Below are 70,395 nucleotides of genomic sequence, written 5' to 3' on the forward strand. Positions count from 1 at the left end.
GGGGGTATGGGCAGTGCCATATTGGAAAATCTTGAGAAATGCAAAATACTGTTCAGAAAGGATACAGAGGTGGTATGATTTGTTGTGTCAGATCATGGCTGAGACGTCAAATTCCACTCAGCGCAGCCCGTTATCAGCTGTCAATCAAAGTTTGACATAGGCTACCCTTATTTGTAATACATTGTATATCTAAATATGATCTAAACTAACGAGTTAGAAAAAAAAATCACCCCCCTCACAGTTGTCAGGCACTCGGGAAAAAATACAGTAAAAGTCCATGGGACAAAATTGTAAAAGCATATAATAGGGCTAAAATTATCACAAATAAACACTCGATTTTGACCAATATTCAAGAGTGTGTGTGGAGTTTGGAGCACGCACTGGATGGCAGACAGGCACGGGTGCGCCGTGAACACTTTCATTTTCTGGTTATACAGAAAAATAATAATACATTATTCGCAACTACTTGTATTTGCGTAATGTCACAATAATAAGAAAACGTGCTTTTTTAAAAAAAATAACATAAAACAATCAGGCGTGCTTTATGATCTTCGTGAACTGGAGCGCGATAACTGAAACAATATCCTTTATAGACTAAAGCTTGAAATGTCCATTTTAAAAAGAACAAATTCGAATAGTAAACTAATACCTTCTGATTATGCAATCCGTATGAAAGGTGCCGTTCTTTCTAAAGGTGCATACGGAGATTATGTTTTTAGCTCGTTATTTTTTCAGAGGCATTTATAATAACTCACCTATCACTGCGGGAAAAATATCATAAATATCCATGTTCTAATTTGGCCTTGTAAAATTTACATTTTTTCCCATATTAATTTGTGAATATTTTAAATGTTTTAAAGGGGGCAAAAGTAATAAACAAATATCTGAAATTTCGTTGAGATGTATATAGCGCAGCATTGGTGTGGCCAAACTAAAATGTTGGTGTTCAACTTTGCGTTTTAACAATACAATAACCATTTTCGTTTTGCAACGACCGTTTGGACATAATACGAGATAGAGTTCTTTATTACATTCATTCAAAAAAGGAAACAATAATTACAAGAATAGCCTCTCTAAACCTCAAAGAAATGCCATCAAGGCATCGAAGCAGAAATAAGGGAGAAACACTAGGAACTCCGTGTCTTTCCCTGCCATTAATGCTTGACACACCACGTCTCCTTCCATTAATAATAATAAAGTCTAGTGCCGTGTATGGCTGCGAAATAGGTTATAAACCTACCAAAGTCTGTTGCCATGATTTTTGGAATGACTTATCGTGAGAGGAAAAAAAAAAGACGTTTTAGTCGCATAACATCGATTAATGGAAACCATCATTTCGCAATAGTTTTTTATCGACATTTGGAAAATAGTGCAAACGTTTTGCGCAAATCTGTAATGGAAACGCGCCTAGTGACTCCAGATGCCCGAGAAGTTTGTTTATTCCACAGCAAATGCCACATGCTAAACTAATATGCTAATTGTAAGTGGCAGTTGCACACCTAGTGGGAAGGATTAGCTGTAAGATCTAGTTATGTCTGATTATTCTTTGATATTATGCTCTGAAAACTTTAAGGAGGATGTTGGGGATTTGCATATTGTGTAAAAAAAACATTTTCAGAAGTTATAAGGAGCAGTTACAGTCCATGCGCTGCAGGATGACTGATATGGAAGCTTATATTCTTAACAAATGGGGCAAATGACTAATTTAAGTAAATTATTAATGTGAAATGCAGTTTGTTGTTTTTAGAAGGACATGTTTTGATTATTCTTTCAGGTGTCAAAGCCTTCGATAAAATTCTCAATTCCTCTCTACTGCCTAGCAGCACTGCAATTCAATAACGAATAAGAAGGCTGTTTTGTGGATTTCTGAGTCCCATAAGTGTTTTCATCCCATACACACAAAAAAAAAAAAAAAAAAAAACCAATAGAGGGCCCTGAGGTAAACTAGAATGACCCCCACTTTGTTCATCAATAAAAGGAAAGTTTGTTTTCATTGTTGTGCTGCCCCACCATATGAACTGGCTTCTACAGCCTCAAGGGATATTAACTGGTATGTTCAGCTGTTGAGAGACTCCTTGTTTTTACTCACCAGACAAGCAAGGGAAGTAAAAAAAAATAAAACTGTGTCATTAGGAATACAGTGAGATGTCAGAGTTTAATATGTCCTGAAGCCATGTCAAGGTTGTCAGGGGTAATGATTGTAAACTGTGAACTGAGACAGACTTCCTAGTCCGTGGGGAAAAGGAATACTGTGCTTCACAATTCAGTTTTCATAAAACGTGCATGCTAGGCTTTTTCTTTCAGCTTGCTGAAATGAAAGAAAAATGCTTTATTTATTTATTTATTTATTTGTTTATTTATGTTTATGTCACGCCAAGAATCAGGCAGAAAAATTGAAGACAAGATGGACATGGAGTCAGAAAATGTTTTAAATATGTTTGCAAGGATCTGTAACAGAACAAAACAAGAAAAATACATACCAGAATATATAACAATAAATAGAATATATAATTATTATTTAATATTACTTACTATTGGGTGAATATATATATATATATATAGCTGAGAGTCTGGTTGCATGGGGAATCCTTCGGTCTGTCAAGACTGAAAACCTCTGATTTTAAGTAACTGTCCTGTAAGCTCAGTACACAGTGGGACAACAATTAAGCACAATTAATTAATTTCAAGATACCATCCTTATCACAGCTTATGAAAATATGTTTTTGTGCCTAATAATCACCACAAGTAAGACAACTTTTTAAAACAAGAAACACAAATTTGTGGTCTCGCAATGCATTGACTCCTCAGGCACACTGAATCCAGTTTAACAAAGGAAATTAGATACTCCCATTTATTTTAATTTGGGCATTCTGCCTATCCATCTCACACCTTATCTAGACCTCTTTGTTTTTTACATTATTCTGCCCATGCAGTCCAGGTTTGTGTGATATTAGATGGGGAATCTCTGTTGGTTCCTGTGTCCATTTTCCTATAAATGGCACATGGCACCGGGTGCAGTCTCAAAAAAGAAAAGGAAAACACTAAATTGTTTTCCTTTAATCTCCTCATATTTGATGGAACTACTTCAAAAGGATTTTTTTTTTTTTGTGGCTAATTTTATCCTCCCCTCACTTCCAGCATAAAGATGAAAGACAAATGAGAGTGAGGCAGTGTCAGTGACATGTCAACTTTGGACTACTGAGGCCAATAAAGTTAATTATAAGTGTACGCTCTCCGGTAAAAGAATCATACTTTCTAAACATCAAGTCTCTATAAAATCATATATATATATATATATATATATATATATATATATATATATATATAAATCAGAGGTTTTCAGTCTTGACAGACCGAAGGATTATATATATATATATATATATATATATATATATATATATAATCAATCATTCTTTCAAGAAGAGAAAACAGCATCCTGACTGCTGATGCTCCTGCTGGTGTAGTGTCTGAACCGGATGATATGGAGAATTTGTATACAATAATTAATAATTGATGATTAATAATTATTCCTACAGGTTTGCATCTGCATTCATGTGTACCTCGACAATCAACCACAAATTGATTATATAGACCACGTTTTAGAGACAAGCAAAAATGAGCTCAATTGTATATCAATATTATAGACCACGTTTTAGAGACAAGCAAAAATGAGCTCAATTGTATATCAATATTTAATCAAAACGGATTATAATTAAATATTAATATGTCAATATCATTTATTTACGATGATATCCGTGTAAATTAATTTGTGATCTGATGATTTGCTTGTCCAGCAAGCTAATCATGCAATCATTATAAATTATCATACAGAAATACTTTCAGTGACAGGAAAGGGAATTTCTGGCCACAAATCCTGTTTTACAAAGATAGCCTGTTAACGTTAAATAAAGTACTTTTAAACTTTTAAAGCTTGTAGCTTGTGATCGCATCATTAAAGTGACTTGTATGAGCAAGAGACATGGATCAATTAATGAATATAATGAGATTTAATAAAGGCAGACTGAATATACAGTTACTAACGTTACATGGGATCTACAAACAGATATTCAACAAAACACGGAAAGGAGTTTTAAAGTGAAAGTAAAAGGGTAAGTGAGAGAGAGCGAGAGAGAGACTTGGAACTTGGGGGAGTTGTTAGCAAGTGAAGAAACTACTGGCATATGAAGTATACAGTCATTTCAATCTTCACAGATGGTAAAATATAATAAATTACATTTTACAGTATATTTCTGTGCGTATTCATGTTGATCAGACCAAGAGCATTCTGAAGGTACTGTAATAAGAACAATATGTAAAAATGATAAAAATAGACAGTTACATTTAAAATGATTAATAACATATTTATAATTCACTTGATGCTATGATAAAATCATAGTCATTCCAATGTGACATGGGCAAACAGACACATAAAAACACATTGAATATGGTAAATGTCTTTTAACTGGGAAGTTCTCGTGTGTGTGTGTGTGTGTGGTGTGAAAAGGTCCTGCATGCGGCCACCTGGGTTTGTGCCTGGAGTGGGGGGATGATCACAGGGTCGTAAATGTTGTCAGACACAATCTCATCCAGACATGCTGGTGCCGATGTGAGTAAATTACATTCATTCTGAAAGGAAGAACGCATTTAGTTATTCAGATGATCCACCCTTCCTCCTACCTTTCTTTCGCTGGTGCTGATGCTCCTGCTGCTGGCTCGTCCTCTTCTTGGTCGCACACTGCTGAACTCGGCCCTGTTTTAATGCTGTGGTGGAAAAATGCTCTTGTTTGGCTATTCATTTTTTTTTTTTTTCAGACAATGATGAAAATTACTGGTCTAACTATGCCACGTTTATCATAAATGAGCACCAGATGCGTCAATGATTTCAATAAAATCAAATCAGCAGGGTCTATTGAACTGTAGCCTTGAGCTGTAATTTTAAACTCCCAAATGCTGAATTCCAGATAAAGCCGCTGAAATCCAGGGGTATAATGTGTCTTTCCCACCAACCTATTCAAGTAATAAAACAGCAAATTGCATGGAAATAAGCCAATTATGACAATAAGAACCCCCTCACACACACTTAATCCTGCCTGTCTTGGGAATAACATGTTTTTCTTTTCTTTTTTCTTTTTTTTCTCTGAAAGTCTTAATATGGTCTAAACCCAGTCATCTGCACACGGCCATAATTTCAATGGTTCTTTTAAAAACGACTGTGTCTTAAAACGCCTTACTGCCTAGTCCTGAAGCAATTTGTAGGCTGTCAATATATATTTGGGTCCAAGACATACAACGACAGAGAAGGAGAAAGAGCAAGATCGAGTGAGTTAGAGAGACGGTTGGATTGAGAAAAAGAGAAAGAGGAGGAAATTGAGATGTCCTTAAACCGTCACTCTCTGACCTCCAAGGTCTACTTTTCAGTACATGTTACAATCTAGACAAGGCATAAACAATCTTCTTTGAGATTTAAACGAGTTTTAAATGAGTTGCCGCAAGTGTACTGTGGGTTGCCAACTCCTGTTGTCAAATCAGCTTGTGCTGTTACATTTCAAATCAAGGGCATCAAGAAGAAACTACCATTTTTAAAAGTTAAATTGCTGTCTGCACCCCATTTCATTTCTGTAATTTCCCAGTGAAACAAATACGAATGTAGAACGTTACTTGCTTTCATTTATCAAGATTGAATACTCTGTAATGGTTGGAGTAATTACATATAAAAATGTTAAATTGTAATGACATTTCACAATAATGCTGTTTTTTTTTTTTTTTTTTTTTTTTTTTGTATTTTTGATCAAATAGTAAATGCAGCCTTAGTATAAGAGAATTACTTTCAAGGCATTTAAAAAGCATACCTAACTGAAATTTTCGAACACCAAAATGCACGACATTTTTTAAATGTGCCAAACTCATTATTTAAACTACCTGTGGAGGCTGTAAAAGGATGTTTGGGGATCTATAGAAAATGAGAGGGAGAGAGAGTATATGTATACGTCTCATCAGTTTTCAGATTCATGTTTTTCGAACTCATGAGAATCGAACCCATGGCCTTGGCATTGTGATAGTGCTACAAAAGCGCTAGTTAAGCAATTGGATCATTTTTGATTGAATGCCAACTTAAGACAACTCTTACATATCCACTTGTATTCGTTTGAAGGAAGTGCTTTTTGTGGCTTTTAAATTGAAAGCCCACACCCCGACAGATCGCTTTTATCTCCGATGTTAAACTAACGGAGCTAAATCAATTGGTTCAATCTGTAGTCTTCAGTCAGCACTTGATTAATTGAGTGATGCATGGAAGTCCAGGATAGGAACAAAAACATTCTGTTAGGGGCGCCCTGAGAAACAGGATTGAAAACCAGCGATCCAGATCAACTAATGAGATGCATTTACTTCTCTTCCTATCCTGGGACTATAGAGGTCAAGTTGTTAAGACAACAATACCCAGATAGAAATTGCCTGGAGTAGACCCAAGGCAGCTGCTGATTGTTTGTGCTTGGCCTTAACCCCCGACTTCAGTGTCAGCAGCCTCAGGTGTGTTTGTGCCAGTCGCGCATAGGGCAACAGTTTCGTATTGAGGTGCCTGTCTTTGTGACCTCTTTGATTGTAATGATTTGAGAAGTTGTCAGAGTCACAGACATCACTCTAAAGTCAGATAGATGTTCAAACTGTTTTATTGATATAGTATGTGCTATGATAAAAAGTCATGTTTTTTCATGCTTAACAGCTGTTTCCAAAAATCTTTTGTCCTGTTTTTATTCTGCTTTCAACAGATAACACAAACAACATTGGTGTGTGCCAGTTTTTTGTTCATTAGCTGTTTATATCAGTATTTTTCGTCATATGGATTAAATGTGAATATGTGTTTTTGTAAGTCTTCACTTGCTGTTCAGTCAGATGGTCTTAAAGAAAGAAATGGCTTAATGCTAGCCTACTTAATCCACAGGATGCCATTATGTACGGTGGCTGAATGCCAGATGAAGGGAAAGGAGTGGTGAATGCTATCTAATGTGCGGGATTTTCTTTAGATTAACTGTTTGTACATAAGAGAGTTTAATCCCGCTTTTGCTGGGACAACAGGCGGAGCGAGCTAGGGATATAACATGCTGTATGTGTATTCCATCACGACTGCTTGTAAATGCTCTGCTTTGGATTTCAAAAACAGGGATTTTTTTCACAATATACAGTTGATTATGTCAGGAATCAAGTTTTGTTCTGCTTTTTCTCTCTCTTTCTCGGTGCTCTCGCACACCTGTGTCCTTTCCCAATCAGCGATCTCTCTCCTGCTCTTCTCTCACCTGTTCCTCTTTTGCCCTGATTTTCTGGCTATTTAGACGTCATGCATTTTTCCCTTCTTGTCGGGTTATTGTTTGTTCATTCATGTCCGTTACTCATGCCTGTGAATCTCTGCTACTGTTTCTTGTCCTGTGTGTACGTATATCTCAGATGAGTTACTGCTCCGACTATCCTGAGTCTATTCTGCTACTCCGTGCTGCGGTTACTGCCTGGTGGAGTCTGCGTTTGCCTTTTCCTGTGAGCAATACCTGATCGCCTTCCAGCGTCTATCATCTTGCCTGAAGCCTGTTTTTCCTGCTCTGCGTTCATCAAGTCTACATGTGTTCGGCAGACAGCCTGTGTAGCAGTTATCTACTTTCTGTTCAATAAATTATTCACCAGCTTTCGCTTTTGGGTCTATTTCGAACTGTTACAGAATAACCCGACCATGACGGACCCAGCGAACGATACAGCCGTCCGCTCGGCTGTCGAACTGCAGGGAGCTTTACTGGGCAGACATTCCGAGGAATTAGCCGCCGCCAGGCACGCCGTGGATGCTCTCGTTGCCCAGGTGTCGGATCTGACTGGTCAGCTTCATCTGCTGCGTCGAGACCAGTCCCCTTCTGGATCGCGACATGCCCCCGAGCCTCGAATCAACAACCCTCCGTGCTACTCTGGTGAGCCTACCGAGTGCCGTGCATTTCTTACCCAGTGTGAAGTGATCTTTTCTCTTCAGCCTGTCACGTATGCCTCCGACCGTGCCAAGGTCGCATATGTGATTTCCCTTCTCACTAGTCGAGCCCGGGAATGGGGAACGGCTGTCTGGGAGGCTGGAGCTGATTACTGCGATCAGTTTGATCTATTCAAGGAAGAGATGTTAAAGGTTTTCGACCGTTCTGTCTTCGGGCGTGAGGCTTCTCGTCAGTTGGCCGCGCTTCGTCAAGGGAGACGCTCCGCAGCTGATTACGCCATTGAATTTAAGACTTTATCCGCTACCTGCGAATGGAATGATGCTGCGCTCACGGCACGCTTTTTGGAGGGCTTGAATGATGAACTTAAGGATGATATTTTTGCTCGTGAATTTCCCTCTAGTCTGGATGAGTTGGTTGAATTAGCCATTCGTTTGGATAACCGTTTTGACTTACGCCGACGTGCTCGTTCTGACGTCACGGGATTCCGGGCAACCCCACCCTCTCAGATTACGTCACCTGAGTCTCACTCTGAGTCTGAGCCCATGCAGCTAGGGAGAATTCACCTCTCTTCTGCTGAACGCCAGCGCCGTATTCGAGAGAGGTTGTGCCTTTACTGTGGTGGCACGGGTCACTTTGCTGCCACATGTTCAGTAAAAGAGAGAGCTCGCCAGTAGTTAGGGGAGTATTGGCGAGCGCTACCCCACTATCCCCATCTTTCAGTTCCCGCACCATGATTTCAGCAGTCCTTCGCTGGGGGACCACTTCTGTTGTCTGCTCTGCCCTAATTGACTCTGGGGCTGAGGGAAATTTTGTTGACAAGAGGTGGGCTATTGAACATGGTTTGCCCCTACATGAATTAAGAGATACACCCACAGCCCTTGCCCTGGATGGTCGTGTCCTTTCCAATATTCACCTGGCCACTGCCTTGGTGAGTCTCACCACGTCTGGCAACCACCAAGAGAGTATTTCTTTTTTTGTTTTTCAGTCTCCTATGGTCCCCATTGTCCTAGGTCATCCATGGTTAACTAAGCACAACCCACATGTTAACTGGTCTGATAGTTCTATTGTTTCTTGGAGTTTGTCTTGTCATACTAATTGTCTTGTCTCTGCTGTTCCCTCTGGTTCTTCTTTGTCTGTTTCTCAGGAGGAGTCTATTGATCTATCGGGGGTCCCGGAGGAATATCACGATCTGCGAGCGGTGTTCAGTCGATCCCGGGCCGCTTCTCTCCCTCCCCATCGGCCGTACGATTGTAGTATCGACCTTCTCCCTGGCACCACTCCTCCCCGTGGGCGTTTGTATTCGTTATCCGCTCCTGAACGTGAGGCGCTCGAGAAGTACCTTGATACTTCACTTATGGCCGGTACCATCGTTCCTTCCTCCTCCCCCGCCGGTGCGGGATTTTTCTTCGTGAAGAAGAGAGACGGCTCTTTGCGTCCCTGCATCGATTATCGTGGGCTGAATGACATTACCATTAAGAACCGGTATCCTTTACCATTGATGTCGTCAGCCTTCGAGATCTTGCAGGGGGCAAAGATCTTCACGAAGTTAGATCTCCGCAACGCGTACCACTTAGTGCGCATCAAGGAGGGTGATGAGTGGAAGACGGCGTTTAATACTCCGTTGGGGCACTTTGAGTATCGGGTTTTACCTTTCGGTTTGGTAAACGCCCCAGCTGTTTTTCAAGCGCTCGTCAACGATGTATTGAGAGACATGCTTAACATCTTCGTCTTCGTGTACCTGGATGATATCCTCATTTTCTCCCCATCTCTCCAGGTACACACCCAACATGTGCGCCGCGTGTTACAGCGGTTATTAGAGAATCGTCTCTATGTTAAGGCCGAGAAATGCGCGTTTCATGTCCAGTCGGTTACTTTCCTTGGTTCGGTTGTGTCGGCGGAGGGCATAAGCATGGACCCCTCCAAGGTCCAGGCGGTCACTAACTGGCCTGTTCCTGAGTCTCGCTCGGCACTTCAGCGTTTTTTGGGATTCGCGAACTTTTATCGCCGTTTTATTAGAAATTTCAGTCAGGTTGCCGCCCCCTTGACTGCGCTCACATCCGCGAAGTGTCGTTTTGTCTGGTCCGAGGATGCTCAATGTGCGTTTGAGCGTCTTAAGGATTTGTTCACATCCGCTCCCATTCTGATTTCGCCTGATCCTAAGAACCAGTTTATCGTTGAGGTGGACGCGTCTGACATCGGGGTCGGAGCGGTTCTCTCGCAGCGCTCCGCTCTCGATCAGAGGGTTCATCCATGCGCTTTTTACTCGCATCGACTCTCGTCTGCCGAACGTAATTATGATGTGGGTAACCGGGAGCTTTTAGCCATTCGACTGGCCCTGGAGGAGTGGCGCCATTGGTTGGAGGGATCCTCCCTTCCATTTATTGTCTGGACAGACCACCGTAATCTAGAGTATATCCGTTCTGCCAAGAGGCTTAACTCTAGACAGGCTCGGTGGGCTCTTTTTTTTGGCCGTTTCAATTTTTCTATCTCTTACCGTCCAGGGTCAAAGAACATTAAGCCTGACGCTCTTTCTCGCCAGTTCTCCTCCTTCGGGGGTTGTCCCACCACTGAGACCATCCTTCCGGAGGGATGCGTGGTTGGGTCCGTCACCTGGGGGGTGGAGAGGCTGGTGCGAAAGGCTCTTTCTCACACGGTTGTTCCTCGTGGGTGTCCTGAGGGGAAACTATTTGTCACTAAGTCTGCTCGTCTGGCTGTTCTTCGTTGGGGTCATTCTTCTAGACTGGTCGCTCATCCGGGGGTGGGTCGTACTTTGGCAGCTGTCCGCCAGCGATTCTGGTGGCCTGCCATGGAGCGTGAGATACGCCGATTTGTTGCATCATGTTCTGTCTGTGCCCAGCAGAAGTCCAGTAATTCGCCTCCTGATGGTCTGCTTCGCCCTCTCCCTATTCCCTCCCGGCCTTGGTCCCATATTGCCCTGGACTTCGTCACGGGGCTTCCCCCCTCCAGCGGCAATACGGTGATTCTCACTGTCGTTGATCGGTTTTCTAAAGCGGTTCACTTTGTTCCACTACCCAAGCTTCCGTCGGCTAAGGAGACTGCTCAGGCGGTTGTGGACCACGTCTTTAGAATTCATGGGCTTCCCTCTGATGTTGTTTCTGACAGGGGACCCCAGTTTGTCTCTAACTTTTGGAGGGAATTCTGTAGACAGATTGGCGCCACCGCCAGTCTGTCTTCAGGGTTTCACCCACAGAGTAATGGGCAAGCTGAGCGCGCTAATCAGGACCTCGGTCGGATGCTCCGCTGTTTGGCGGCTCATAACCCCACCTCCTGGTGTGAACAATTGACTTGGGCGGAGTACGCCCATAATTCTCTGCCATCTTCGTCCACCGGCCTTTCACCGTTTTCTTGTTGTCTGGGCTACCAGCCACCTCTGTTTCCCTCTCAGGAACCAGAGGTCGCCGTCCCCTCGGTCCAGGCCTTTATTCAGCGCTGTCGCCGCACTTGGCGGAGGGTGAGGTCAGCTCTGTGCCGGACCAGGGAACGTACTCGTCGTATCGCCAATCGTCGCCGTTCTAAAGCTCCCAGGTACGTTTGTGGGCAGAGGGTATGGCTTTCTACACGTAATTTACCCCTTCAGGCACCCGCTCGGAAACTGGCTCCTCGTTTCATTGGGCCTTATGCTATTACTAGGGTCATCAGTCCGGCTGCTGTACGGCTCAGGTTACCACACTCTCTCAAACGCGTTCATCCCGTTTTTCATGTCTCGTGTATAAAACCGGCGCTCCGCCTCCGTCCTACTCCCCTTCCCTCCCGCCCTCCCCCTCTTGCCCTTGCTGCTAACCCTCCTGTCTTTAAGGTTAAGAGGCTACTGGACGTCCGACCCCGGGGACGGGGTTTTCAATATCTTGTCGATTGGGAGGGATACGGCCCGGAGGAGAGAAGCTGGGTACCGGGAAGGGATGTGCTGGACCGCTCGCTTATCGACGATTTCCTCCGCTCCCGTCAGTCCTCCTCGGGGGCGCCAGGGGGCGCCCGTTAGAGGGGGGGTACTGTCAGGAATCAAGTTTTGTTCTGCTTTTTCTCTCTCTTTCTCGGTGCTCTCGCACACCTGTGTCCTTTCCCAATCAGCGATCTCTCTCCTGCTCTTCTCTCACCTGTTCCTCTTTTGCCCTGATTTTCTGGCTATTTAGACGTCATGCATTTTTCCCTTCTTGTCGGGTTATTGTTTGTTCATTCATGTCCGTTACTCATGCCTGTGAATCTCTGCTACTGTTTCTTGTCCTGTGTGTACGTATATCTCAGATGAGTTACTGCTCCGACTATCCTGAGTCTATTCTGCTACTCCGTGCTGCGGTTACTGCCTGGTGGAGTCTGCGTTTGCCTTTTCCTGTGAGCAATACCTGATCGCCTTCCAGCGTCTATCATCTTGCCTGAAGCCTGTTTTTCCTGCTCTGCGTTCATCAAGTCTACATGTGTTCGGCAGACAGCCTGTGTAGCAGTTATCTACTTTCTGTTCAATAAATTATTCACCAGCTTTCGCTTTTGGGTCTATTTCGAACTGTTACAGATTATTGTTTATTGGGGTAAATTATATTATAACTAGACTAGGTTAAATGCCTTAATAGCAAAAACTTATTGTAAAATTTCCAATGGTTTTCACTTTTTATTTTTTTTTAACTTTTAAATCGTGTTAGATGATTTTTATTTTTCCATTTTTTATTTATAATCTTTCATACACAATACAGATTTGAGCATCCATGACTTTAAAGCAAATCCTACATTTTTCTTCTTCTATTGGATTCGAAGCTGCTTGCGTGGTCTGATTTAAATGCAGGCAGCTTTTAAAGGCCTGCTTTGATTCAAACACTGCATTTAGAACTCAATTTTGTGCATTGATTATGAAACCAGGCTGAAGAGTTCCATAGGCTTTTAGATAGTTGGAGTTATTATAGGAGCCATTTACACAGAACATGTTTTTTCAGCCCATTCTCACTCCCAAGGCGTCACCTAACTGACGCCTTGGGAAGCATTTGACCATGCTTCAATATCTGACGCTTTAGGCGCCCTTTAGCGTCAGTTAGATGACGCCCTAGGATCGCGTGTACCCTACCCCCACCCCATACCTAAACCTAACCGCGTCCTCTAACTGACGCTTTCCTTTAGCGTCAGTAAGATGACGCCGTAGGATAGCGTCATGTAAGTGACGCTAAAGGGCGCCTAAAACGTCAAATATTGAAGCATGGTCAAAGGTGACGCCTTGGGGTGAGAATGCGTTGTTTTTTTGCGTAAAAAAGGAGGGATGAGGGTTAGTGGAATAAAAAAGGTAAGGAAAGTTTTGGAAAACTACTTTTAACTTGAGCACCATGTTTTTAGAACACAGCATGTTGTGTGCAAGATGCTACAAAAGATGTGAGATGATGCCCGTCGAGCAGATGTTCGGATTGAAAAACAATGAAAAAGTAGCATGTTTGAGAGACATTATTGTCTTGGTGGTTTTGACTTGATTAGTTTTGATTTGATCCAAGGTGGCATGAAATGTGTGGAAAGTGCTCAATTCATGAACTAAAAAAATATAAGGAGGGTTTCCATTCATTTGAACAAATATTGAGATCAAAACTATGGACCCTTTGCATACCCTCACATCATGTTCACCATGTTAGGCATGAACTTCATACTTCAGAATGACCTAGATCTGAATATTACATGTGGAATTCTCTTGAGAGAAGAATCCAGAGTAATAGCTCTCATTCTATCCCTACATCTCTCTCTCTCTCTCTCTCTCTCTCTCTCTCTCTCTCTCTCTCTCTCTCTCTCTCTCTCTCTCTCTCTCTCTCTCTCTCTCTCTGCTTTTCCTTCCATTTCTTCTTTCACAATCTCCAAATCAGATTACTGATGGCATATGCTGCAGCCATTAAGGTCACACACACGGCCTGAGGCTCCGTATGCCACCAGAACAGCCGTCTGGAGAACAAGTGCACACACACACACGAGACAGCACACATCCTCCCATCTGCTTGAGCATGTGCAGTCAATCAGAAAAGCATTACACTCCTTGATTTACATGATACTGCTGAGGGAAAGTATTATGAGGGGAAAAAAAAACATCAAAAAGAATTATATTTTATGATCTTAAATCCTTGTTTTGACTTATAGGACTAGGTTTACTCGTAATGCCGGTGGATAAGAGTTTTGAGATTTAGGTTTGTGTGGTCTGGCAACTGAATAAGGAGCTTTGGAGAATGACTAGAAGCTGCCTGCCCTGGAAGTTTCTATGCTAGTTTGCGTCGTGCATGTAATCTCACATCAAAATAATCTTGAACTATACAATACTGTTTAAACGTTTTGGGTCAGTAAGATTTAACTCTTTCCCCGCCAAACACGGAATTTTCCGTGTTTAATGAAAAAACGCATCTGCGCCAAACACGGAATTTTCCGGGTATCCGTGTTTTAGGTGGTATACGGTAAGGAAGACCCGCGCGCATGTCCTGAATGATTGCGCAACTCTTTGTTTAGAGAAACAGATTGCAATCGTCTCAAACAGTGGAGTAGTGAGAATGTATCAGACAGACAATGCAGAGGTATATGGCTGAAGTACTGGAGGTTAATGGACTCGGAGTCCGATCACTCTTTATTTGATAATTCTGAATCTGATCGGGACGAAGTAGTCAGTGAGAGAGATGCACATGCATGCTAGCCATGGACGTGCCGCAGATAGATCGTATAATATTATGACACTATAATATGTATGTGTGTGTGCAGGCATTTATGTGTGGCTGTCTAAATATGAAGGTGTAATTGTCAAATTATTTCTCTCTTTGTGCACATTTACCACATTGTAATATGTGTGTGTGTGTGTGTGTGTGTGTGTGTGTGTGTGTCTAGGCCTGTTTATTGTAATTCCAATTATTCATTATTCACAGGTAGAACACAGAGAGGCAGAGGCAGAAGTTTTATTGCAAAAGTTACATTTCCCTTACATCCTGGGAAATTTGATATATTTTACATTTATTTTATGTTTTTAATTTATTTTGGAAAGTTTTATATATGAAGGAAACAACATCTGAATGTATTCTGCTTTTAAATGCACTTGTTTGATAAAAATACCTTTTTCTCAGTTTTTTGTCCAAAATGTTGTGTTTTTGACAAAACCTACCTCTGTTCAAGAGGCAATAAAAAAAGAACAGATGAAGATAAAATAAAAACGTTTTTTTTGCCTAAAAGCAGAGGCTCAGATCTTTATTTTTATATATATCATCTTCATATATTCATGGAAGAAAATATTCAGCGGGGGCATTCAAATTTAGCGAAAATCGTCAAAAACCCTGGCGGTGGCTGGCAACTTTTTTTTAAAACGCTGGCGGGGAAAGAGTTAAAAATAATAATTACTGTATATATGTTTATGGTCATTTTAGTTTTTTCTTCCTGACCTTTTTCTCCCTTCTTCTTTCTCACATTTTCTGCCTTACATATATTTAACGATATATGATATATAGAGAGGTACTCTATCTATCTATCTATCTATCTATCTATCTATCTATCTATCTATCTATCTATCTATCTATCTATCTATCTATCTATCTATCTATCTATCTATCTATCTATCTATCTATCTATCATCTATCTATCTATTTGTCTATCTATCTATCTATCTATCTATCATCTATCTATCTATTTATCTATCTATCTACAGAAACGCTTGTCTGTCTGTGTGTCTGTCTGTTAATCGCATATCTCTCAAACCATCAGTCCGGTTGATTTCAAACTTCAAAACGTGTAAGCAAAAAATATACAACATTGGTCTAGTGGTTTGTGGATATTTTACTGCAAAAATCCTGCATATTGTACCTTTAAGTATAGCCTACTTCATAAACTTAACATGAAATAATTAAAGCTATACTTTTGCATAAGTGGTGTGTGCTAATGTGAAAGTTAAATGTAGAAATACACTCACAAGCTTCTATATAGATTTTTGTGTCTTACTGAAATGACTGACAAACTGTCAGTCAAAGTGAGACAAAAATGAGTTGCATCCCCAAATGTTTATGGTGTAAAATGCACTCTTGGGGCTTTTGTGTGTTTTTTTTTTTCTTTTTTTTTTTCTTTACCAAATCTGCTTTGGACTTTGGAAACACAGGTGTTTTGCAGCAATTGCTAATTCCCTTTTAATAAACCGAAAGATTGATCTGTTGCATGTAAAACAGCAAAACAAATGGCCTTGACATTGTACAATCAGTTACAGATCAAAAATGGGAAACATCAAAAAGACAAAATGGCCATCGGTGCTGGATGCCCTATAACCCATGTCAGGGAGTCGTGGAAGGTCTGGCAGTCTTGGCAGCAGCAACAGGAAAAGAACCATCTGCATAGGTTATATTTATGCCACATTTCATAAACAGACACTTCTCTGTCACAAGGTTAATAGTTGCAAATTGCATGCTAGCAGAGAATGATGATCATTATTGTGTGTGTGTGTGTGTGTGTGTGTGTGTGTGTGTGTGTGTGTGTGTGTGTGTGTGTGTGTGCATAACAGACAGAGTGGAAGAACATTGCATGTCAGTGTACATTATTCCTACAAGGTTGTGCTAAACAGATGAAAAAAGTTCACTGCATACCATTCTGGAAAAAGTACAATAATAAGCGAAAGAATGATATTTCCACTGTACATCTTCATTATTATATTATGTTATATCATTTTATATTAATTATAATATTTTTTTTTTAATTATACTCCCCCTTACACTGTTCCGAAACATTTGCTCATGTAATCATGATGCCTTAAAAGGGTCATATAGTGCGTTTTAATTATTCAGCTTTAGTTAATGTATAATGTTGCTGTTTGAGCATAAAGTCTCCTGCAGTTCTGGATGTTTATCACAAACTCTTATTGCCGACATTTAAAGGGTTTGTTCACCCCAAAATCAAAATTATGTAAGTAATTACTCACCCTCATGTTGTTCCAACCTTGTTCCAAACTACACAGAGTTTCTATGTTTTATGTCACACGCATCACACACATGACCAGCGTCAGCCAATAGTGAGCCTACGTGTGAAGTGCAACACAGAAGCTTTGTGCAGTATCACTGCGTAAAATCTCACAGCCCACAGAGAAGAAAATGAATAGTTGAATAAAGTCGTTATTTTTATTTATTTATTTATTTATTTATTATTAATTTTTTTTGTGCACTAAAATTATTCTCGTCGCTTGATAAACTTAAGATTGAGCCAGAGTGGTCACTTGGACTATCACTTGTACTATTTTAATGATGTCTTTCATAACTTTTAGGCCGGCTTGTTTTGATTCATCAAGAGGCTTATGGAGGAGTGATCCAGTTCTCAGATTTAATAAAAAAATATTTTAATTTGTGTTAAAAAGATGAACGAAAGACTTATGGGGTTGGAACAACATGAGTAATTACTGACATAATTTTATTTTGGGGTGAACTAAAAAGGTCAAGGTTCAATCCAAAGGAAGATATTATATTAAATAGAATCCACTTTTCAAGAAATAAAACAAACGCCTTTTTAGACTAAAACACGATTTTTCCTGACTTTATGAATAATAATGTTACTCATTATAATTTCCACCCAAAGAATACACAAACAAAAAAAAACGGAAGAAGACTGGATGAACTGCTGCTATGCCAAAGAGATGCTGATGATATAGACAGTGTTGTTTACTATAGCTTTTTTAAGCTCTCAATTTTGTACTAATCTTATGATTAATTGTTGGATATCATTGCATCTATGATGTGTAAGAAAAACATACCACTCTAAAATGTTCTGTGAAATTCATGCTTGGAAAGAATTGGGTTAAAATTGTTCCATCTTCCTTTACTACTGTAGAGCAGAACTCACGGTTATGGAGGGGCGGGACATTTCCCGAACAAAACACATGGGCCAGCTAACCAGCACATTTTGTATTTCGGAAGGAGGGGGTTTATCGAAAATAATGTAATGTAATTAATGTATAATATGTGAAAAAGAATGTTTTTTTTTTTTAACAACCAATCATGAAAGCATAGTACACCCAAACAAAATCAAGACTTCGTAAGAGGGCATAATAGTTTAACTTGAAACATCATTGGTTATCGTATATCTGTGTGACGTGACTTATGTGATGTGACTTTGCAAGATTTGAGAGCTATGGTGAATGATGAGAGGTTTCAGCAAAACTTTAGTGGCTTCAAAAAACTTTAAAAATATCACAAATGCACAACTATAATCAAAGATCAATGTTATTTATTTATTTTGTTTGTTTTTGAGCATGACAACTGTCACTTGATTAACATAAACAGTAAATGCTCAAAGCCTGGCCATTCCATTACTGTATATCGCTAGCCTGACTTCCTCATACTCATATTCTTGTCAGAATGTGAGTCTGAAACTGCTCCATAGGGCATTGATCATGAGGCGTGTCTTAACTCAACCAGGAAAAAAAAAACAACAACTCTGCACTCAATTGGATAGTCGGTAGACCTACAACCAATCAGAGCAACGCAGTAAGTTAACTACTTTGCATAGCGCAGTTTTCAACTATATAACTTACTTATTTTAGAAGTAAAATAACAAGTTTTGCTTCTTTTACTTGGTCCTTCATGACTGCGACCAAAGGAGAAACCACAACAACCACAGGCTTTTCATTACGACCCATCTTCTTAGCAACCATCCGAGCCAGCTGATAAGTTGCCAAATGATGTAGGAAGGACGGAAAAAATATCTTTCCGATCGACAAATGCCTTGATTGGAGTTGTCTGTTCGTCTATTAAAATGAATGCACTGTAAATTTATTTTACAACAGACGCGACAGCAGAATCTATACATCTCAATTCTCCAGCTGCAGTCATCTTTGAGGGAAACCAGTTTAGGGATCTTTGATAACGTGATGATTACGTCCTTGCAGATGATCTGTCCATCATCGTTTTAAGCCCGCCCTGGCAATCTGATCATTTTTTGACTGATCATAATTTCTCCTCAATTGATCGAGTCCGGACCAAACTTCCCGACCAAAAAAATGTTGTGGGCAGGTGTTCAGGCTGGCATCCGTTAAACAAATCCTGGAGGTTTGGTAGTAACTGAGGGTAAATGAATGATGATTAAGTTTTTATTTTTTGTTGACCTATTCCTTTTTTTGTGTGCACAGTCTAGCTTCCTGAATTACCACAGATACCACAGTACCAATCATACTGCCACAGTGACAGGATAGTGACCAGCCAAAAGCTCACATTTATTTTGAGGCGCGTAACAAAATAATAGGCAGCTTTTCCAAAATCATTTTTATCCTGTCTATGGACAGCTTCTGAAGTGATTGTTTGAGGATGAGAAAGAGACATTGTGCAAGTTTGATAATTGTCACTGTGCATCTTTGTTTTAGCCTCGTCCATGTATGCGTATGTGTTACTTTGTTTGTGTATAAGAAGGGAAAACATTTGTGTGTGACTACGTGCGTCGCCCATGTCAGCAGTAATGAGGGATATTGTTTGCTGCCGTCTGTCACCTAATTAGAGTGACAAGGCCACCAGGGAGAGCCTTACAGAGAGGCAATGAGGAGGAACAGTGTGGGAACATGATAAACATAGACAAAATGCCAAAACCGCAGGGCCACATCTCACCTGCTATACCCCACTCATTCCTCCCAATTCCCCACTCCAAGCACACGAACACGGCCCGGAGACAATAGCCAATGACAGAATTGCAGCCATCAGCATCCATCTGACTACTGTGACGGTTGCTAATGAATCAACAACCAGAAAGGCATCTGTAAACACTTGATAGGTGCACCAGATATGATAAACTTCAGACATTGTATAATGGCATATCAGCAGTCACCACCATTTCTGCTGCGTCTAATTCGGGTAATCCCAGTGCGGCTGCATGCCACACACAGCATATCTTCACGACAAACGCACAGGTCATCCTGATACAAACCATCACTACAGAGTCTCTAAGATGTGGCGTCCCTCAGGTCTAGTCCACGTGCATGAGAGAGGCCAGAAACTCTTGGACTGTTACACTCAAATCCATACTTATTACCTTTAAACCCCAGTGACAAAGAGACCATCTGATCTTAGCTGAGGGAAAAGAAAATGTCATATAACATCATCACACTGCATTATGTTCAGCACGGTTTTATTGATTCTCATCATAGGTGCTTTTCTTCATTCATTTAATGGCTCTCCGTGGGAGGGCTTCATCATAATCAGCTTCTGATTAGAAAATCAATCACACAATGGCAGCGACTACGACGTTCTGGAGGTACTTTGTATAATAGGTTCGGAAGAGCCACCCCAGGCCGCACGCTGGAGATTTATTTGGCTGTAATGCGTGAGTGACTGTGTCACCGTGACTGAGCGATGCTCTTATCCCTGTATTGTAAACACAGACATCTCAAACGGCTCCGAATGACAGAGTCGGCCCCCGGGGAGAGGAAGGAATACGACGCGTGCCTTTAATCTCTAGTGGTGTCAAACTGCCTGCCTCTTCAAGAAACCATAATCCCATGCTTAGCGGGAGCCCTAAACGCACATTTCAACACCTGTGTTCAGACAATAAACCAAAATGTGTAGATAAATGTGAATTTATGCAGGAGATAAACATCACTCTTTCATGATGTGTCAAGATGAAGTCTGTGGGAATGAAGTGAAGTGCTATATCTGCTCCTTTACTTCTTATTCTCCGAGCGCTTCCTACAATGTCTACAGCCTCGTTCAAGTACAAATCTGGGAGCAGTTCGGCAATATTGCTCATTGGCTCAACTTCATCCTGTTTTTTTTTCCTCTTCCCTTTTTATCATTCTCCCTACCACTTAGTTGCAAATGAAGGGAATGCCCCTTCTCGGCAGCCCCGGCTACTCTCGGTAAACCAAAGCGGTCTAAATCCTAAATAATAATAATAAAATAGGGTATGACGGGATGTCATAACATGAGCGTCTCTGAAAGGGAAGGGAACTGACATTCATTTCCAATTCCTTTTGGCTGCCCTGACAGAACATTTCTCAGGAAGACAAATGAAGAATGGCCTCCGCCTGCCACTTTAAAGATATTACATGGGCCCACTCACATCAATCTCTCTCTCATACATCTGAAGCCTCCCTTCTGAGCCCCTCCTCGCTACTTTAGTCAGAGTTTCTCATTTCTCATGCCTCACTACTGTTCGGTGAACTCCCCTGTGTTTCCTGGTGTCTCGCTTTACTACTCTCATGAGGCATGGAAGTAGATGCTTTTTCATTCGTCCAGGGCTAATATATATAAAAATGCAGGACAGGTGCTGTAGGTATGTGTGTGTGTGTGCATGAGTGTTCCTTGAGGTCCTTCTTCTAAAAGGTGTGCTTTTGTACTTTCCATGTGTGTACTTTTGGACTTGTGCATATTTGGGTTCTGGTCTAGTGGTTAGAAGTCTGGGCTAGAAATGTAAACATTCTAGGGTCAAATTCAGGGCAAAGGGTGACCCGTGAACTGAAATACGCCTACTGGCCTTTAACCAATGTGCCCTCATCCAAGGTACTTAGCCTTAGGTCGATCCCTATACTGGTCCATCAGTCATTTTTATACAGCCTTTTTTTCTGATATGCCAGATCACTCCTGTTCAAATCTTGAGTTCCCCACTCAGTTTTTGGACTGGATTGTATGGAAGCTTGTTTCTGCCACAGAATATGTTTTATCTCACAACAGACTTATTTTCCTCATAATCTTCTCAAAATTGTGAGATGCAAATACGATTTATGAAGTCCATTCATGAGGAGAAAATACTGAAAATACTTTTTTTTTCATATTTGTAAATTTTAACACACAATTCTGACTGATTCCACATGATTGAGCTTGATAGTTTGCTGGGCATTGTTCATGTTTACGAACAAGAAGTTTCAAGTGATCATCTATTCCATCTGCTCATAGACCTAGTCGTGCTCACAATAAATGGTATGGTAAATATGATCAATACTGGCTGTAAAAAATAAAATGCATTTTTTTTTTCATCCTTTCGTCCTTTCATTCAAAAAATTGCCAAAAAATCTAACCTTAAATTTTAGTAAAATAATTGAAAGTGAGAAAATTATGAGGAAATCAGGTTATGAAATAAATGTTTTTCTCCAAAAATCGTTGGCCACAATTATTGGCACTGTTAAATTAAATACTTTTTGCAATCTCTTTTTGATGAGATAACAGCTCAACATTAGATTTTTGGCAGTTTTTTGAATGAAAGATCAAAATGATAAAGGATACCATTCATTTTGAGCACAACTGTATATATGCTTAACCAACATGTTACTAGCAATGAAATAACAAGATCTTATAATTGCTCTGAAACTTAATGGTGGCCAAACATTTTTTTCTTCTGTATATGCTGGTGGAAAAAGAAAAGAGAGAAATATAGGGAGAAAGGATGAAATAAAACCAAAGGAAAGAAAGAAAAGAATGTAAGAAAAAAAAGGGAAAGTTACTGAAAAACAGAAATGAGTGAAAGACAATAGTAAACAAGAAAATTCAAAGGCTAATAATAAATTAAAGAAGGAAAGGGTAAAAGCAAAAAAAGACAAGTTAGTAATACATTAAATAAGGAAATAAGAAAAAATATAATGAAAAAGATAAATAAAAAAGAATAAATGAGAAAAAAAAGCAAAAAAGAAAGGAAAGGGGAAAAAAAAAGAGAAGCCCTGTGCGGGAAAATAACGTGTGGCAATTTTGAGACCTTAGCCAATTGCAATACAGAAAATGAACACTAGCTTAAGCTAATTCAGTCTACAAGTAATGCTCCACTCACACCAAAAAAAAAAAAAAAAAAAAAAAAAAAATTCCAATGACACACACACATCAAGAAGCCATTCTGCATGCTCCACTTTTATTTATGGCAGCTTTTCACATCATCACAGGAGCTTCTCTTGCTTTTGTTTTTATTTTTTATTTTGTGAATTTATGTTTAGCATTCACAGGTGTGTTCATGTAATCTTAAAATCTGAGCTAGCATAGCCACACTACAGGGCTCAGTGTTACTGCTACGTGAGGGGCTCAGGCAGAGTGTAAATTGGATCCAGAACCCTTAATAGAAGCCATCACGGAGCTCTGCACTGCAAGCGATGTGATCAGTAGAATATCAAACAGAATATGGCGGGTGCGATATTGAGGTGACTATGTGTGAACAATGACACATGATTTGCTTTGGCGTGACTCCCACTATTTCCCATGTAACACAAAGTCACTGCAAGTGCTTTGATTGGCTTGGACAGAGATGGAAGCTATCAATAATTAAGTAGCTGAGGGTGAGGGAGATATGACACATCATGGCTTATTCTGCACAGACACGAAGCGCTCAGGACTGCAATATTGATCTGACCAGCCTAATCCTACGCATATATCAAAAAAAAAAAAAAAATTGCAGGTAAGAGATTTGCAGGACCGTTCGTATTTATGGAAAAGGCCACCACAAGAAAATAGGAGAGGGCCATGTCTTTGTATTCTTTGTTGAGGGTCATCTAACTTCTTTTAGTCAAGGGGGAGGGTCACCCAACTTTTGTATTTGTGAAAACAGCAAAATTTTAAAGTGGCTTGTTTGGAGCATATTTTTTTTTTTTTTCCATCTAGCTCTCTTGGTCTCAGCCCCCCATCACTATCAGATGGGTCTGACCTAACAAAAATCCAGTTTGGTGCTGTTTGACAATGCGCACGCACTTCAGTACATGCTCAGAAAATGTGCATTAGAATAGAACACCAATGAAATGTTTACCGGCATAGCTAAAGCACGAGCAAATAATGAACTTTTGTTATTTCAAATAAGTGCAGTGTCCTGTGAGTGTAACTTTACCGCTGCATTAACATGTGGGGCCCTTTCTTGCACCCGGCGCAAATTACTTTGTTCACTGACATGTGTCTCATTCCTTTTTTGCACCCGCACAAAGCAGGCTTTCCCTCCACATATGCACATCGGTAAACTAAGAAATGAACTTGCGCTCCCTGGGCGGGTTGGCGCAAAAAGGAAGCATGATTTGGCGCAAACATTCCCTAGTGCTATTTTGCAGTTCCAGAAAAAAAATTCGTCAGAGGCGCTTTGCATGTTGTTCATAATGCAATTTTTAGCCTGCATGCTTGGCCAAAATGTAGCGGTGCACAACGCGCAGTTTTTATTTTTGCAAATCATACATTATAACAAGGAAAAATATGAACACATGAGGGAAATTATTGTGGTTTCCATGAAGATTTAAACAAATGTAGTTCCATTTCGTCTTGAGAACTCCGACGTGTTGGGGAAACTCCGTACTCCTCGGTTACATATGTAATGTGGGTTACATATACGTAACCGACACGTTTTTTTTTTTTCCTCCCACACCTGTTTAACCGAAACTGATTTGGGTGGGTTTCTCCCATCCCCATACAATGTCATTTCTCTGTCTTTTACTGCCCTGACAGTCTCCTCGGCTGTGAACCGCTCCTGGCGTGCGTCTGGTAAATTCGCTATAATAATAATAATCCGCCATGCGACATACGCACCTGCTTTTAAAGGGTATGTTGGATGACGCTCTGATTGGTTTATTTCAAAACCACACCTATGAATAATTAAGCTATTTCTGGCCAACCCCTTTTAAACTTGTGTCGGGCGCAAGAGTCATTTATATTTATCGCGCCAGTAAAATAGCAACAGTGCCCAAGACCTGCCCACAAAGTTATGTGCCTTGCGCTTGATACTTGCTCAGATCGTTTAAATAGGGGCTGTGATGTGAATGTACGTCAAGTTTTACAGTATTGGGACTGAGGCGCCAGAACTGCAGCTGATATAATGTGTGCTTACGATACACTACCATATTTTAGTTTCCATTCTTATCGTGTTTGCCACACAGACCTGATTTTTATATATGAGCAGAGACAGGAACTTTAGTGACAAATTTGAAAATGTAAAAAAAAATTCTCTGAATTTCCAAATTCTTGGAAACATTTAGGATAATCGAAATACGCATTTGAAATAAATATAAAACACAGTGAAAGTGGTTATTGGATATTTTGATACACAAATTATTACATGTTGTACCTTTAATTCAAGTCTACAGTATACAACCAAGGGGATATGCAAAAATATATTTGATTGTGTAAGTGTGAATGCGATCATCTAAGGTATTAGCCAATTACCTCTGTTTAGTGACCTGAAGCTGGCGAGTTTGTGATCATGAGACTCGCGTTATAAATGGCCAGCGTGAGGACCTCAAAGCGACATAGTTTCCTAATCTGAACGGGTAAAATATAAAGTAAAAAGTGAAATAGAACAATCAAATGTATTGCTAAACTATAATAAAAATAATCTATGACAAATTAGCATTCAAACCTAAATTCGAGGTAATGATAAAATGGAGTCAGATAAAAGCTTAATTGCAATCAAATTATTTTGCAACGCGGAAAAGACAGTAACGTACAATAACCTTCACCTGCTTATCAGAAACTTTCGTTGGACCGATTGGGCAGGCTTTACACAGCCTAGGACCTCTTGCAAGAGCTCTTTAAGTTTCAATTGTAGGCTGCAGTCGTTCCATCTTCACTTTCATTCCTTTGCAGATGCTGTGAAACCCTCCATGCAACCAATTACAGGAGTACGACCTTGAGTTAAGTTGCAAACAATGGCTAAAAACCAGACCTCAGCTCTTATTCAAATGCAATATGCTTTTCTCTTGCTTTCTTTCTCAACCAACTACCCACAGAGGATGGCCCTAAACGTTTTATAGCTGATTTACAGGTTCAAGTCAGCATCATGCTAATAAATGGGCATTTGTTGACCTTGGTCATGAAGGTCTTTCTTAAATAAGCATGCACACCTTGCTTTAGCTATGCCTGTCTTTTCATATTAGTCAAATGGCCTGATAAATGAAAATCCTTGATAGCCATTGTGTGAGTGCAGATTATGCGTGTAGTGAGTCACCACTTGCCAATGATTAAAGATAGCTTGACTGACAGATGTAGCTATCTCTAAACCTGTTCTTCTCTGGGTTATTTTGAAGTAATGGAAGAATGCAGAGGAGGATGGAAAGAGAAAAGGACTGCATATGTGTTTGCATATGGTAAAAAGGGAGAGACCTATCTTGTATTTTATTTTGTTTAAGTTCTGTATGTCTAATGAATGGGGAAAAAAGATTACATGCACTGGAATTTTGAATGTACAAAAATTGGAGACAGTTTTTTCCAAAATTGTTCGCGCACAATAAAACCGATTCAATGAATGGTACAAAAACATAATACGTTTCCTTCAGATCTGTGCCAAGCACCAAGTCCAAGCCTACTGATTTAAACCCACAATGTAATATCAAATTTAACATTTTTAATCAACAGTACATTTTTTTGTTAACCTTTTACCATATGTCTTGGAGTATCACAATAATATTGTATCACGAGTTCAGTATCGTGACATGTATCGAATCGTGAAATGATCATTATACAACCTAATTATAATGTATAGATCAGTTGAATAGACCAAATCTGATTTATTTAGTTATACAAATCAGTGTGCATTTTTGAAAAGCTTGACAGCCTCCAATTAAAGACCTCATTCTCGACAGGGACATCTCTATTTGCTGAAACACTCTCCAGGTTTTAATAACACAATCTGGTCTGAGTCCTCTGTTACGTCGTATTAATGTGTGTCATTTGTCACTGTGGCATGAGCAGACGGCAGTTTGTCTGTTGAACACATGTGAGTATTATAAAGGGGCACCACACTGCTGTTAATATACGATATGAGCGAGAGGAGATGTGTCATATATACTATTGGACAACAGACAGAGTTTTCAAAAGTGGGTGTCTCACTGAGCATAGAAATGCATGCCAAAAGAAAGAAAAAATCAAAATGTCTTTTTAATGATTTTATTGATTGGAGACAGAACTGAATGCGAGCTTTCAGTAGATTGAAAGAAAGGGGCGGGCTTTAAGCAGACTACCGGTAACCGTTACAGTTCACCCTGAAGATTACGCTGATGAAATATTATGAGGTCAAAAAAGTTTGAAAATGAAACATGCCTGGTTGAATTGGTCACAGTACAACATCAAGAAGCATTCAATGCGTCCAGTTCTATTTATTGTGTAGTGCTGATTTGGAGCGTTTTAGAACTGTGAAGACAACATGATCACAGTTGTGAGATCAAAGACGAGAGGCATCTTGCTAAGAAATAAAGAAGCAAATACATGTCCAGTTGAGTGAAGCAAAGCAGACAGTTTGTAAAGGAAGTGCAGGTGAGAAGCTGTGTGATTTCTATTTTTGTAAAAGCACTGTTGAGGTTAAAGCCATTTCAGCCTTGTTTAGACTGTCAGTGCGAATCAGATTTTTTTGTGTATATCAGATTGGAACCAGATCCTAGCAGCAATACCCGTAATTTCACTGTAAGTTAACTATAGACCCAAAATAGTCCGGCTATGAGCAACCCACTTCTAGTCAAAATAAGCTTGAATCTGGTTTTCTGAATTTGTCTTTTTTTGCCAAAATAACTTTCAATTATTTGACATGTTATCTAATGATGATGACTAGTCTATTCTTGGGCTGTGGCTAGACGTCTATTAAATGTTCACTGACAGCCCAAATTTTGCCAGCATGGTTTTAGCCTAGACATCAGTGCTTCTTTTAAATGCAAAATTGCTTGCTGGGATTATATTTAGTTAATATGAACGGTGAAACTTCCAATGAAATCTGATTTGTACAAATCCTTTTCAAGGTACATGTGGTTTGAAATCAAATTCAAATCTCATTTCTGGAAATCTGAGAAAATAATTTCGAGATTTGATCACTCTGATCAGATTTTGTGTTGCCTTTTTGCTTATGCCACTTTCTCATGCCACGTATAGCGCATTCACGTCAGACGTCATTGCAGAAACAAGGTTGTGTTGTCAATTGGCAGGTCGTCCAGATAAATATAATATAATGGCGACATCTCAAAAATAAAGCCATGCATGCCAGCCTCCTATGTTTTCTGCAGTTGCGCCACTGCAACACATTGTCATACATTGCAAATCCCTACATGTTGTTTCTGGAATAGGCCTACCAACACAACTTCATTGTGATAGAAACCAAGATTCCAGAAAACAAACGAATGCCACAGGAAACAACCATATCAGATATGAACAGTTCTGATACATAGTGTGTGTCAATCATTTAGATCCCATTCCAATCAGATTACACAAATAATCGAATTTGGACTAATCGTAGTGCCCTTTTTGTACCATTTAGTGATGTTTGGCAATAAAACAGTGGTGAAGTTTTTGATGCTAAACGAAGCGGTAACGCTGTCTCACCAAATCAGCATGACTGAGGATTGCTATGCAAACATGCAAACACAAACTGCAAGCCAGCAGCAGAAGAAAGCATCTCAAGCGGAAGTACGATGAGAAGCGCAGATGCACATGTTCTCTGACTGCTGCATAATGAGCTACTGCGGGGCGTCGATTTCACTTACAGCACTCGAGATGTCACAAATTAAAAATGCATGTACTTTTAATGAGGAAACAGTTATAATTAAGTGAGAGTAATTCTGCGTTATTTCTCTGAAATAGAGGTATGAATACTTAATGATTGGCGTAGTAGTGTTTAATACCTCATGTTAGGTGCCATATGTCTTACAGGTGTTCTCTAATGTCTTTACGTGTGTGCTAAAGGAGAAAGAGAGAGAGAAAGAGAGAAAGAACTTCAGAAAGAAAATAGCATGGTGTGGTAAAAATAGCATATTATTGCTGTGTTTTTACAGGATACACCAGAATATTTGCCTTGATGCCTTGGACTTCATGCCTGGGCCTTGCTCAAAGAAACAAACAGAACATTAGGATATATGAGGCTTGCAACACGGAAAGTAGCCTAGTCTTTATACATTATTAACTTATGGCAATAACAAAACTTAAAGGAGTAGCTGGGTTACCAAAATTGGGTACCAAATGGTTCAAGGTCCAAATGACAGTTTTATTGCAGCTTCAAATGGCTTTATACGACACCAGATGATGAATAAGGGTCTTATCAAGCGAAACAATCTGTCATTTCAAAAATGACTCAAAAAAAGATTTGTTAATTTTGATGAACAAGTTCGAACAGAAGAGTCACAAACGCACATCACAGAACAGAGCAAGGCAACTTGTGCTTAATAAAACTCCAACTTTTTTATTTACTTTTTAAATGACCAATCGTTTCGCTAGATGAGACCCTTATTCATCGTCTGGTGTTGTTTAAAACCCTTTGAAGCTGGAATGAAACTCTCATTTGGACCTTCAGCCATTTGGTGCCCAATGAAATCCATTATATGGAGAAAAATCATGGAATGTTTTCATCAAAAAACTTAATTTCTTTTCGACTGAAGAAAGAATGACATGGAGGTGAGTAAATTATCAGCAAAATGTTTTTTTTTTTTTTTTTTTTTTTTTTTTTTTTAAGTGAATTACTCCTTTAACATAAATGACCAGCACTGTGAATATTAAAATCTCAATGCAAACATGCCTTCTTTTCCTTTTAAATTAGGTTCCTTATAGAATGCACCAGATTTGCAAGAACGTTGGTAGGAGGTAAATGAAAGTTTATTTAAGAAGATATTTTTGATTGTGGAAGCAGAAATTGTAGCTTGTGTGTGCTTGTGTGTGTGTGTGTGTGGGGGGGGGGGATTATGCAGATTTGTTTGATTTATGATGGATATTCAAATGTATTATAATTAATCGATTTGAGTTATATTATATTAGTGTTTCTCTTTACTAAAAAATAAGTAAAAATGGAAATTTATGTCACTTAATCTTTTGTTCCTTCTCACCTGTGTATTTTCATTTGGCCTTTTTATCCATTTATACTATTGCCTTGCACATGAAAAATGCATTTAGATTCAGGCGACAGTCCCAATTTTGCCTGAAGACTTGCGTCATTACTACATTTGCATTATTCCTTTTGTAAAGTATTATGTGCTAAACTAATGCAGACATCTGGAATATCTACCTACAGTGCTGTCATCATGACATCTGAATGCTGTCAGGTATATGTGACTCCCATAGCACTCACTTGATGTATGAACAGGTTTAAATGTCAGGGACTTCTCACTGCAGATACCTACGAATCTTAGATAAGTGGAGAAATGTCGTCAGATTTAAATCCAAGTCCAGGTGCTTGTTCATTCATTTTGACAAGTATTAATGTGACCTTTAGATAGAATTGTCTAGACATACTAGATCTACTCTACTCAATTTCACCTGTTGCTTCATTTATTTTCATTTTATTAAAATATATTTTTTATCATTTGTATTAATTTTATTATTTATTTTTATTATCATTAGGTTGAAGAAAGGAAACTTAGGGGTGCTCTTTATTTTTGGTCCAAACCACAGTTTGATTAATTTGTAACTGTTGGTAATAACTTAAGAAGAAAAGATGTGTTTTATTCATGTTTTTGTTATGTTGGATTTATCACCAAAAATATCAACATTCAAAAAATGATGACTGATGACTATTTAATCCATGAATCTTCAGCCCCCTAAGGCTCCTCAGCCTCTCCTTTCTGCCAAATCTGTTTACCTTCACAATGACCCTCAAAGAAATACATGTGAACTTATTTCATGTTAAATGAGGAAAAAGATTTATCACAGGAGTGTCTGTTGTGGGAGTTAATGAATGTCATAGTTGATACTGGATTAATCTTATGCTCTTATCCACCAATCACCACTATGGAAGTGAATACTGGAAATTAAGATCATGAATTTTAATGATGTCCTTTTTTCTTCTGTTCTTTCAAAATGTCTTTTGAGGCGCCCCCTTTGATATATGTGTGAGCGTGACTGCACACAGCATTTTAGTGTTGTAAAATCATTAACTGCAATTATCAAATTAAACATGTGCATGCATTTTGATAATATATCTAGAATGTCTTTGATTATGTGCTAACTGTGAGATATTGGATAAAGTGATGGTTGCTTTGGCTAGATCAAAGCTTCTATGTAGAAGTTGTTGCAAAGCCTTCTGTGACAAGATGAAGCAAGTAACAAGTTGGGGATCACAAGCAAAACACAAGAGAAATAAAAAGTTTGACCAGCAGGATCTAGGATCTCTCAACACAGTCATATTTCCCAAAGAAATCTTGATAGATTCCCCATCCATAGTTCAGTTTTGATCTCCAAGTTCTTAAATTTGATCTTTTTTTTCTTATTTATTTTGAAATATTAATATAGTCCTAATTAATTTTATCACTGATATTTTGTCATGGTATATGAATTTATTGGTTCCTTTTAGTCTTGTGTTTATGTTGTTGTGTGAGAGCGCCTAGTGGACGTGCTTGAGTATCATTTCCTGATCCGCTTCAGCTGATCACTATCTCATCACCATGTTCTCACCGTTGTCTACCCTCTTTGTCAGATCGTTGTTTGATGTCTCCTGTGTCGGCGTTCCAGTCCCATCTCCCTGCTTTCCAGGGTTTGTGTTTCCTGATCATCGTCATCTTTGTCTGGGCTTATCATCATCTTTGTTTCACCTCTTCACTGCACTGTCATCCCGATTCTGAGTTACTTGCAGATCCTGTCATCGAATCGCTATTTACCTGCATATATTGCTTGATGGGTTTGTTCAGAAAACTTTCCATTATCAAAATACATCTACAGTAAATCAGTTGCAAAGCTGCTCACGACACATTCAGTTAAAAGGAAAGATGGGTTGTGTAGGCCTGTCAGCAGAAGCATGATCTGAAAACATCTGTTTAGTTTCTCTGATTGGCACTAACCCATCTCAGTGTGATTCATTTAAATGTAGCAGAGATTTCAGAATGGGTGTGTGTGATGCCTTACTTTCTCCATCATAATGTGGCATTCACATGGGCATACTGCACAGGGTGAAAGAGCGGGGGTAGTGATATATATATATATATATATATATATATATATATATATATATATATATATATATATATATATGTGTGTGTGTGTGTGAAGAGTTCAGATGCAAAAGCCTCTAAGTGCCATTTGAAATTTTCTCCTAGAATGATCATTTTTATCAAGCTTGTATATTTAAGTTCAGTAATTTCACTTAAATGACAGAATTAATAGGTAATCTTCATTGCAATTTAAGTGAAATTACTGAACTTAAATATACAGGCTATAAAAATGGTCATTCTAGAAGAAAATTTCAAATGGCAGAGGCTTTTGCATCTGAACTCTTCATATATATATATATATATATATATATATATATTACAAGGTATGTGTGAGGCAAAATGGAATAGAATAGAGCTTTGATAGAGCTTAGAGGTGAGATGCCTTTCATAGATATGGTATTACATCTTTATTATGATGTACCTTCACTGCTCCAGACATTTATTTTCAGACATACACATCATGAGCTTGAGTTGAGCTATTGATTTGTACACGTTTAAATAAGCTAATCCATCCATCCATCCATCCATTCGGTTGAGACACGGAAAGACCCATTTGATTGGAAGAACATTTAAGCATAAATGACATTGTAAATGAAGCTGCAGTATTTATGAATTCTTTTATAAATGATGCGAGTATTTTGCTACTATGTGTTCAGCTCATTTAATAAAACAGATGGAAATGATGTGAGGAAAACTGCAGTTTGGATAAAATGATGAGATTGCGCTGGCCTGCCCTCTCTCAGATGAGCATGCTGGGCTTGTTGCTTCTCTCAGAAGGTCAGAAGTCAATTGCAGTAATGTGCTAGCAGCAGCCCACAAGCCTCCGTTATCAGGACTAATGTGTGGCTGCATTTTTCGCCCACACCCTGTGTGGCTTGGGCTGTGCTCCTTTCCCATCAACCTCGGTACACAGGACCCTACAGTCTCATTAGAGACAGCCACAGCCGTCAACAAAAGTGCCTATCTAAAAACACATAACAGCATTTGTGTTCTATATTTCTCAACAGCTTCTATACAACCAGTACATGCATTATGGATTTAGAGTGTCGTATGTCAAATTAGTCTATTGTGGCATGTGTTCGCCGCTGCTAAGGCTGTAGAGACCATATGCTACATGTACAAAATGATTTCACTCCATTTGCTACAACAAAGTGTTGCTTCATTCATTCTCTAATGGAACCAGTAGTGTGCTTCTCCAAGTCAAATTCCTATTCTGATGCCATTAATTTAAAACATTAAATCAAAATGGTCTCTTCTTTGTCACCACATTAAGTCTCTTATGTAATAATAGTAATATTGTGAAATATTATCACAAATTAAATTGACATGTCACATGATCCTTATCTCATTAATCATTGTGATTGTGTACTCATTATGATAACATTTCAAAACAGAGATCTTTCTGCAGCCTTATAAATGAATTCAATGTCACTTTTGATCAATTTAATGCTAAATAATAGTATGTTATATTCAATATTGAATTAAAATAATCTATCTCAATATTTATCATCATATAACATATGATATAATAGATATAATGGTCACAGTTATGCTATAGTTTTGGTTTAGTTTTCCATCAGACTGTTTAATTGCTTGTATGCATGTGTTCCGTTGTTCTCTTTTTCACGCCATGATCAGTTTTCTTGGATATTAATTTGTTCATCACAGCTATTCATCATTTAGTTCAAAGTGTGTTAATTTGAGGAAATGTAGAAATTCTGCAAGAAGCAACATTTTTATTTTATTTAAATGTTTCAAAGAGCACAAGAGATTAGAAGTCAAAAATCAAAGCCGTTTCAAAAAACAGGAAGAGTCTCCCAGTCAGTGGCCTGGCCTAGTGTTCAAGCTTCACTAAAAAAAGCATTTATTATGATTTGATTTTGACAATCAATGGCCTTGCATTTCCAGGGGGTGATTTATGGTAGGCTAAGCTGTGATTGTTGTAAGATGTGCTTTCTTCACTCGTAACAAATACATTTTTTGTCTGTGTGTGTTCAGATAAGAAAATGACTTAGGTAGGTTATTCATTCATTTTGGGCAGGACATGAGTTTTCCCCTGCCATTGTTTCAATTCACAGCATCATTATTCGCACTGTTATGATTGGCACTTCTGAGCGGTGAGGGCAGCCTTGTGGTTCCTCTGAAACTGTAACTGTTTATCAACACCTATAGTTTTCAATTATGCTAAAGAGATCCCTACTTTCCTGAGCTGTAATTGAAACACATTTGGGATTGCTTGTTGGAAGATATCTTCGCCACCAGCAGAGTTCACAATTGAAGCCAAGAGAGGAGTTAACAAGCAATCTGGACTGATTTTTGAGTATTATTGAGCTTCTTGGACAAGAATAAAGGGTTCTTACTGTGATATTAATGTCATAGAATTTTTAGAACAATTAAAAATAATGACTAAATATGCTCTCTGAAGATGTGAAAGAAAGTTTGGCGTTTATGATTTGGACAGAAATTACAACACGAGTAGAAAATAAGGAAGAAAGCAGTCTATTTTGCAAAACATTAAGACCAATTGACGTGTTTGAAATCAACACACGAAAACACTGCTAGAAAACACACATTTGTGTAATTGAGCTTTTGACTGAAAATCGTATTACCTAGAGTGTGACAACTAGCCCAGTCTTCTCTTCCACTTAATTGTCAGAGAATAAACATGATCTGCTTTTGGTATACAAGTAAGGAATAATTGATGACAGGCCGTTGAATTATTAGAAAAATAATGCACACCCGAGGTGGTAAAGCGGTCACGAGGCCTGAAGTCAATTACTCCTCTTATACTACAGTTTCCACATCTCAAAACATTGTTCAGATGATTCATATCAATATTTTTGTCAAGTTTTTGAAATTAAAGCGGTCTTGTATCTAGGACTAATTTCTTACGCATCTAATACCATGCCTCCGTTGCTAGTTTTCAAATGTCATTTTAGAGGTAATGGAGGTTTGGGCCACTGATAGCAGACTAATGTAATGATGGGGGACACACTTACAACTCGCTGAAATATTCGATGACCGACAGTTTCCATCGACTGTAGCAGGTCTAACTAAACACCAACTGTGAACACAGACTGTGTGAACACAGACTGAATGCGCGTTTGGGCATGATCAGTCAGAAGTATCATTATATTAGTATACAATTATATTCATAACTGGCCTTAGTAGACCTAGTCTGTGGCTTTATGCAGTTATTAATGCAGTTATTAGAGAGAGGAAGATAAAGAGAGAGAGACAGAGAGAGACGTTGAAATAATGAGACAGAAAAGCATGTGCGTCAATAATATTATTTATTTATTGATTAAATTTGTTTTAATTCATTCATTCATTCTTGTTTTCTATAATTGACAGTAGATAACCCAATAAATGAAAAACACAAAGTCATTTACCCTATTCAGTTTAATTTTCTATTTAGCCTATTATAGATAGGACTACATACTTTATTGATTAGAATTAAACTGTATGTGTCCATTGATTGTGAAGTTAGACATCAAAAATTGCAGATCAAGTGCACGGGGGCTGCACGTTTTTTTTTTTTTTTTTTCTTGTTGAATTGTATCCTATTTTCCGTTCTTAATTACACACAGTGATATGGAACTGTAATCCGGTTCAAACCTGCCTGAAAGTACTTTTTCCCTGAAAATAATTGCACACCTTTAGAATGTTCTCAACCAATCAGAATCAAGCATTCAACAGCCCTGTAGTATAAATGACTTTAACCTCAATGTCAAAGTGTTAGTATAATTTAGTTCTTGTGGTTTTCTAAAAAAGTAGCAGTCAGAAGTCACGTTTAAAGGTCAGTTAATGAGCTTTTTTTTTCAGTCAGGTTCTGCGCACTCATTTCACAAAGCAGATTTCAATAAGATGGGAACCTCCCTTGAGAATAAGGATAAGAGTGACTTGAAATGAACAGCACTGTGATTTCATCTGTCTCCACATAAAGTTAGTGAAGCATGAATCCACTCGCAGTAAAACTTGGTTGGTCTATATTTCTTGCTGCCTTATGCATTACTGCATTGAGAGACCGGTCTGACTGCTTTTAAACGGTCATTTGATAAATGTCAGTCTTTCATTCAATATTACACTGAAAATGTCCTATCTTACAATGGAATGACTTTTAAAAAGGAATTCTATAAGTGGAGCTTAATTAAAGAGTTATTAATTCCTTTCTTTGTGAGGTTCAATTCTTTGTTGTAACATGAAAAGGTGTAACTTTTTTTCAAGGTATGTTATTCCCTGTGACAGGCACATAAGTATTCACCTTACAGCACTGCCATTTAAAGAGGAAATCAGCTGTTGTAGTTTAAAGCAGAAAAGAATCTCCTCTGCTATCTGTAGACATAGACAATCCTGATGATATATTACCTCTAGTGCAGCAGAGGACAAGTCACATTAAGAAGTGTCAGTGATGAGATCCAGTATCACAGCTGGCTCTGAAATTTGGTTAGGTTGCAGTAAACTAAAGCCTGAAGTGCTCTACAGTTACAGTGATCTTGTGGGTTGTATTTCGTTTGTTCTGGTAATTTGCTGCAATGAGCAGTTTTCTGAGTCTGTCGCTACCTTACACCCGGTGGTGAGGATTGCTTGTTCCTTCACTCTCTTAGTTTTTAATGAACTCTTTTATGGATGTCCTGATTTCTATCAATACCAATAAGCAAATTATTTTGTTTCATCTTTGCTGAACTAAACTGAATTTTAAATGCAACAAGAGAATGTAAGCATCACGGCATTATCCTGTTGAAAAATGTGTATTCTAAGATTGCATGTATTAGCAGTGTAACACAGTCTCATCCCAAGAAGTCATATAACTGACGTCTTGGGACGTCTTTTGACCATACGTCAACATCCGCCTTTTTAGGGTAACCTTAAACGTCGGTTACATGACGATCCCGGGCCGTCATACAACTGATGCTTTACCTTTAACGTCGGTTAGGTGACGGGGTAGGTGAGCATTAGACTATACATAAAGAGTTCAGATGCAAAAGCCTCTAAATGCCCTTTGAAATTTTCTTCTTTAATGATGATTTTTATCAAACTTGTATATTTAAGTTCAGTAATTTCACTTAAATAACAATTAATAGGTAATTATCATTACCATTTAAGTGAAATTACTGAACTTAAATATACAAGTTTGATAAAAATCATCATTAAAGAAGAAAATTTCAAAGGGCATTTAGAGGCTTTTGCATCTGAACTCTTCACATGCAAAAATAAGAGATATGAGCATGGGCTAAAGATGCAATGTCAGACAAAAAAAAATGTGATGTATATAATTAAGTTGTATATTTATGTGTATATGCATATGTAATATACTTGGATATACTGTATAAAATAAATATGCATTGTAATATATTTTATAATCTAACATTTTAATATTGCAGATATATCATGCATCCCTCAACTTGATTATTTTTTTTTAAATGATAATAATAATAATAATAATAATAATAATTTATTTGTCCCTTACTGTTACATTCATCGTCTGCACCATCCTGTCTTCATCTTCACTACACTTCCCAGAATCCTCCTTGTCTCCACACCTGAACTAACTCTCATTACCCACCTGTTTATCGTCATCCTTGGCACCTGTGTTCACCTCGTCATTGTTTATTGGTATCTGTATTTAGGCTATGTTTACACGGAAACAGTTCTGAAGAGAAAACGCAAAAGTGGTGTTGCGTTATCACTTTTTATTCTGCCTTTAGACAAGTGTGTTGGGTGTGAAATTCGCGTGCAGATGGTGACGCAAAAGTCTGTGAAATTCAATAGGCGCGCGGGCTTGGTGTTATTGTAGTATGCACTCTTAGCCGCCTGGAGTGCATACTACAACAACACCAAGCCCGCGCGCCTACGTACAACCTTCACTGTCAAGCAGACTTTTGCGTTTTTACCCTTTATACAGGAACGCGGCGGTGGAGCGTTTTAAAGATTTCCAATTTGGAGGGTGGTTTCACTTTTTTGCGTTTTTAAGCCCCCAAAACGCTGTCGCCGTGTAAACGAAAGGCACATCCGATAAAATATTTTTACATTTTCACCCGCGAGTGTTCTCGTGTAAACAGGGCCTTAGTCTCCTTCTGTTCAGCTAGTTTTTTGTCGGTTTTCATTCATAGTAGCATGTATTGCGGTTCCTGTTTAGTTTACTTATTAAAATCCTGTTAAGTTGTCAATTTAAATAATTAGCAGAAACCATCCATGTATCGTTTATTCTCTTTTCACAAATAGAACAGAGGCTCCTATCTTCCAGTAAATGTGATGAAAAAAAAAAGAAGTGTTGCTTGAAGGTAGACGGAATATTCATTGTTAATTAGTTTAAGACACAAATCACAAATCTATGTTTCAATAATTGCCTACATGATTATTGCAATGGTCTGTAGCAGGATGAAGTTTCAAAACTTTGTCATTGTGCTTCATAGATCCCACCATTATTACATTGTTTGGAATTCACTGCTAACCTGACTACAAGACACGTGCTTTTTTTGAAAGGTGTTAGAGATTTTTCAATAGTTTCTATGCACTTTGTGGTTTTCAAGTGAAACTGTTTCATTCATCTTTCAAAATTAACTCCACTTGCATGGGAAGATTGCCTGTTAGGTTCCTCTGGGCATTCGTTGAGTTTCTCAGGTTTAACCTAACCATTTTAAACTGGATTCTTTGACCAATAATGATTATTAATGTATATCGACTTTGGTTTAAGAGCAGAAAGTAGATAAGAAACTGAATGGCCTATGACTACACAGCTTCCAGCTCTATTCAAAATGTTTAAACTTTAGAAGCAGCGTGCAATTATGTAACCCTTCTAAAGGCTAAGGACATAACTGAAATATTTGACTGTAAAAATTGGAGAAATATTGCTGACCTTCAGAAAAAGCCAGAACAGAGTCTAAGGTCACTGTAAAATGATGCTTTCATTTTTAGACATTTCAAAGGGTAGAGGGGGTATGATTAAGCAGTTGAAGACAGATGGGATCCATCTTTTGCCAATAAAACCATCTCTTATCAGATGGGGGGAGAGGCATGTTATATAGAGCTTCTAAAATCAATCTATTTTTATAGTGACAGAGCATTGTATGAGAATGAGAGAGAAATGCTACCTGAAACTAAAAAAAAACCATGCTGATTGATTTAAAATTAAATATAAGCTACTTTCATATGTAAAAAAATGTTCTGTTCATACAACAGAAGTGGATAAAAAAAAAATGCTTCCTTGAGTTATGTCTGTAACTAAAGTGAAAGATATGGTTCTATCTGACATTTGTCAAAACATTTTTATTTTGTGACAACTTACATTATGTGACTTTTTTTTGTATTGTGTACATTTTGGAATTGATTAGAAAACAAAAAGGTAATTACAAATAGAAAAAAAAAAATTGTTGAACTTTAACTTTTAGTTGGGACTGCTGTAAATTTAACGTAGGCACTTTGATTTTCGAATTCAGTTGTCACACTGCATTGTGTATGAAATGTATTTTGAAGACACAGTATATGTAACCCACATTGGAATGGAGCCTGTATGAGTGCATAATATCGTTGGAGCTAGAATTCACAAATTTGTAAAAGAAAAGGGTACTGGAAATGATGTTTGAATGTGTATAGTTAAGTTAAAGAAGTTGAACATTTAAGAAAGAGTTCATGAAAAATAAACTCTAGGGATTTAAGCCCAATTTATACTTCTGCGTCAAACTCACGCCGTAGCTACATCGACTTTTGTTGAAATTATTTGATTGTACACTCACCTAAAGGATTATTAGGAATACCTGTTCAATTTCTCATTAATGCAATTATCTAATCAACCAATCACATGGCAGTTTCTTCAATGCATTTAGGGGTGTGGCCCTGGTCAAGACAACCTCCTGAACTCCAAACTGAATGTCAGAATGGGAAAGACAGCGAATTTGGTTGTTGGTGTCAGATGGGCCGGAAAAATGCTGCCTGGTCTGATTAGTCTCGATTTCTGTTTGGCGTAAAACAGAATGAGAACATGGATCCATCATACCTTGTTACCACTGTGCAGCCTGGTGGTGGTGGACTAATGATGTGGAGGATATTTTATTGGCACACATTAGGCCCCTTAGTGCCAATTGGGCATTGTTTAAATACCACGGCCTACCCGAGCATTGTTTCTGATCATGTCTATCCCTTTATGGCCACCATGTACCCATCCTCTGATGGCTACTTCCAGCAGGATAATGCACCATGTCACAAAGCTTGAATCATTTCAAATTGGTTTCTTGAACATGACAATGAGTTCACTGTACTAAAATGGCCCCCACGGTCACCAGATCTCAACCCAATAGAGCATCTTTGAGATGTGGTGGAATGGGAGCTTCGTGCATCAACTGCAAGATGCTATCCTATTCTATCAATATGGGCCAATATTTCCTTGTTGAATCAATGTTGCATTGAATTAAGGCAGTTCTGAAGGTGGGTCAAACACAGTATTAGTATGGTGTTCCTAATAATCATTTAGGTGAGTGTGTGTTATCGGTCATATGAAAATACTATAAATAAGTATCGTTTAAAGGTACAATATAAATCACTTGCATAGTGTGATACATTTTTTGCAGTTGTGTATTTACAATGTCACAAAAGTCTCCAAAGATATTTTTATTTCAGAGAAATTCCAATTTTAAATAAGTGGCGGTCATTGACGCACTTTCCGCGTTATCCTCGGTTTCCGTTCATACTGCCATAGCCATGACTTTACCATGGCGACAGACGTGGACGACTGTGTAGTGCATTACGTTTAGCGGCACACAGTTCTTGTTTCTTTCAATAATAGAGCATGGCAAGCAAACTTTTGGACAAAAAAGAGAACTAAAATGAGGATCAATATCAGTGTGGCGTTTTTGAGATGCCGAGAGCTCCACGTCCGCAACTAACTTGGACTTGACAGAGCTTCACGAGTTGACAGCTTTATTAGACAGGCGAGCAAATGGAAATTAAAAAAAAAAAAAAATGTTTTATAACATTAGCTCAACATGATTAAATTAGAATATACAGTCAGTATGTTATTCTAATGTTGATATAGCTTAATGCTAGTTTCGTATTACAAACAAACTAACACATAGAATAACAACAACTTTCAATGCCGTTTAGTGTGATAGTGTAACGTTCGACCAAGTTAAGCAGCGCTGCGTTACCTCACAAGTTTAATTTGTCTAATGACCTGTGTGAGTAATCCAGCTCTTGCGGGTAGTTCGGTGGAGTTTCTCGCCATTTTGAGCTGCTTTATTTATTTATTTATTTTTATGTATTTTTTTTTCTGGGAGATATTTGTATTTATGGATGTCTTTTGTGACCTGTTATGCAGGTCCTGTTTTATTTTTCAGTTAAAAAGTCAGACAAAGACTCTTCCAAGAAGTGCATGTGTGCGCACGTGAGCAGAAAAGATGTGCATGACAAGAGAACTAAGATGGCAAGCCAACCTGGATTTTAAACCTCATCTCCTTTTGGTAGCCAGAGGACCTGTTGCATCATCTGGAAGCACACTGACGCTCTGTTAGGAGTTATTGCTGCATTTGGATTCAATCCTTTTTCTTTCTTTTTTTTTTTTTTTTTTCCTCCGATCTTACCTGAACTGGATTCGATCTGACATTTTTACATTGAACATAAACTGTACTTTATTATATTCTTTGCATGAACCGAAAAGGTGTATTATACACATTGAAGTGTACTCAAACTGAGTTGTGGTACCAAAGTATTCATATTAGTTCATGTTTTAGTGTTCTTTCGTGTGATGTGATTGTGTTTGCGTTAAGTACGACTAAGTTGCTCTTTTCTTTTACCTGTGGGAAAAAAAAAAAAAAGTGGAAATTGGTTTACAATTATTAACTAATTGGATTAATCACTCAGCCCGTGCAGATTTTCTAAATTAAATCTTATTTTCCCAACATCCAAACTATTTTTGTTGTGTTAACAGCAAAAGAGGACTGGTCCAGTAGCAAAAGCGTTGTATTTAAGTGTCACACATATCATTTATAGATTGGTCCTCTGGCTCTTTTTTTTTTTTTTTTTTTTTGTCCCACTCCTTCCTCTTTTCTATGCCGTGTCATTAGCACCAGCTCTGGGGCGGCGAAGAGCACATTTATTTCTTCATATGGTATAATGTGTCACCCCCTTTTCCCCCTCCTTTTTCAATTCACTGAAATTTGGATTTCCACATCAAGGGAGCTGTGGCAGTGATGGAATCAAAGGCTCGCCTGTGGCTTTGAACCCTCCTGATGAAGAGATGAAAAGGGCCAGGTTGCTGGAGCTCCTAGTGCTCACCACTCCAGTTCCTGTCTGGCCAGGTTTGCCTGGATGAAAGCCACCTCTCTCCCCATCACTTTCTCTATCTCCTTTTCTTTTTCTGTGTGTCTGTTAGTCGCTATCTCTGTGTCTTTCAAACATAGTTGTACTCTCAAATGCTACATTTCATCTCTCTTGGCACCCTTTTGGCCTCTTGGGCTCATGTCTTCCCTGTTTGTTTTTTGCTCCGTTTTTCTTTGAGACATCACTCTCCCATGAGTCCCATGCCCCCTTCCCTCGATACGTTTTTATACTAATTAAAGCCATTTTGAAGATGGATAGATGGACAGATAGACGGATACATCGAACCCAATATATTTAAAGGAACATTTTCAGTTAACATTTTCAGTTAAAATTAGGTACATCTCAAAATCGAGTACATCTCATTGCTAAAAGACTTCTTACAACTACATCAAAAAAAAAAAAAAAAATCTTCATTCTTCCAAATTTTGACCGGTAGTGTATTTTAGTCAATATTGAATGTTTAATAGGCTACGTGCACAAGCGTAGTCCCGAACTTCCACTATTTTCAGAAGTCGGCATGCCAGTTTCCGGTTTACAACTGTTCATCCGTATCCACTAATAAACAAACAAGATTTGAAGAAGAGTTCTTAAACTTAAAGTTTCTTAAAGTTTCTAAGAACTGTAGGTGGATCTAACACCTGTTTCACACATGCCCAGTTTGCAGTGCATGTTGCGGTGCTGGAGCAACACGTGCTGTAGTGCGTCCACATATTATGATGCATTTACAGTGAATAACTGATCCGCGGCTGTACCACAAACACTTTTTTTGTATCACTTACTATTTATATTATTTTTTTTTTTTTTGTGCGACGCCCAAAATGTCTTTTTTGTGCAGCAACTGAGCGCGAAGGTTGGAGTTTTTCAGGAAGCAGTGGAAGCTCAAATGGCTGCGACTTGAAGCAGAGCAAAGTGCCACACATCTGCACTCCTAACGCACCATTGGCGCTTTTCCACTGCATAGTACGGTACGGTTCGGCCCAGTACGCTTCGACTCGGCGCGGAACAGTTCGGATCGCTTTGCGTTTCCATTGCAGTAGTACCCCTTCAAAGTGTGTGGGACTGATCGTTATTTGCGCGCGCCTCTACTGCCATGACATCATCTTAAAAGCGCCACATTTTCAAACCCACAACACAGGAACAATGGAGACTATCGAGGGATGGTGTTCCTGATTCTCGGTATGTGGTTGTTTTTAACTGCTAGACGGAAAATGTGTTTAAAATGAGGCTGATGGCAGCAAAACAAAATACTTCTAAAAAAGTGTCTCGTGTCTCGTTTGGCAAATCCGATCACGCTAGTGACGCTGGTAGTGACGATTCTGTCTGACCAATCAGTGATCAGCAGTGTTTCACGTCAAATTTTAGTACCGGTACGGTACGCTTGGAACCTCAACAGACCAGGTACCATTTAAAGCAACCCGAAGTGAACCGTACTGTACCGTACCATGCAGTGGAAAAGCACCACAAGTGAGCCGTACCGAACCGTACCGTACTATGCAGTGGAAAAGCGCCTCATGTTAACAGGTTAGGGCTTTCACTTTTCACTGGTGTGGTACGTATAACAGCAGCACAGCGATCGTTTCAACACAGAGTCTATTTTTGCTGTGCTGCAAACGGTAAATTAAAGTGACACGTTTCATGGTCATAATGATAAAGATTGACCTGAAAATGTAGTAATTTCACCATAAATGTGTTTAATTAAATAAAATATAGTAATCTCACCATAGGAGCACATTTAATCAAGGAAATCAAGGAAAACTACATTTTACTTGACAGAATGAACAACACGTGGAGGTGAAAAACAAGTTCTTTGTGACAGCAATCTATGCATGCATCATGTTTTAAGACATGCCTCTATTGTTTTAAAATTGAAATGCAAAAGAAAAGGCAAGTCGGCTGCTTTTATCAATTTTAAGTTTTAATTTAAATTATTAGCCATTTTAATAGAGGGAATGCATTGACGTCACTTTCCTGCCGGAACAACCCCCCTCAGCCTGAGCCTGAGTGGCTAAAGATCTGCTGTGTGACTGGATTTAATAGGGGAAACCATGGAAATACCACTAAAACAAACAATTTTATCAATTTAAACTAAATGTTGGACACAATGTAGTGTTCCTTACAACTAAAAATCCAGTGATCCATGGATATTGACATGCAGACAGGATTAGTGTTTTCCATGACTTTTATGTTTGCCTGATTTAGACAGCAGGGAAATAAAAGCAATATAGACCTAAATATAAAGCAAATTTGCCTGGGAACGCTTTATATAAATACAATATAGGTAGGTCTAAATCCGGGTGATCACTTATATCAGTGTTATATATAGCCAATATATATCATCATATCGTTCAGCCCTAAAATTTATAGTTTTTTTTTTTTTTGTGTTTTTATTTATTTATTTATTTTTTTTGTTTGTTTGTTTTTTGTCAGTGTTCATTTAAAAAAAAAACATCAAATAATGCAGAATATGTAAAATAATGAATGTAATCTTTATCATCTTTAATTGTTATTAAAGTATTAATTGTACTCCTGTTGGAGTGGAGACTATAATATTTTTTTTTAGATTTAGTGTTTATTTTCTATTAAAAATCAATAATTATATCTGCCATTATTGTTCATCTGTTATAGTCATTAAAATACAGATGCATCCCTTAAGCATGAAAATCTGCATCATATCAGTCATTGGCAACCCTGTTCTTTATATAAATTCATAATTTGCAATTTGCCGTGTTGGATTTTTAATGATTTTATCAGCAATCTCTACTGAAAAAGTCAGTACACTAAATCATTTTAATTACTTTTTTAATAACTTTAACTACATAAGACATTTTAATTCATTTGAGAACCATACTGATCTCATGAAATGGCGTATGTATGACACGCCAATTCGTATTTCCATTTATGGTGTGCTATCAACAAGCTTAATCGCTTTTCAGCGTGTTCATGAATACCGTTGACTTACCGTTACTGTATACACAAATATATGACCTACCCCAACCCCGTCGCTAAACCTACCCGTCACTGGGGTTAATAGTCTTCTACCATCCTAGGAAAAAAAAATCGCTCCCCAGTGTAGATCTACATTTTGCTTCCCTTCGCTCAGACATTTAATGGCGTGTACATACACACGGAATCACTCGGACATTTAACGACGTAGACATACACGCGGATACAGTTTAAAATGAGTATAGATGACATGCCACTTGACTTGAAAGTGGCGTATATGTGTATTCAAAAGTCATGATGCCATGTTGCGCGAAATAACTGATTTATTTCTATTGCATTATTTTAAAAATTTTTTTTTTCATAGTTATCTTTTGTTGTTGTTTAGAGATGGGAGATCTTTTATTTAGGTAATGTATCCTTACAGATGGTCTACCTCCTTTGTGCTCGAAGCATCTTTCAGATTTCCCCCTGTTCTATTTTAACTTCAATTACAGGGGATGCCAAAACTGATCCCTAGCTTCTACTGTTACTGATAATTCTTAGAAAATTAGCACCTGGCCTCAGTCAGTGCCAAGTTAACTAGCACTTTAATCAGACTAAAACAACGCTTTAGGATCATATGCTTGAGTATTGATTTTCCCAACAAAGCTTTAATTTGCAATGGATTTCTGTAATGCAATCACAGGAAGAGGCTATTACAGTTATTGTACATGAAAGCATAATAGCCACCGATCAATATCAGAAAGAAACAAAGTCTAATTAATGGAACATAATTGATGCTAAGAGTATATTACTAAATGAATATTTAAGAATTGTTCACTAGTAACCGATCTCCTCCTTTTAATTGCATTTTCAAACAGTAATTTGCACTGTTATTTATCCTCACACTATTAGCTCAGCAGGCTTTATTCCTCTTTTCCTTCTGTCTTCCCTTACCCTTTCTCCATGACATCCCTTAGAAGCCTGTGTACTTCTCTGATGGACAGTGGAAAAGAACAGAAGTGATGGCCAGGCTGACCCACGGCCGATGCCTGCAGGAAGGAACATTGGAAGGAATATTAAAATACTAATCCTCCACTGCTTCAGAAGGTCGGGTCGCGCTCGTCAGTGGGCAGAGCTCAAATGCAGACCCAGGAGCGTTTCCCAGTCTGCCATTCGAAGGTTCACAAGGTTTGTGAATGCTTGCATGCGTGAGTGGGCAGACTCTGTAATGGGTGAACAAGGTGGCACGCTATCTGTTTAAATAGTGTGTGGCGGATCCATAACGAGAGCCAAGGAGACAATCGGTGCTCAGTTACAGTGTTACGGGTCACTGCAAAAATCTCCAGAGGAAACATTAATTCAATCTCGCACAAAACAAGCAAGCGATAAAAAATATCAGGTCTTCAGAAGGTTAGGCAAGACCCGAATTAAGCGCAAAAGTGCTAAGAGCGAGCTTTTATTCTCCATGTTGCAAGTTTCACTTATTCTTACGATTGGTTTCAATTTCCCAGCTCAGTACGTGTAAACACACGAGAGACTGTAACGTGTTGTAGTCATTATTTCTGGCCAAGGTCAGTTTTCTTGTCACTGCGCCTGGCAAAAGGATAAACACATGCAAGGTGTTTCAGTGACCCCTTTCACACGTCTCAAAAGCCTCATGTGGCTCTGAAAAGTGGAAATCAGCTTAGGTGCACACAATCCTGGGACGGATTCAGGTCCAATGTAGTCTTCTTGAAGTAAAAGGCCACGGACAGCTTAGAAAACAGTGTGGTTTTCCTCTCTCGGTCATAGCACAAAAGCGTCTCGGCCTGCAGTGAAGAATACTGATCAGTGACACAGTAAGTAAATAAATACATAATTCAACAGAAGCAGCAAGCCAATCTTAAATCAAGCTTGTTTCGCTCACCTGTTCAGTCTCACGTTTTATTTCTGTTCCTTTGCTTCTGCTCCCCTCCATAGTCTTCACTCACACCTGAGTATGAAAAATCCCTGTTGTTTGTCATTCTGACAGATTCTTCTTATGTGACACAGGATACACCAGACAAAGAGAGATTGGGTGTTGGAGGACGCTGAAGAATGGAACGGCAAGGGAGTGCCAGAGTGCCCAGGAGGGATCACTCACAGTGGGATTAGACATTCAGACACAGCTGGGTACCACTGTCTGGATGGATCTCTTTTATCAAATAGATGGCTCTCTATTGTGAGTGTTGCACTAGTGGGAATTTGCTCTTAAGTATGGAGTGAGAAAGGTCCAAGGGACTGAGAGGACACATGCATTGAATGGCAAAGTGTCAAGGGAAGCGGAAAAAAGAGGTAGTGGTTACATCGGTGGGTTGCTTTAAAAATACATAATCTGGAAATAGGAAAGTGCCTTAAACCTTGACAATTGATTATTTGTGTATGGGGTAGCTCTGATTAAGTTTGTCAGAAAATATTTATTTATTTTTAAAGCAATAGTACACTGTTCTTTTTCATGATTGTAATATTATATTACATTACAAACATTATTAGTGCATATTTAGGGTTCACATTAAATTTAGGGCCAATTAATCTCACATGTTTCTGTAATCAAAATGAATCAGGCTCGCTGGAAGCTGTTATGGAAGCTGTGTATAATTATTAATTATTTTGTGTGTGTGTGTGATATATATATATATATATATATATATATATATATATATATACACATGTATATTTAAGATTTTTTTTATTTATGTATAAAATATTTATATATAATATAAATTATATATAAATCTATATACAGTATATACTAAATAAATATGACGTCATTATGAAAAAAAAAATATGAATATATACGTATATATATATTCCGGAAAATACAGGGATAATGTGACCAGGCATTTCTCCTGGGATTGTTTGATTTCGGTTCATTCACACTGCCAGTAATTTGCCGGGATCTGTGAGTGAGTGAGATGGCACGAGAGGCACACCCCTTACGGCATTGGTCCTGGCTTTTCCCCAACCTGGAGTCCCCAACCTGGCATCGATGCTGGTATCAATCCCGGGTCGCATTCACACAGAAGGCGTTCTGGCATTTTCCCGGGATCAATGCGCTGTGTGAAAGGGGCTATACTGACCTCTGTGAGTAGTAATTCAGCACTTGCGGGTAGTTCGGTAGAATTAAATATCCTTATTCCAATATATACACGGGACTCACATGTGGCGCTGATATTTCTCTTATTAGCAATCGTAAACTGCTTCATACCACAGTCATGTCAAACAACATGAAAGTTTTCACTCATTCATAATCATTATTATATCCATCAGCATGACAGCAAGTCTCATCATTCCGCTTATCACTGCATCATCAACCTACGCCTTTGTTATTGTAAGAGGTTAGTGACCCCTAGCGGCAAAACAAAATTACGTAGTTTTAATTTGAATTGCTGGTAGTTATTAAGACACAGAATGAGACCAGGAAAAAAAGTTTGCAGAAGTGGCTGAGTTTGATTATTAGCTGCACATTGAGAGACATTTAAGATCACATTTTTATACACTTCACAGTTGTTTGTGCTGGAGAAATAAAGAGAAGACAGATCCAGCAAAAGAGAAGATTGGCATCAGTTATTTAACGGTATGTTCATTGTGGCCTTCAATCAAACTATTCAGTCTCCATTCAAATCTTTTGTATAACTAACTATAACACCTATTCATCCATGTACCCCTCCATTTGGCCAGGCATTTTTTTTTTCAGCAGAACAGTTTCTAAAGATTTTTCACATGTGAAACGGGCGACGGAAAACAAAATTACAGGTTCCTTTGGTTCTTTATCTCAAGGCTGCAGGAAAGCGTTTTAAAAGTGTGACATATTATGTGAGAGTTTACTGTCTCTCTCTGATTTCTCCCTGGCTTTGCAAGCAGTGTGCTCTGATGAAGAATAGGTTGAAAAATGGAAGTGGCACTGATTGTTTTTCTGAGAATAAAGCAATGACAGGAAGTAGTTAATTGCATTTGATTCCCATTTTGCTTTGAAAAACATAATTTATTGGATTGCCATCCCTATGCCCAATAGTCTGTTTAGAATACTTTAAAAACATCTGAATTTCTGAGAACAGGAAAAGACAATATATTGCTTGCTGTGATTTTGGGGCACAACAGTATTATTTCCGCAGAGAGTATACGGATTTGTATCTTCTTATGAGTCACACCTGTCACACCAAAGCAAAAAGTAATCTCTATGAGCCCATTACTGAGAAACATGTGTATTGACAACTCCGGAAAAGCGTATAAGCCCAGTCAGACATCACACATCTATGAATGTTGATGTGGACTGTTGTCCTAACGGTGATTTTTTACCACATAGGATCATGTGGTGCAAGAAAAGCCTTCTTATGTTTGACCTCCACAAGTCCTTTTCCTGTCCATTGATATAGTTTACTTGCTTGATACCTTTTTCTAAAGATGCACAATATTGTTACCATATCGATTATTGGACGATTGTTTTCTTGCTTTTTATTTATTAAGCAATAATAATAAATGTTTGATTGGTAACACTTTACAATAAAGTTGATTACTCACCATTAGTTAAAGCTTTAACCAACATTAAGTAACACATTTGTAACAGTATTTATGATTCTTTATGTAACAAATGTGACAAAAACAAATGCAACTGTTCAACTGTCAACCCAGGGTATTTAAATATGAACAGATACAATTTTTGATTTTAATAATGCAATAGGCTCTATGCACGGACATGCATGATGTATTTCCGGTGATGGCATAGTGGATAAGACACAAGCCTGTGGTGTGAGACACCCAGGTTCAAATCCACTGCGAGACACCAATGTGTCCCTGAGCAAGACACTTAACCCCCAGGCTCCCTGAAATATGAGCCTGATCTCATGAAAGTTCTTATCTATAGCACGTATCTATAGTTTTTGCGTGTGTGGTACGCGTTTTTCGAGTGCATATGATATGCCTTTTTTGGCGTATAATAAGTACAAACTCCTCACCCCCCTTCCCCCTAAACCTACACAGGGGGTTTTCAGTGCGTAGCATATACACACAAAAACCATTTTTGGCGTATAAATGCCACGAGAAATGACAATCGTGGTAAAGATACGCACTTTCATGAGACTGTGTTGGACATATATAGCAATAAGTCATTTTGGATAAAAGCGTCAGCTAAATCAATAAATGGTAAGTCCAAGTCGAGTCTGAAGTAATTTCAGGTTGAGTTCGAGTCAAGTTTGAGGTCTATTAAAATATGACTCAAGTGCAAGTCTCTAACTCAAGTGCCCATGTAAGTATGTATCTATTTGTGTGTGTATGTGAACATCTCTACAGTCTTTCATATATGTAAGGATGTATATTAGTATATGTCTATGTAAGTATGTTAGTTTGTGAGTTAGGGATATTTAATTTTTCATTCTCATTTACCCAATTTTAAGGATTCATATTACAGTTACCCACGAATTCGTACGAGTGTTTAAAAAGTGGGTAATTCGTACTAATTCATACGACCTCTCTCGTACGAATTCGTACGATTTGTCCAAACCCACGTGATGGGTAGGTTTAGGGGCGGGGTCAGGGGTAGGTAATTCGTACGAATTCATACGAATTAGCCAATTCGTAAAATATGTGAGATTTAGCAAAAACGTACTAATTCAGATGAGTGAGTTCGTACGAATTGTTACGAACTAGCCACCTCGTAAAATTTGTACAGATTCTCGTGAGATCGGGTTGGTTACCCTCATCTTATAATGCCCTTTATAAACTATAATGTATTAACACTGTTAAATGTGATTTACCTTTTAGCATTTAAATTGATTTAAACATTTTCTTTTTCTTTTTTTCAGACAAAATAGTATAGAATATTAATATCATTCATCAAACTGTCATTAGTCATAACCTTATTGGCTTATTGGTTGTGGTAAGAGTTAAAATAGTAATGTATCAATACTTGGCTGTTACTTTGCTGCAAGAAACACAAAGTGTACATAGAAAAAAACAGCCCGTTCTCATCCTTTAATGTCATATAGAACGCTATATGCAAAAACGGCGCTATACTACGCACATGGCACCGTCGTTAAAATCGTTAATATAACACGCGAACCCAAGACGTCAAAAATCCTTTAGCGTGAATATGACACGCAGACCCTACCCCACACCTAAACTTAGCCCTCACAGCGCGTGTTATATTAACGATAACGGGTGCCATGTGCGTAGTATAGCGCCGTTTTTGCATATAGCGTTCTATATGACGTTAAAGGATGAGAATGCGTTGAAAAAAAACACCTGTGACACCTGTTTCTATATTCAATTTATTTCATAGTAAATTTGCGCATAAGGAATTCAAAAAAATTGTTTCACAAATGGCAGGTAAATCTCGTTTCCCAAAAGCCACTTGTGTGTGTGTGTGTTGGGGGGTGCATAAGGGTGAGGCCAGCCAGCACACATGGGGATTCACAGGCTGAGAGATCAGCCAAAGGAGAATTTGAAAGGCAGAGAGCAGTGAGCCATCGATTTCTCTTTCTGTCTCTCTCTCTCTCTCTCTCTCTCTCTCTCTCTCTCACACACACACACACCGACAACCGGCACCACCGTGTTTCACCTCTGCTGCCATAGCAACAGCTCTGTTGACTCATGTTGCTCCTGGGAGAGAACTGACCAGAGGAGAGAGGAAAGCTTTCCACTCAAACAGATTTTAAAGCACACTCAGTTACTCGGGCACTCACTCACTGTTGCTCTCGGGGCACATGTGCTTTCATGCAGCTTTGCTGATGTACGATTCAAACACCAACGCAACAAGTGAACATAGGGATCGCATGATTATTATGTACAGTATGAAAAAAAAATGTATGCCAAAGATTACATTTAACAGTGTAAAATTATATATATATAACTATAACAGTGTAAAATTATATATATATATATATATATATATATATATATATATATATATATATATATATATATATATAATTTGACACTGTTACACTGAGTTAAGTGAGTTAATTCTGACAGATACTTGTTTTTTAATGTTGTGGTTGATAACTGATAAACTGCTGATTATTTAAATTCTGGAATACTTCTAAAAAAATAAGTACAACTAAAACACTTAAATAAGATCAATAAATGTGTATGATAAAAGCGTTTTTAGATTAGAAAGTCAAACAATCAAAAACAATTTGAGCAGATTTATTACATTAATTATTAGAATGTTTCAGTTGATAAATGGCTGACATGAAAATACATAAATTAAGTTTTGCCAAGGGGGTAATCCATCGACCTGAAGTTGAAGCCTCGTGGGAGCTGCCATCTTGTAGCAGAACTTCACTCGCGTTAGCATTCTTATTGACTCCCATTCATTTTGGCATCACTTAGACAGCGAATACCTTTACATCTGAGGTGTTTGAAGACCCCATTTTGTCCTTTATTTATTTCTAAAGAAACACGACAATGTATAAAATGCTCCATTACCTTGTAGCTTATGTTATGGCCCCGTAGAAGCAGTTTTAGTGAAAGTAGGCTAACGATTGCGTCATACCCACGCGACTCTCTGTCGCACAGAAGAGAGATTACCGTATGGACAGGAGAAGAAGCTCGCTCGCAATCGGGGAAACGTGGAGGCAAAATGACACAATAATTAATCAGAATACCTAGCAACATGTAACTTGTACATGCTTTCATCACCAGCAGGGTGGATTACTGTAATGGCCTCCTCACTAGCCTTCCTAAAAAGACCATAAGACAGTTGCAGCTCATACAGAACGCTGCTGCCAGGATTCTGAGCAGGACTAGAAAATATGAACATATCACACCAGTCCTCAGGTCTTTACACTGGCTCCCAGTTAAATTTAGGATTGATTTTAAAGTATTGTTATTGGTATATGAATCATTCAATGGGTTAGGACCTCAATATATTGCAGATATGCTCACTGAATATAAACCTAACAGATCACTCAGATCACATCAGCTAGAAATACCAAGGGTTCACTCTAAGCATGGAGAGTCTGCTTTTAGCTATTATGCCAGACACAGCTGGAACCAGCTTCCAGAAGAGATCAGGTGTGCTCCTACAGTAGTCACATTAAAGGGCATATTGCAGGTTAGAGGACCCAACGACGAGTCAATGCATATAAAAACAATGTAGGAACTAGATTTTCTTTAAAATATACGTATAAACACGCTACAGAAGCTTCTGCAGTCGTTTTTGTGAGAAAATTTTACTTCCGCGTCTGAAAATGGGCGTGGCGGGCGTGACGCAATGAGCGGGAGAGCCGTCGATTCACACAACAGGAAAACAATGGATCGCATGACATTTCGGACGCTGAGGAAATACTCGTATGACGGATCAAGCCATAAAGTTATGAGCCTGCTATGCTAAAGAGATCAGGGACAGGCCAGGATAATGTCAGACAGAACGGTCAGAGAAAAATTGAGCTGTGATGTGAGGAGAACCAGTGGAGAACAGGACAGGTGCCTTTTAGTTGAGAGACGTGCTTATAGTAGGCTATACACGTTCGCTAACGATACACTGTGCTCACAATATTGTACAGATTATTATGATCCTATAACAGGTCAGCAGACATTAGTATGTTTAGGGTAGATTTATATACTATTAAATGTATAAAAACTTTACTTGAGCATATTTCTATACTAAAAGCATAGGCTATACTCAGGTAAATGTTTAATACATATTTTTCACCTAGGTTATAACATAAACAGAACATTAAAGATTTGAGTATTTAAACAACCAATTTTGTTTTTCAATTACAAGTTCTATTTAGGGCATGACATGACTAAGTTACCTATATAACACTATTAGATGCCATATTGGTAGTATACGACGATCAATATTCTTGCTTCGGCATACCATGTTGAACTCCATCATATTGCCGGGATGCTAATCATTTGATCTGAAGTGAACGCTACACACAACCGCGTTTCCCGAGCCGATGCAGAAGAGAAATCCCGTCTGTTCACCTGCTCAAACCGCACCAGGAACGAAAGATAGGCTATATAGCACCGTCCCTTTTATTGTAATGGAAACTTGTGGACTCGATCTTGAAGTCCTGACAGGCTGGAGTTTTTGCAATCTCCACAAACACAATAATTTACCATGACGATGATAAATTAAAATCCAAAAACTAACGAAAGCACACTGACTGACGAGCGCTCTCACTGAACACCAGCCTGCTCTCACTGAGCCGAGGCTGAGGCTCCCTGATATGACGTCAAATGACGCGATGTTGAAAAAAAAGCCGTTTTTACTAGCAGTCCAAGAAACGCTCACTTTATCTTCTAAATTAGTGTCCTTATGTTGTTTTAAAACATTTTAAATCCTGCATTAACTTTTCATATGGTATTTTCATACAAGGTTATCTATAAATTTCGATTTTTTTTTACCTGCAATATGCTCTTTAAAATCCAGACTCAAAACACATCTGTTTAGCTATGCATTTACTGAATGAGCACTGTGCCACTGTAAGTTACTCATAATGCTGAGAGTATAAAAAGTCACTGAGTGCATCGTTAACGGCAGCAGAAGCGTGCTCTGTGGGGGCCCCGCTGGGCATCACTGGTGTAGCACCACCCAAGCAGAGTACGTCCCTGGGCTGGAGGTCCAGTAGCACCGTAAACCAGCTCAATCTCTTCCATCTCAGATGGGGTATTATTTTATTTTATTTTTATTTTACTCTTAACTGTTTTTATTTATATTAATTGCATTAATTCATTTTATGTAAAGCACTTTGAATTTCCATTGTGTATGGAATGTGCTCTGTAAATAAACTTGCCTTGCCTTGCTTTAACTCATGGACAGCTCCTATTCACACTCTCCGCCTCTGCATGTTTCGGAAGGGAATGATTCAGATTCCTCATGCCACAGCACTAGAAGAAAGACGGGTTGCTCTCGTCACAACTACGTAGTCAAGCTCTGTTTGAGTCTGCGCGTCAGGGACGGAAGTGCTTAAAAATCGCCAAAAACGGGCTTCAATCGTCTCAATGGAGTTCCAATGAGATCGCTCTGTCCATTTCTTTTACTGTCTATGAGTTTTGCACATAAGGAATAACACTTCCTGAATATAGAATGATGGTCATGTAGTTTGTATGCTAACATTTGCTATAACATTTATAGTGTGTATTAAAACAGTTTCATTCTAAAAATGTACAAGTAAAACGCACTAATTCTTTTTTAATTAATAACTGTGTTTGCCAAAAGTGATTTTAGGCATCACAACATTATAGTGTGTATTATAATTATGAAAAGTGTATATTCATTTTTGAGATTTGTTAAATATTACATTTTATTTACATGATTATCAGACATAAATACTGGGGAAATTAGTGTGTGCAATTAAATATATAATTTCGGCATACTGAATAAATAAATAAATAAAAAGGTCCTCAGAAGCTTATAGCTTATATGCAACTAATATGTACATCTCAAAAATAAATATAGATATTTGCATAAAAAGGCATCAAGATATGTCAGCCCACACGTTTCATACATCCATTTTGGTCACACGTTGTGTATGGATATAGCTACTGTATTTACAGCAGAAATTATGTATTGCTTCCTGCACAATGGTGACCAGCATTAGGTTTTACTGTGCGCAGCATGGTTTTGGTTTTATGTTGGAAGATGAAGTGCTTGTTTGGTTTTTATTTCAGACGAGATAAGTCTGTGTGATCCATCTTTGCTGGAGGTTGGACTCAGAGTGTGTTTGGTCCCTACAGTGGGGAAGAGCGTGTGTAATAACCTCTTAAAGCCCCTTTCACTCCCCCACATACTTAGTATAGAGGGTGATGGATACTAGCATTAAATCCATGCTGTTCTCTCTCTCTCTCTCTCTCTCTCTCTCTCTCTCTCTCTCTCTCTCTCTCTCTCTCTCTCTCTCTCTCTCTCTCTCTCTCTCTCTCTCTCTCGCACTGCACACATTTCCCATTCGTATTCATCTACATTCTGAGCACTCTCTATCTCGAGCCTGCTGCTTTTGCCAATGTCATCAGTCACATTACAGTGGAACAGAATGCTGGGAAAAAAGATATATCAAACATTTTTACTGTAACTACCACTGTGCCACTAGAACAAGCTTTTTGCCTAATCTAATGTGGCCATGCAGGGAGTAAGCAAAAGAGCCATGCTTCATTATGCAACACTTATCTGTCCACAGAGTGTGTATGTGAATGTATGTGTTATTATTTAGGGATAGTTCACCCAAAAATGAAAATGCTGTTACTGCTTTTTCACCATCATGTCGAACCAAACCTGTATTTTTTTGGTGGAAAAGGAGAAACAACCCCAGAGTCAATGGGTTCCAATCTTTGGTACAAATTTTATTTTAAATATTTGCTGTCTTCCTTAGAATAAAGTAAGTCATACAGGTTTGGAATGACTTATTGAGTTAATGATACTTTCATTTATATTTTGGGGTCCTTTAACGAATCTTTGATGAGGCTAATGTTAGCATTCAAACTACATGACCATCATTCTATATTCAGGAAGTGATGTAAAATCAGAAAATCAGACCAGAAAAAGTAATTCTAGCAGATGTATTGCAACACATGTTCAATTTATCATCCCAGTGCACAGTAGATGGATGCTGCATGAGTAAGAGTAGTTTTCATAGATGTTTTTTGCAACGTTTGCTTGGGTATGATGAATGGTGGGAATACATGGTGTTTTGATCGTTTTCAGGGTGGTGTTTAGTGAGAAGAGTTACCTTTTTATCCTGTTCTCTCTTTCCTCTCGAGCTCTGCAACACTTGCAGCCACTGGTGTGTGTCTATCACTTCTCTGCACACCTGCAAAACATGCTATGCTAGCCCAGCTGGGCCACTGGCCATTTCTAACAAGAGGAGGGGGAAATCAGGGGATGAAATGCAGAGATTCATACACACAACACATGCTAACATACACTTACACAAACATGCATGAATACAGACAGACAAATAATACAGACAGACAAAATATTTTTAGTACACAAATAAATATTTTCCAAAATGAAATGTGTTATCTAACAAATTAATATATTTTTGTAATCTTTTGTTTGTTTAAATAAAATAATTATTGCAAAAATAGTATAGAAATGTGAAGTTTGTCTTGAGGGAGGAAAAAGGTCTTGCATAATGTGTTTGCTGATACCACTTGTTTTGAGATTATGTTGTCCAATGCAATGAATGTGTATTTTAAATGTCTAAATACATACTCTGCATTCAAAAGTTAGAAGTCTAAAAATCTTATGCTCTGTCATCTTCACTATGGCTACGTTCACACTGCAGGCTGAAACGACCTAATTCCGATTTTTTCGCCCCTATGCGACCTGTATCTGATTTTTTTCATGACAGTCTGAACGACACAGATCCGATCTTTTCAAATGCGACCCAGGCCACTTGGGTATGTGGTCTAAATCCGATATGAATCCGATCTTTTGAAATGCGACTTCAATCTGAACGGCCAGGTCACATATATCCGACCCGCACGTCATTGCACGCACTTGTAGCTAGCCAATACACGCTAACTCCAACGCGTTTCTGTACTGTTATGGACCGCTGCAGACGTGTCTCTTCCTCAGTGTTGTGCCTGAACGCGTTCAATGAACGATATGCATGAACGCGTTCATATACTGCATTACTGCCTGATTAACATTACTGTGAACACGTTCATTCTGGTGTCTGTGAACTCTTGTCAGTTTAACTTCGTACAGTAGGGTGCCAGATTGATTTCCATAGAGCCTTCCAGGCGAAAACCTGGCTAAAACACATGTATACATGCCTTAAAATGTAGCGAAAAAACACCCAATCTGGCAACACCAGCCACCAGTGTCGCACCGCAGCCGCCGGTGACAAAGCAAGGAGCGCCGAGGACGCGCACTATCAATTAAATGGGTTTTATGACGAGGTCGGTGAGGATCAGAAAAATCTTACATTTATGTGCAAACTTTGCCCGTCGATAAAATAATTGTTGTCTGTGTTATGGGCTGTGGCAATAATAATAATAATAATAATAATAAAACAAAAGCTCGCAACAATATGAAAAAAAAAACTATTCCGCAAACAACAAGTGACGTCGTTGACCGTTGATTACTCTTCTGCGCATGCGGGTCACTTCTGGGTCATTTCACGTTCACACAGGAGATCACAAAAGGTCGCATTTAATTGGAAATGTGAACGGCCTTGCAAAAAAATCTAATTTTTTCAAAAAATCGGAATTGAGCATTAAGTCCTGCAGTGTGAACGTAGCCTAAGGGTGTATTTATTTGATTATAAATACAGTAAAGCAATACAATTGTAAAATATGAATACAAATTCAAATAGTGTTTTCTATTTTAATTAGCACTGTCTTTAACACGTAAATTTAATGAATTAGTTATGGAAAAAATTCAAAGCATTAAATGAAGTTTTATTCAAGTCCAGGAGGAGCACGTTCAGATAATTACCACGAGTGAACCGCAATCAATGATAAGAGTGTACCAACACTATCTCACGACCAATTCGTACGAATTCGACGCATGATTAAAAAGTGTCTAATTCGTACTAATTCGTACGACCTCACTCGTACTAATTTGTACGATTTGTCTAAACCCACGTGATGGTTAGGTTTAGGGGCGGGGTAAGGGGTAGGTCATTCGTACGAATTCATACGAATTGGCCAATTCGTAAAATATGTACGATTTAGCAAAATCTTATTAATTCGTACGAGTGAGTTCGAATGAATTGTTACGAATTAGCCACTTTTTAATCATTCGTCGAATTCGTACGACTTGGACGTGAGATCGGGTTGGAGTGTACATATAGTCTCAGCAGTCTTACCTCCATCCATTGGCAGTTTGCAGCATTCCCCCTCCATCCCTTCTCCACACTCCTAGTTCTAAAAATCACTTATACTCTGGGTTCGGGCTGAATTCAGAGCTCGGAGCCTTCCCTCCGGCCAGCAGGCCAAATGCATCTGCTAGTCTTACTTTTGCGTTTGGTGATGAACATGAGGCAGAACTCAATCTGAGATGGAGCCTTAGAATTCAGTTAGAATGCCCCTAAAATTCAAGATGTCAGGGCAAAAATGCCCCTGAAGGAGTTTTCGTTTTAAAAATTTGTTGTGCATATTTGAGCTATACCGCAGTGTTTCATTTCTAAATTAATTGTTTTGAGTGATTGACCAATGATAGAGTAGCCAATTCATAGAGAGACACGAGGCGTTCGACTTAAAGCTACGCTGTGCATACCGATCTGTGTATGATATCAAAGTACCGTGAGAGCGATAAGAGAGCAGACGAATCCGCACACTTGGAATCACTCTCGTTGGTACTTTCAATGAGACCACTTCAAGTCGAACACACCTATTTACTTCAATTCTGAATGAATCAGCCAGTTGAACTAATCAAATAAATGAATATGGTTCAATGGCTGTGTCCAAAATCTTGTTGCCTTGCTACCACATAGGGCTATGACTTTTGCGTTTGCGTATTAAGGTACCTCACAGAAAATATTTCGGACAGATTTCTGAGGCAGCTAATGGTTTAATGATCTACAGCAAAATAGAAAGAGGACGCTTTTAGTTTTTGGCTCAAATGGAACGCACAGGATTGTGGGATATCAAAGGCAGTCAATATCGAGCGTATGAAGGTATCTCAGAAAACAGGAAGTGATCCTATTCCTAACATTGGATTCAGCCTTGCCTTGATGCCTTCCAATCTTGCAATGCGTCCTCCGTGGGTGTTTTTTTTTTTTTTCTCAGCCAATAACTTCCTCAGTTTAGACATTTACCACCACTACTGGCAGATTTAGTTTCTTATTTAGAGTATTATCATTAAAATCATATTTTAGGGATAATTTGCCCAAAACTGAAAATTCTGCTTATTTATATTTGCTCACCCTTGTGTCGTTTCAAACTTGTATGACCTTATTTATTTTAGCAAACGTAAAAGAAGAGATGTTGTTAACCAAACTATTTTGGTCTGTAAATTGTAACATCAATTCATATTCAGCTTCTGAATTATTTCTAAAACTATTTTTTGAAATGTCAATTTGAAGCTTTTGCCATTTAACACAATAATGACTTTAAATGACAGAATGGCTTATGAATGATGAGTTTTCTCTTTCAACAAACAAACAAACAAAAAATACTTTCCCTAAACGTTTGAACGGTAGTGTATCAATTCTTGTTTATCACTACCACTTTGCTGTTGACATGGTGTGTCATTTTCCACTGCGTAAACATGCCAACCATTCGGAGAGAAGTACCTATTGGCCACTTATATGCAAATAAGACACATGGAAGTGTTGATAGTAATCTTTAGACCATGATGGCATTGGTTTCTCCATGTTTACTGGTGCTCAGGAATCAGATCATGCACTAAAGATTACACAGATACATTTGTATAAAGCTTGCAGACGGCAATATCATGCAAGGAATTTCTGTCAACATGAATGGATTAAAGATGTTTTACTCTCTGTATGGAGAGTGATTTCACTATGAGCATCAATCTGGATGGATCACAATAGAAAAAAATGCATTTTCAGTTTTCTTGTGTGTGTTCCAGCTTTGAATGTAGCCATGTTATCTGACGAGCGAATAGAGAGAAAGTCAGAGAGAGCTTGAAAATTAGACTGGCACATATGAGCAAAATCGATCATAGATAAAAGGCGTTTGTTTGACATTGTTTACAAAGGATAATGGGCTGACAGGCAGCACATATAAATCATGCGGAATAAGGACATGTGTCAAACAAACAGAATGAAGAGCGACGGTCACGAATCCTCGCCTCACCCTGCTCACTACTGTTTGCCCACCGTTCTTTCTACCTCCCTGGCCAGGCTCAATACAATTAAAGCACTTATCACAAGACAATTAATGCTCATTTGCATACTCAATTGCACCTTTTTTTGCATCCTGTCCTTTCAATGTTGTGTGAAAGTGGTTGCCATGGAGACTAACCCAATGTAAGGTACAGATCTTTTTTTTTTTTAATGTTTGCTTTGCTGTGTAAATGCAATTATTTTATTGGGGTAAGACAGGTTTGAGTGGCTACTTTCAAAATGGACCAAAGAATATTTTTTAAATGCATTGTAGATTTATTAAAAGGAATCTAAAATTCACCTTCACCGTTTCACTCGAAGTAAAAAAAAAAAACAGGAAAGGGTTCTCGAACGTGAAGTAATTACATCTTGTTTTCCTACCTTACTGGCCAACATCACACATTCATCAGTGTATTAGCAGGTACAAGAGAAAATTAATGTCAAATTTAACCCTACAGTTATGTTTTACAGACTGTCTGCGGAAAGGTCAAGGCCTTTCAAACACTTCTTAATTAGACATCGCCTTTCCCCATTAATATACTTACATGGGCAAACTTCTAATGACTTGGTTAGTTGTGGAAAGTCATATTTAAATCATTGCACACACCCCCTGACAAAACAAAAACTCCTGAATTATCATAACGTTTCATAAAGTTACACTGCGATGTACAGATAACATGAAAGGCCTTCGCTGTAAGCTTTGATCTTTATATCTGAGAATATAGAGGTCCTTGCATGCAATTTACTATTTGCTTTACTACCATATGTTCTAATTTGACACTATCGGCATGGTTTTAAACTGGGGTCCATATATATATATATATATATGTTTACATAAGCTTAAATGTGACAAGACAGGGTGGCATATGAGTAGTGTTAATTTCGTTAACGAAAACTAAACGAAAATATTTTCGTCAACGCACATTTTTCACCGAACGAAAACTAGACGAGACGAGACTAAAATCCCCACTAATAAACAATAACTGGGACTAAATCAGAAATAATTTTCGTAGACTAATAAAGACGAGACGAAAATGCAGTTCGGTAAATAAAGACTGGGCTAAAATCTATGGACATTTTAGTTCACGAACAAAGACGAGACGAAAATTACATATTATTATATGATATGGTTTTGTCAAATCCTGTCTCGTCCTCCGCCTCCTCCTCGTCAGCTCTTCCGCCACACACACCCACGTTCAAACCTGGAGCGGGCGGGCACAGTCAGAGTAGCCTACACAACACACATGGAGCAGACAGGAGTTGGATTCACGGTGAGGCGGCGGCGACGAGTTAAAAGTAAAACATGCTTTTCACGGGGCTCGGGAGAAAGAAGAGACGTGATATATGGACACATTTTGTTACAATGATAAACTAACTAATGATGGCTAACTTTCATAGCATTTATCCAGGCTGGCTATGTTGCGTTAGCTTCTTAGCACGTAGCGACCGTAGCCAAAAACTCAATTTCGACCAAAAGTGGAGATAGAACCTTATAATTCTAAGCTCACGACTTGTTGATAGAATTGTATGTGAAGTTAAATTTATGCTAACTTAGATATGTTATACTGGCCGGGCAACTATAGTTTCAGTTACATTTGATTAAAGCAGACAGACGCTTTAAAAAGATTAACGTTAGTTAAAAAGATTTCATACGTTCTAGCAATCTATGCCTTGTTTCATCTTAAATACTGTACCTTTATATACCATGTGAACTAGCTGGCAGGAAAGCACTTTTGTTGTATCAGTTGGAGTTTTTTTTTTTTTTTTTTCACAACATTGACCTCAAATCTATTTATTTTATTATTCTATGTGAACTAGCTTTAAACAGCCAGCACTTGTGTTAAGTTCATAATACACTTTATTTTATTTATTTGTTTCCTTTGTCAGGTGTATTTTATTTGTTTTAATGCAAGCATTTGTGTTTGTGTCTTTGAACCTTAACAATGTTCAAAATAAATATGCACATATTGTCAGAACATCTTCCATGTCTGCATGTGTTCCTTAAAATTGTGTTTTTTTTATCAAAAAGATGAGAGAAAATGTTGAAATGTGAAATAATTTTAGGAAATGTTAAATATTATCTGCTGACAAAAAAGTAAAAGGTTAAAATGATGTCCTGACTAAAACTAGACTAAAATGTTGACAGTTTTTTTTTGACTAAAACTAAACGAATAAAATTATGTTTTCTTGGACTAAAATAAAGACTAAAATGCTCGACTTATAGTCGACTAAAACTAGACTAAATAAAAATGGGATGATGTCGACTAAATGTGATAAAAACTAACAAGCGATGCTGAAACTGGACTAAAACTGAAACTAAATTTAAAAATGGCTGGTAAAATTAACACTACATATGAGTTTGCACTCAACCTGATTTCTGACTGTTTACAAGACCTTGCAGTATTCAGGAAGGCCTAAAAAGTCTATTCCCAGGATCTGGTTTGATATTTCACCAAAAGCTGTGTCCAATTATCCAGAGGAAGTGATATTTGAGTGAATATGTATAAATATCCCATCGTGGATGTACAGTGAAGTACAGCACACTCTGTTCTGTCATCTGTGCCACTGTGGGTCTCTCTCTGATTCAATCTCTAAAACGGTTCACTCCGTCCAATCACCTTTAAATCCTTCCTTTTTGCCTTGTATATCTGTTCCTCAATTTCTGTCTTTGTAAATGTGTTTCATCTATTCATCTCTTTCAGTTCACAGCTCTTGTCTGTACTTTGGTTTGCCAGGACTGCTGTTACAAGGGCTTCCTCCCTGTTTCCCTTTACACATCTATCTGGCTTTCTTCCTTCATCTCTCCCCTCAGTTTCTCTCCATCACTTCTCTTTTATCCCAGGGTTTCTCTGTTCTTTATTAGTGCTGGCCATCTCTAGGCACAAGATCACTGATGTACCTAATAGCCTAATTAGGAGAATAAAACAGCACTCTACCAATACAATGGAAATGTCAGACCGCAAGCTATAATTTGACTTCCGAGTCGCTGAAAGGGCGCAGTGAATTTACCCTGGTGACGGGCAACGACTCAGCTGGGCCTTTCTCTCTCACCTTTATCTAAATGTCAGTCAGGAATCAGCGGAGAGGAGGGCGGCCGTGCCGAGATGGAAGATATGGGTGGTTGGCTCCCACATTCACTGACTAAAGGGGTTTTGTTGATGAGCGAGTGAGGTTTTGTACAAAAGAAATTACACCCATAGTGTCCCCTGAGATGAACTCACCCACTGATTAAACACAGATCACCAATCTCTTGAAAACTTCCTGAGGATGGCTCAAGTGAGCCTGAGGTGCTTTTTGATCGTTTGAGTGCTTTGTAACTTTGACCGCTCCGAGTCTCATGGGCTTGTGAATAACTGAATTAATAGAAGTGTTCACTGTAGACGCATTGCGGTCTGACCTGCTCGGTGCCTGTGAAAATAACTGGTCACCTGCATTAACTGTGGCCTTTGACTAGCTAGATGTCCAGGTCGGTTCATGGCGTCATGGATGAATAAATGTTTGCAAACAGCCAAAAAAAAAAAAAAAAACTCTGACAACAACAGATTGACTGAGGCTCCTAGCAACGAACAACTTGATGAAAGACAAGACTATACGCGAAAATGGCTCTTTCATGTACACACGACTGCAGGGTTTCCTTTAGGAGTCAACAGGCTTTAACAGCAGAGAGTTCTGTCCATAGACACAGAAGAGACTGATTGATTTGCAATTCCTTTGCTAGGCTCCATCCTCCTTGGTTAATGTTGCTAACACAGTACCAGCTCGACTCGACTCGACTCGCCTCGGCTCGCCTTTGTTTGGTTTTCCACTGTGTAAAAGTTGTACCTATACCTGCTTTCAGGTACTTTTTTGTATCACCTTTTGTACACACCAGATGGAGTATCCAGAATTACCCCGCCATTTTTAAATTGTTTGGCCAGTTACTGAACTTACTACTAGTATTATGGCAACTCGGAAGAATATGCGATGGTCAAACAGGAAGTAATGGTAATGGAAAAGCGCTATTAGACAAGCTTTTTCAGTATGTGGATGTTTTTCTAATGTGAGGTGAAATTAAATGTGATATTGAAAAGCATTATTATCATTAATAACAACTGTGGAGACTGTAAATTAGAGTTTATGCAATCCCTTTTCACTGTCCTCTGAAAATATAAAAGTCTTATTTAGACTCATTGGTTAAAGAGACTGGCAGTTGCAATATTCGGTAACACTTTAGAATACGGTTCCTTCGTTAATGAATAACTACACAAGAACTAATGAGTAATACAATATTAACAATCTAGTAATTATTATTAACTAACAAGAATCTCTGATTAACGAACTAGTAAGTAGCGCACCGACGAAAGTGCTAGTTCACTATTAAGTAATCAATAACTACTATATTTTTTAATACTTCCCAGAGAACTACTGAAAAAGTTTATTAACAATCTAGTAACTACTATTAACTAAAAGAAACTCTTATTAACGAATTAGTAAGTAATAGCTCACAGATGAAAGTGTTACTAGATACTTCTGTGGGAATTACTAATTATTTGGATCCGTATTATAAAGTGAAGATCATTGGAACTAACTGATTACTCAAGTGTTACCAAAGACATTTTCTAAAAGTATATTAAAGTTCACCAAAAATCTCAAACATTTGCACAAATCATGACTAGATCATGTAGTAACACTTGAGTAATTACTAGTTAGTTCCAATGATCTTCACTTTATAATACGGATCCAAATAATTAGTAATTCCCACAGAAGTATAGTAACACTTTCATCTGTGAGATATTACTTACTAATTTGTTAATAAGAGTTTATTTTAGTTAATAGTAGTTACTAGATTGTTAATAAACTTTTTCAGTAGTTCTCTGGGAAGTATTAAAAAATAGTAGTTATTGATTACTTAATAGTGAACTATCACTTTCTATTGTGCGCTATTACTTACTAGTTCGTTAATCAGAGATTCTTGTTAGTTAATAATAGTTACTAGATTTTTAATATTGTGTTACTCATTAGTTCTTGTGTAGTTATTCATTAACGAAGGAACCGTATTCTAAAGTGTTACCCAATATTCCTTTACTATAAAGTCCCACTCTGCTGAGGCAGCGTGAAACTCCCAACCCTTTCCTGATGTATGAACTTCTTAACGCTTCCAGTTTATCCACTGTTGTCAAAGAAACCTCGTACACAGTCAGTGGCCACAGCAACCTCGGCAGTAGACCAAACTGAAAGCACCAGAGTTTTAGTTTGCCTGGTAGAGCACAGCTTTTTATGCTCTTCAACCCTTCCACTGTTTGTCGTCTCTTCACTGGCTTCTCAGAAACTGTTGGTATTGCCTCACCATTAATGAACCATCTGCTGTCTTTCTTTTAACTATCGAGATGCTCTTTGATTTAGAGGGGTTAAATTGCATTCGTGCCCATTCAATATTATTGGTTAACTTACCCAATAGCCGATTAGTCCAGGCTACTGCTGTAGTCATGGTTGTCATGTCATTCATGTATGCTCTGATTGGTGGTAGTCGCATCCCAGACGCTAGATCAGTACATGCACATTGAAAGAGTGTGAGGTAAGATATAAATAATAAACCTTAATACATGTAAACTTATTTACAATAGAAATGTTAAATAACCAACAATAACATCCAGTGATGCAAACTCGGAAAAATAACATTGTGGGATTATTAAACAAATAAATCCAGCATTTTGCAAACAAACTGGGCGATTCAGCACTGCTGTTGAAACTTCATCCTCTCTAAAAAAGCTGCACGTCATAAAATGTCTCGCCCGTGTATTACTGGGTGCGGTAGACGGATTGATTCTGCTGATGGGCACGAGCGCTGCCTGACATATTTGGGCTTAAATCACACTCAGGAAGCATTCGTGGATGCCTCATGTTCCCATTACGGGAACATGACCATCACAATGCTGTGATCGAAACTCAATGACCTCCGTAGAAGTAGAGTCCCCTCCACCACATCCCAATCTATCCCCATTGTGAGCTGGTCCCCTACTTTGGCTGGTGGCCAGGATGATCTGAAGGTAACGGTGTGGAACAACATGACAAATCCTTCTCGGGCCACACCCCCCTCTAGCGCATTGCATCCCGTGAGGTTGTTGGATTAGGTCGCTGGCCAGTCTTGTGGTAGGCCCAGTGTTTCATTTGGCGCCCCAGCAGATGACGTCATGTCTATAGCCGCATCACAAGGTGGTATTGAGTCATCTGGAGATGTAGACCTCCTTTCGGGGTACCAGCATTGCTCGAGTCTAATCCAGAACTGACCGCCATGCTTTCTCGGGTGCTTTTACTTCCATGCTCAAACATTGGGCTTGAGTAGAACTTGGGCTTCATGATTGTTTTTTTTTTTTTAGTTTTTTTTTTTCAATCATGAGGATTGGTCAAATCCTTTCTTTCCGGAAAGTCATGAGATCGTGGTCTCCCTTGACTTTAGTCTTCTCTGCCCTCGATTGGGCGACGGCCAAAGAGTACACTGGGGACCCCTCTGTGGAGCGTCCTTTGGTGATGCAAATATGTCCCCAGGGCACCTTCAACTGGGATGGTGACCCAAAGCACCCCTCCAAGGCCTGTAGGATTTCGTCCACACTGGATTGCAGGGCAGGCCGCCACCTCTTTGCATCGTATGGCCATCCTGAAAGTTTATCAGGCACGGGTGCTCAGAGACATGCACAAAGGCAGGGCTGATCCAGGGCTCATGCAAGAGTTGCGTACCGCCACCGTCCAACGAAGTTGACAGCACTCTCCCTGGGTCAGGTGATGTCCACTTGTGGTCCAGAAAAAGGCACCTTTGGCTAAACCAGCCTTCACCTGGGCCGCACCTTGGAGGTAACCACAGGAAGGCACCCAGCCTGATTCACATAATTCTTAGCTCTTTCCTCACCAAACATGATATTTTCCCTTTATTTGTGAGAAAACGCCTCCCTGCAAAACAGTATTTCAGTGTTTTGACTGTATGGTAGAGGGCGCTATGACAGAGCTTCTGAAAGAGTACTGAATATTCTGATCAAAACAAACGATCTCATTTGTAATTATGCATATGTAAAATAACTCATTAAACAGCATATAAATCTGTTACTGGATGAAATGTTGGCATTTATTGCATGTTGAGATATTCATACAAAAAATATCCCATGACATTTTTTTGTTAAATAACCAAAAACACTGGAGGTGGCTTGCAACTTTTTTTTTTTAAATAATGCTAGTGGGGAAAGAGTTAGTGAGTGTGTACGAGAAAAAACATAATATTGAGTGAGTTAATAAAACTGTTAAAAGACACAACTCCTTCCTAGACAGGAGTTAGAAAACAGTAAAGATTGTCTGAGAAATGGAGGATAGCAAACTTGGTTGGATCGGTTATTAATGTTTTAAAACAGGGCTCAGTTGGAAAACCAGCACAGGAGTGAAACTTTACTCGCAAAATTAAATGTGACTGGCAGAATTTTAAAAATGAAAAGGTGATAAAGTTTAGATGAATGAATCTGGTAGTAATGTGATCATACATATTATTCATACATTATATAACCATTCGCACATATATGTATATATGAAGAGTTCAGATGCAAAAGCCTCTAAATGCCATTTGAAATTTTCTTCTTTAATGATGATTTTTATCAAACTTGTATATTTAAGTTCAGTAATTTCACTTAAATAACAATTAATAGGTAATTATCATTGCCATTTAAGTGAAAATCACTGAACTTAAATATACAAGCTTGATAAAAATGATCATTCTAGAAGAAAGTTTGAAGCAAAACTGTTGTAAAGGATACCAATGTGCGATAACAAGAATGACTGAATGATGAATTACTTGCCCAAGTTACAATAACATAGAAATGACACGTATAATGAGCTATTGATGAACTACAAATGCAATATAGAGAAACAAAAATTAATATGTGTCTTTGTTGGCTCAGCTTTGTTAGCATAGATTTTATTTCAGCAGACTTTAAATCATATCCCACTAGTTTGAATCAGACATGTGCACAACTGTGAATATTCCTGAATGCATCCCATTGTCCTCTCAATAATCTGTTAATTTGAGTGACCCAACAACGGGTGTGGATATTTGCATTGTCTACATGAAAGACGGGCGGAGTGTTTGAAATGTGTTTAGAAACATTCATTATTTTTGTGTCATGTTTGCTTGAAAGACCTTACCAAAGGTGAAGTGTGTAATTTCAGTGCCATTAGTGGCACCAGACACACTTCGCCTTGAGTAAGATCTTTCTAGCACACATAATTATAGTTGTGACATACGGCCACCCCTCTCAGCTGGCTCGCAACAGTACACACAAAAGTGAAGTGTCCACTTCTGTGATACCAACTTGTGGGGCAACATAGAGTTACATTATCATAAGATGAGTCTTCCTGTGTCCATCCATTCACGTGTGTTTGCAAATAAAATGTTAATGTGTGTGGGAGGGTGTGTTGAGAGAAAGATTAACATGTTGAATTATTCATCCTCTTGTTGTAGTTAATAACAGTGGTGTATCAGGGGGATCGAGTCTATTGGTTGTTTGGTCTATGATAAGATGACGGAGTTCTTATCTCATGGGCCAGTGCTAAAATTGGGTTTTATCAGCTGGAAAAAAAAAAAAAAATCTTTCTGAAAGTGATTAAAGCGACATTGTTTCTCTGTGCCGTTATTGTTACTGTATGTGTAGTGTAGACTCTATTATTTTATATTTTGAATGATTTTTAGAACTATATTTTTATCGTTATCCGTCCTGTTGTAAATGGCCTATAAGACTGGCTTAAACTTGTTTAACTCGTCTCTTTTTAACTTACAGTTAGATACTGAAAAGCTCCCTATGCAATACTGTTGAGTTATACTGTGACTCAGTATAAGTTATTTTGCATCATGTACTGGGGCACAAATCTGACAGTGTGCCTTTAATAAACAATTTAAGATATTAATTTTACATCATGAGACCAGAAAGGGTTGTGACCCTGTGTCTTTGTGCAACCAATTAAAAAAGAGCTCAGTGACATGGATGGCATCATTTTGCTAGCATTCAACACATTTAAATTAAGCCATTTATACTATATCTGTAAACTGTTAAATGTTTTTGATTGGCATTATTTAAAAAAAGATAGTGAATATAAAAGTGTTCATTGCCCCCCATGTTAAACCACTTAGTTCTGCATTTTAGAGCCTGTGTAACTAGAAACCTACATCGATGATGTAAGCAGATGGTGAAATTGCTTAGCTGTCTGTAAAAACCCCCCAAAAAAGTAAAATGATAAGCAGCACACGCAGTTCAGGGTATATCATCAACGACGTACCGTGTAGGTCTGGTTCACAGTTGGTGTGTAATAATTATTCCTCTTGTGACCTCTAGATGCCGCTAAGAGCACAATGAACATTTCCTCTTGCTCTCCTGTACAGTGGCGTTTATGGATCTGAGAATTTACCCCTCTCCCTCCTACTTAGTGCCATCATGACAGCGTGATAAACTACACAATATCATTTCACATGGTGTGTTGACGCAGCTGATCCCTTTAAACAAAGTCGAGAGTGATTGATACTCGCGCCGAGTCGAAACATTTCGAGGTAGCAATGACTCAATCGTCCCTGCAATCGCAACTCTCATGCGCGACTATTGGGAATTTTGGTTTGAGTTTGAGACGACAGAGA

General features: G+C 38.5%; 1 protein-coding gene across 1 annotated transcript; it reads left to right on the top strand.

Annotated features, from left to right (window-relative positions):
- The first annotated feature begins 33,645 nt into the window (after positions 1-33,645).
- LOC148977563 (uncharacterized) lies at positions 33,646-47,227 on the top strand. The gene is made up of 5 exons (XM_089135189.1): positions 33,646-33,676; positions 33,797-33,871; positions 41,910-42,047; positions 45,999-46,182; positions 47,026-47,227. The coding sequence occupies exons 1-5, from the start codon at positions 33,646-33,648 to the stop codon at positions 47,225-47,227; spliced, it is 630 nt and encodes a 209-aa protein (XP_088991315.1).
- Positions 47,228-70,395: the final 23,168 nt, after the last annotated feature.

The sequence above is a fragment of the Pimephales promelas genome, chromosome 9 (assembly GCF_988280905.1).
Source record: "Pimephales promelas chromosome 9, fPimPro1.hap1.1, whole genome shotgun sequence".
NCBI classification, from domain to species: Eukaryota; Metazoa; Chordata; class Actinopteri; order Cypriniformes; family Leuciscidae; genus Pimephales; species Pimephales promelas.

Bases quoted from the DNA above. Each gene is read 5' to 3' on its own strand.
- LOC148977563 (XM_089135189.1), top strand. From the start codon at position 33,646: ATGGCCTTGCATTTCCAGGGGGTGATTTATG. The intron at 42,048-45,998 runs GTTTGCCTGGAT...TCTGATGGACAG, and splicing joins TCCAGTTCCTGTCTGGCCAG to TGGAAAAGAACAGAAGTGAT. The intron at 46,183-47,025 runs GTTTGTGAATGC...TATGTGACACAG, and splicing joins GCCATTCGAAGGTTCACAAG to GATACACCAGACAAAGAGAG.